The 72,089-nt window shown below is 47.8% G+C and overlaps 1 protein-coding gene across 1 annotated transcript; it reads left to right on the top strand.

The window, feature by feature from the left end:
• The first annotated feature begins 7,023 nt into the window (after positions 1 to 7,023).
• On the top strand, positions 7,024 to 58,941 carry GAMT (guanidinoacetate N-methyltransferase). The gene is made up of 6 exons (XM_063914323.1): positions 7,024 to 7,262; positions 8,625 to 8,770; positions 57,245 to 57,308; positions 57,595 to 57,662; positions 58,255 to 58,365; positions 58,546 to 58,941. The coding sequence occupies exons 1-6, from the start codon at positions 7,091 to 7,093 to the stop codon at positions 58,684 to 58,686; spliced, it is 702 nt and encodes a 233-aa protein (XP_063770393.1). The 5' UTR covers positions 7,024 to 7,090; the 3' UTR covers positions 58,687 to 58,941.
• The last annotated feature ends 13,148 nt before the right edge of the window (positions 58,942 to 72,089 follow it).

The following is a 72,089-nucleotide window of genomic DNA, read 5'->3' on the forward strand; positions in this document are numbered from 1 at the left end:
ACCTTCGTTGATGCCTCTTCTTCTTACGGGAACATTTGGTTTTGACCAAGGAGAGCGGAATCTCCTGTAAAGAAAAACCTTCCTTAGAAAACATGGGACCTCCCATGAAAGGAGTAGCATCATGAACTGGATCAAATTCAGAGTCTGAGTCCAAGTCTAATGGAAGATATGAATCCCCCTTAGATACACAGTTTGCAGATGAAAAGGAAGTGCACTGGAGTTTTAAATTCTCTGGGCTAGGAGAGACTCCTACATGAGCAATTTTAATGGTCGGATTCTTACCGAAGGAGATTCTTAGACTATCCCTGGGAGGACAGCACAAACTTCCTTCTGCATTCCCTTTAGAGCATGATTCTTTTACCAAGTCAGATTCCAAAGGTTTAGGACTAAATTCTTTAACCACAGCATTACTAAAAGTCCGTAAGTCATGGAACACAGGATCATTACTCTCAAAAAGCATGTTGGCCCACTCCAAAGCTCTTCCTCTGAATGCCAGGAACAGATATTGAGTAACGTTGGAAGGAGTTACTGCACCTGAAGGATCAGACTGCATCAGAGAGAGAAATTGTTCAACCAGAGCGGCATATTGCAATAAATCTCCATCAAAGTAAATAGGTGGTAAACCATCAGACGAAAGCTTAGAGGCTGAAACTGGAGAAATCTTTGGCTGGACAAGTAGGACTGGGTTGGATCCGAGGATACTTGAATTGGCTGGAGCCAACGGAGACTGACCAGGCTGGTCCTGGAGTATCGCTGGACCGGATGGAACCGGGACGGACTGACCAGGCAGGGCCTGGAGTATTGCTGGACCGGCAGGAGCCCCCCCTTCACGGGGCTGGGCTGAGGCAAGAGCCCCCCCATTACGGGGCTGGGCTGAGGCAAGAGCCCCCACTTCACGGGGCTGGGCTGAGGCAAGAGCCCCCACTTCACGGGGCAGGCTGAGGCAAGAGCCCCCACTTCACGGGGCTGGGCTGAGGCAAGAGCCCCCACTTCACGGGGCTGGGCTGAGGCAAGAGCCCCCACTTCACGGGGCTGGGCTGAGGCAAGAGCCCCCACTTCACGGGGCTGGGCTGAGGCAAGAGCCCCCACTTCACGGGGCTGGGCTGAGGCAAGAGCCCCCACTTCACGGGGCTGGGCTGAGGCAAGAGCCCCCACTTCACGGGGCAGGGCTGCACTCTGTAGACTCTCTGGCTGGGCTGCACTCTGTAGACTCTCTGGCTGGGCAGCACTCTGCAGACTCTCTGGCTGGGCAGCACTCTGTAGACTCTCTGGCTGGGCAGCACTCTGTAGACTCTCTGGCTGGGCAGCACTCTGTAGACTCTCTGGCTGGGCAGCACTCTGTAGACTCTCTGGCTGGGCAGCACTCTGTAGACTCTCTGGCTGGGCAGCACTCTGTAGACTCTCTGGCTGGGCAGCACTCTGTAGACTCTCTGGCTGGGCAGCACTCTGTAGACTCTCTGGCTGGGCAGCGCTCTGTAGACTCTCTGGCTGGGCAGCGCTCTGTAGACTCTCTGGCTGGGCAGCGCTCTGTAGACTCTCTGGCTGGGCAGCGCTCTGTAGACTCTCTGGCTGGGCAGCGCTCTGTAGACTCTCTGGCTGGGCAGCGCTCTGTAGTCTCTCTGGCTGGGCAGCGCTCTGTAGTCTCTCTGGCTGGGCAGCGCTCTGTAGTCTCTCTGGCTGGGCAGCGCTCTGTAGTCTCTCTGGCTGGGCAGCGCTCTGAAGACTCTCTGGCTGGGCAGCGCTCTGAAGACTCTCTGGCGCTGGATCCTCTGAAGAACCCCCTCCTGGGGCTGGACACTATGAAGAACCCCCTCCTGGGGCTGGACACTCTGAAGAACCCCCTCCTGGGGCTGGACACTCTGAAGAACCCCCTCCTGGGGCTGGACACTCTGAACCCCTCACTGGGGCTGAAGACACGGATGCCCCTCCTTGGGCTGTAGACACGGACGCCACTCCTTGGGCTGTAGACACGGACGCCCCTCCTTGGGCTGTAGACACGGACGCCCCTCCTTGGGCTGTAGACACGGACGCCCCTCCTTGGGCTGTAGACACGGACGCCCCTCCTTGGGCTGTAGACACGGACACCCCTCCTTGGGCTGTAGACACGGACGCCCCTCCTTGGGCTGTAGACACGGACGCCCCTCCTTGGGCTGTAGACACGGACTCCTCTGTGACTCTAAATGGCTTGAACATTCTTCTCTGGACACCCAACTTGGGATAAGGTCTTTTAATCACCGGACCCCAGTCATAAATTTGAGTCTCTTTCAGAGTAGCCTTCTTGATACCCCCGTCAGCAGTAGCAGGATCGGCTACTGTGAACGACTTGTAGACATGAGCACCATGATACTGAGATTTGTCACCATTCCCTGGCTTGCGAAGAATGCAGTCTTTAACAAAATGACCGGAATTTCCACAGTAAAGACAGAGGTGTAGCTCCCTACGCCGCTGACGTTCAGCTTCAGAAAGCTTGGGCCGTGGATAGCTCTGATGAACAACTTTTCCCTGCACAGAGAAAGAGACTTTATTAACTGGATGGGACAAAACAGGTTCAACAACGTTGGTAGTATTCCTGAAGAGGTCAGGCATCACAGAAAGAATACTAGACAAAAGTTCTTGTAACTGTAATAACATCTGGTAGAAAACCTGCAGTTGGTCAGGAGTCTTAGTGCAGAAGGTCTGAGAATCTCTGGAGAACGAATTCCGCTGCAGACACTGTGCCAATTGATGCTGAGTCGACTCCAAACCCTCCAAGCGTCCTGCAATATTGCTTAGGAGGTCCTGCGTCAGACAAACACTTTCGGTCCATGTGGCCAGCTCCTACTGTCATGACTGTGGTTTTGTGAACCCGGTGTTAGTGAAGTCTGTGCGGGCGACTGGAGGACTATGTGAATACTTTCACTGACCTGGTTTGGGAGTGTTGTGGGCTCGGGGTTTCTTCCGGTGACCGGGAAGAGGAACCGCAGCAGAGATGGCCGAATCTAGGTTTTCCTCATGCAGGATTTGGTCGGCAGACAGGAAGCACGTATGGATGCTGGAGGTCTCCTGAAAGACAGAACTTGAAAAGGTGCTGAGGAATGAATTAAGGAGTACCGGATGCTGGAGACACCAACTACGCTTGTGAGCACTGGGTGTTTGGAGGCACTGAGGTGCTAGGAGGCACTGAGGTGCTTGGAGGCACTGAGGTGCAGAAGTGCCTGTTGGTGCAGAAGTGCTTGGAGACACTGAGGTGCTTGGAGACACTGAGGTGCTTGGAGGCACGGAAGTGCTGAGGCGCGGGGGTGCTGAGGCGCTGAGACACGGAGGTGCTGAGACACGGTGGTGCTGAGGCACGGAGGTGCTGAGACACGGAGGTGCTGAGACACGGAGGTGCTGAGACACGGAGATGCTGAGACACGGAGATGCTGAGGCACGGAGATGCTGAGGCACGGAGGTGCTGAGACACGGAGGTTCTTGGAGGCACGGAAGCCACAGGGATACGGGAGCTCTGGAGATCACAACTACAACAGCAGTAAAGATGAAACACGGCAGCTGTGGTTTTCAGTTGAGACTATGGAATACAGTACTGTGCCTTTAAGATGAACCACTGCAGCTGTGCCTTTACATTGAGACTCGTGGAATTAGTGAATATCAGTGGCAACACAAAAGTAAACCAAACAGGGTAACAAGGGAACAGAGTTTCCACAGGAACTAAGGTACAAAGGTTACCTGTAGGGAGCTCAGCTTTAAGGCTCACACAGAGCTGTGTGTGACACGAGAAACTGGCCCAGTTTCCAACTCAGCCTCCCGACTTATACTTCCTGGTCCTTGGTGATTGGTGAGCAGGATTAGGTGATGCAGAGAGTCTCAGGCTGGCAGAGGATTGGACAACTCTGGGTCAGGTGAACAGTCACTGTCATGTGAGTACTCTAGACTAGGCTGTGATATAGAATGAGGCCTAGCAGGCCGAGAGAACACTGAAGCCTGAACTTCTGCAAAACATAGGATGCTGGCTTTTAGGCCTAAACTTCAGATTACTGAATTCAGCCTCACACAGAAGATCACCACAGGTGGAGCTAATTAACTATTACCTTTCAGGCAGAGAACTCAGGAAAACTCATAGTGCTGACAAGCTGTTTAACTCAGTGAGTAAAAAGACACAGGATCCGGGACAGATGGCAGGGGTAAGTCACCAAATAAGAAACCTACAGTCAGGATTGTGACATTGGGATGGAAAACCAACCTGAAAAAAATAAGGAAGCAGCCCTAATAGAGGTGCGGTCTGATGAGGGGGTGGGGTCTGTTGAGGGGGTCAGGAGCCTTCCTCATTGGGCCTCATTATACGCAATTTCGGCTTTCCTTGCATTTTTTGCTGCAGTTGTGTCTGAGACCAGGGGTGGGAACTAAAAGTGTCCCTGTAAAATTTTATGGAAGTGGCCTGACATGGGCAGTACAAGATGTATAACATACCGTGTAGCCATGGCAGCATCACTGGTTGGCAGAGTTGCTGTACTGCAGAGCTGGTATGACAGAATGAATGGGGACAATGCAGTGTACTGAGCGCTGTGGGCTACCTGTCATGTGGAGGGTGGGGTCACATGACAAGACACAAAACAGGCCCCGCAGACACATCAGCCAACCAGGAATCTTTATGTTGACCCCTATGGCCAATCCTCCTCTGAAGACGCCATAGCAGCTGTAACAAAAGTCGCAGCCGCTACTCCACCTCCGTACACCTCTGAATTAAACCCTCAGGTTCAACTGCCATATCATTTAGGGATTGTATGAATACATATTAATGCAGTTTGAAGATGATTGTACAAACAGACTTACGCTGGATACACACTGAGTGATATTTCATCCGATCCGACATCACTCACCTTGGCGCATATTTGGCAGTGTGTATGCCCGATATGCGATTGTCCGCGGTCGCTAGGGGCCACGCATCGCTATCGCTATGGGGCAAACATACTGAGAGATCCATGCTGTGGCCCTCATTCCGAGTTGATCGCTCGCTAGCAGTTTTTAGCAGCCGTGCAAACAAATTGCCGCCGCCCACTGGGGAGTGTATTTTCACTTTGCAGAAGTGCGAACGCTTGTGCAGCAGAGCGCCTGCAAAACTTTTTGTGCAAAACAAGACCAGCCCTGTAGTTACTCTTCATGTGCGTTGATTCTAACGACGGAGGTATGGCTTTTGACGTCACACCCGCCCAACGAACGCCCAGCCACGCCTGCGTTTTTTCTGCCACGCCTGCGTTTTTCAAAACACTCCCTGAAAACGGTCAGTTGCCACCCAGAATCGCCCACTTCATGTCAATCTTCCTGCATTCGGCCGTGCGACAGGAATGTTTATTACACTCTGTGCAAACCTGTACGACACACCTGCGCATTGCGGTGCATACGTATGCGCAGAAATGCCGATTTTTAGCCTGATCGCTGCACTGCGAAAAACGGCAGCTAGCGATCAACTCGGAATGACCCCCTTAATTTATAAACAATCTAGCCAGATTGCTTAGAATTTAAGCACGGAGCTCTCCATTTGTACTTCCCTTTACATATATGTTGCCTATACAACACATTTAATAATAACATTTACAATTATCTATGTAAAGGTTTCAGGATCTTATCAGAATTTTAAATATATGAGACAATGGCATGATTGTGTAGGGACAAAAGTGTAATGAAATGATCCCATAGAAGGACATGTCACATGTTAATAAGCTTATCAGCCTGAAATGGTCAATAACATAGACTATACCTATCTTATATCTCAGGTTCTGTTCAAGTATTCGGGACTCTAAAGGGGAATACACAGGGAGAGATCCGTACTTAAAATCTAAGCAATCTGACTAGATTGCTTAGAAGTTAAGCACTGATCTCTCCGTGTGTACCTCCCACAGTGTTAGCGATGCGTGGCTCCACACATCGCTATCGCAGGTGCTAGATTGGCCTGCATACAGGCACAATCTAGCACATTGCTCATTTCATCACAGCTGGGTGAAATGAGCGCCAACCCTTTCCTGCCCCCCCCTTGCTCAGCACACATCGCGCTGTGTGCTGAGCGGGGGAGAGATGTGTGCTGAGCGTTCTGTGCTAGATCGCTCAGCACACATCTCTGGGTCCATCTCCCCGTGTACGGAGCTTCAAGGCATCTACATGAGATTTCTACCAAACAGAACACAAACACAGACATTCTCCAGGAAATCAGACGCTTCTGGTATGAATGATCGACCATGTTAAGGTTGACAGTCATTAGGTCGACATTGACATGATCGACATAGACAAATAGTCAACACATGAAAATGTGAAAAGGGCGACACGTGAAAAGGTCGACATGGATTTTTTAACTGTTTTTGGTGTAATTTTTTCCATAACATGACCAGGAACCCCACAATGCTGCGGGCAAGGTGCCTCGCTCCGCTACCGCTGCGCTTGGCACAGGTTACTATTCCCAATCGTAGTCCATGTGGATGGTAAAGTATGAAAAAGTTATAAATCTAATTTTTTTTTTAAAGCCATATCGACCTTTTCATGTGTCGACCTGTCATATGTCGTCAATTTTCGTGTCGACAATTTGTCCATGGCGGCCAATAGTGGTCGACCTAGTGACTGTCGACCTAAGTAGGGTCGACCTGCCAAACGGATACCAAATCGGATACATTGCCTTCTACATACATTGCCCACATGGAAAGCAATGTCATACGCACACTGCTCTCTTATGGATGCTTTTTTTGTTTTATTATCAGCATGAGATAACGGTTTTGTTATACTTTTAATGAACAATAAATTGAAATTAGGCAAAGCGCATTTTGTGGCGTACAACGGTGCGGTTGCTGCATTGAGAAATGACGCCGGTCAAAGACAGCGGCATATTGTAAATTAAATCTCCGTGCCGATCAATGTAGTCCGCATGGTGAGCACACCCACTGTAAACCTCAGCCACCAATGACACGTGTGTATAAACTCGCAGACACGCCCACGTTCTCTCTCATTGATCTATAGCCTGGAGGCCCCGCCCACTGCCCTGGGGCATATAGCCTCAGGCACGGCTCGCGGTGTCCTCTCTGTGTGTCCAGCTGCCTCTCTGCTGCTTAGCACACCAACGGCTCTGACCATGTCATCAGACAAGATCTTCTCGGAGGGTGAGAGCTGCAAATCATCCTGGCACAATGCGTCTGCAGGTTACAATGAAGCAGATACTCACCTGGAAATCCTGGGCAAGCCAGTTATGGAGAGATGGGAGACTCCCTACATGCATAGTCTGGCAGGAGTGGCAGCAAGTAAAGGTATGTCCGTCAGAGTGAGACTGATCCAGATACTGGTCTTCCAAATGGTAAAAAAAAATAGTTTTATTAATGCTGCCTGAAGCAAGGTACACTATCCGATAAATTCCACTGATCCGATAGCCATTATCGGATCGGTGTGCATCCATACACTGAACCAGTCCTGTCCAACCTGTGGTTCTCCAGCTGTTGTGAAACTACAAGTCCCAGCATACCCTCCCACTGATCAGCTGTGCCGCTACAGTTTCACAACATCTGGAGAGCTGCAGTTTGGCCTGGCCTGCAGGAGCAATTACTAGATTGGGAGGGGTGTAGTAGGTATGCCGGTGGCCAGCATACTGGTGACGGAATCCCAACTGCTGGCATACCGACAGCTGGGCAAGCACAAATGAGCCCCTTGCGGGCACGGTGGCACGCTATGCTATCTATTCTCACTCCAGGGGGGTCGTGGACCCCCCAAGAGGGAGAAAAGGTGTCTGTATGCCAGCTGTCGGGATTCCGGCACCGGTATCACAACATCCTTCAAACAAAAGACCACCTGATTGGGAGGTCTGGAACAAGATGCGTTTGCAGCACACCAGATCCTTACCTCCCGTTCTTATTGTTGCTGAGCGCTCTTACGTATGCATCCAATTATTGGCTGATTGACCTGATAAGCTTAACTTAAGCAACTTATTCTTAACATAACTTGTTTCATGTCAATATAAATCCTGTGCTTGCTTCATGATCCTGGTAAAGCTACATGGTGCTGTCTAGTAAGTCAGTGCTAAAAAGAACTTTATTTTCTTTTAGACCATTAAATACCTTTTTATTATGTGATACAGGTTCAGTTAGGCTGCTGATTTTGGAACAATTAATATGCTTGTCACATTGTCACTTAAGAGTTGTCATATCTTTGGGAGACTGCTAGATGGAAGATCCACGAGGTGCAATGTCAGGTGTCCCAGCAAGCTCAGAATAGCAGTTGTGTGTTACATTTAGTGACAGCTGTATGTTGGAGGGGGGAGGTGGGTTGTGAGAGTACTAGGCCTCGGAGCTCTATTTTAGTTCTTGCTTGACTAAATTACTTGTTTGTCTATTAATTCTAAGTACGGAACCAAAAAATGTTATCTTAGAAAACAAATGTGTTTTGATTTCCTATGAGTAGACCAGAGAAATCACACATTCCAGTTTCACTTCAATACCTTCCTCGTACATACAATACAAGATGGGTTCGGTATGTCTTACCGGAAGACCGGATGCTGGCTTTTGTTTTTTAAATCTTCCTGCGTAACTTGTACGTTACTGCACTATTATAGTAAAAACAATTGCTACAAAGTAATACAATTCATTAAATTTCCTAACCAATTTCTCAATATTCTAAAGGAGGACGCGTGTTGGAGATTGGCTTTGGCATGGCGATAGCAGCAACAAAAGTAGAAGAATATAACATAGAGGAACACTGGATTGTGGAGTGCAATGATGGGGTATTCCTACGGTTACAGGAATGGGCTAAGAAACAACCACATAAGGTAGGTAGATGTATGCTATATAGGTCCAGCACAGTTTGACTGTTGTGTTGGAAACTGTGCCCAAATTATACAGAAATGAGATGTATTTAGTTTCTTGAGAAGCTATATGAAGACCTGGAACTTAAGACACCATTGTTGACTGCTGTAAAATGCTACTTAAAGCATTTTATGATCAGCAGCAGTACAACTGTAAACCTGATCGGAAATGTTTTCTCTTACGTCCTAGAGGATGCTGGGGACTCCGTAAGGACCATGGGGTATAGACTGGCTCCGCAGGAGACATGGGCACTATAAAGAATTTCAGAATGGGTGTGCACTGGCTCCTCCCTCTATGCCCCTCCTCCAGACCTCAGTTAGATCCTGTGCCCAGAGGAGATTGGGTGCATTACAGGGGAGCTCTCCTGAGTTTCTCTGAAAATGAGAATTTTGTTAGGTTTTTTATTTTCAGGGAGCACTGCTGGCAACAGGCTCCCTGCATCGAGGGACTGAGGAGAGAGAAGCAGACCTACTTAAGTGATAGGCTCTGCTTCTTAGGCTACTGGACACCATTAGCTCCAGAGGGAGTCGGAACGCAGGTCTCCCCTCGCTGTTCGTCCCAGAGCCGCGTCGCGGTCCTCCTCGCAGAGCCGGAAAATAGAAGCCGGGTGAGTATAAGAAGAAAAGAAGACTTCACAGGCGGCAGAAGACTTCAGATCTTCCCTGAGGTAAGCGCGCAGGCCATTGCTCCCACACACTACACACACCAGCGGGCACTGATGGGTGCGGGGTGCAGGGGGGGTGCCCTGGGCAGCAATAAACACCTCTAAATCTGGCATTATGAGATTAGAGGCTGCGGAGACAGTAATTCTTTAAATCCCCCGCCAGTTTGTGATACTTTGAGCGGGACCGAAGCCCGCCGCTGGAGGGGGCGGAGTTTGGTCCCTCAGCACTAACCAGCCCCATTTTCTCCACAGAGATAGGCAGAGAAGCCGGCTCCCCGGTCTCTCCCCTGCTGAACACGGTGACACAGGGCTGAAAAGAGGAGGGGGGGCACTTGTAAGGCGCAGTGAGTGTATTAACACAGTAATTAATATAAAAGCGCTATTATCGGGGAGATTGTTTCCAGTGTCAGTTGGCGCTGGGTGTGTGCCTGCATACTCTCTCTCTGTCTCTCCAAAGGGCCTTATTGGGGAACTGTCTCCATATAACTATATCCCTGTGTGTGGGGGTGTCAGTACGAGTGTGTCGGCATGTCTGATGCGGAAGGCTCAGCTAAGGAGGAGGTGGAGCAGATGATTGTGGTGTCTCCGTCGGCAACGCCGACTCATGATTGGATGGACATGTGGAATGTTTTAAATGCAAATGTGACCTTATTACATAAGAGATTGGACAAAGCAAAGTCCAGGGAAAAAGCAGGGAGTCAATCCACGGCTTCGACTGGGTCACAGGGCCCTTCTGGGTCTCAAACGTCCCCTATCCCAAATAGCAGATACTGATACCGACACGGATTCTGACTCCAGTGTCGACTACGATGATGCGAGGTTACACCCAAGGGTGGCCAAAAGTATTTATTATGATTATGGCAATTAAAGATGTGTTGCATATCACAGATGACCCCTCGGTCCCCGACATGAGGGTGCGCATGTATAAGGAAAAGAAACCTGAGGTAACCTTTCCCCCATCTCATGAGCTGAACGAGTTATTTGAAAAAGCTTGGGAAACTCCAGACAAAAAACTGCAGATTCCCAAGAGGATTCTTATGGCATATCCTTTCCCTGCACAGGACAGGGTACGTTGGGAATCCTCACCCAGGGTGGACAAGGCTTTAACGCGCCTGTCCAAGAAGGTGGCGCTACCGTCTCCGGACACGGCAGCCCTCAAGGATCCTGCTGATCGCAGACCGGAAACTACTTTAAAATCTATTTATGCGCATACGGGTGCTTTACTCAGACCGGCAATTGCATGGGTATGTAGTGCAGTTGCAGCTTGGACAGATACCTTGTCAGCTGACCTTGATACCCTAGACAGGGATACCATTTTATTGACCTTAGGTCACATTAAAGACGCAGTCTTATATATGAGGCTCAAAGAGATGTTGGGCTGCTGAGTTCGAGAGCCAACGCCATGGCGATTTCTGCTAGGCGAGCCCTGTGGACCCGCCAATGGACGGGTGATGCCGACTCAAAGAAGCATATGGAGGTTTTGCCATACAAAGGTGAAGTTTTATTTGGGGAAGGTCTCGCGGACCTGGTTGCCACAGCTACCCCGGGTAAATCAACTTTTTTGCCTTTTGTTCCCCCACAGCAAAAAAACTCCAAAATATCAGATGCCGTCCTTTCGGTCGCATAAGTCCAGAAGAGGTCGGGGCTCATCTTTCCTAGCCAGGGGTAAGGGTAGAGGGAAGAGAGCACCTGTTCCGGCTAGTTCCCAGGAGCAGAAGTCCTCCCCGGCTTCTACTAAATCCACCGCATGACGCTGGGGCTCCACTGAGGGAGTCCGCGCCGGTGGGGGCACGTCTTCGACTCTTCAGCCAGGTCTGGGTTCTGTCAGACGTGGATCCTTGGGCGATGGGTATTGTATCCCAGGATTACAAACTGGAATTCGAAGAGGTGCCCCCTCGCCGATTTTTCAAGTCTGCCTTGCCAGCTTCTCTCCCAGAGAGGGAAGTAGTGTTAGCTGCAATTCAAAAGCTGTGTCAACAGCAAGTGGTTGTCAGGGTTACCCTAGTCCAACAGGGAAAAGGTTACTATTCAACCCTGTTCGTGGTCCTGAAGCCGGATGGTTCGGTCAGACCCATTTTAAATCTAAAATCCCTAAACCTGTACTTGAAAGTTCAAATTCAATATGGAATCGCTCCAGGCTGTGATCTCCAGTCTGGAAGGGGGGGATTTTATGGTGTCGCTCGACATAAATGATTCATACCTTCATGTGCCCATATATCCTCCTCATCAGGCGTACTTGAGATTCGCTGTACAGGACTCTCATTACCAGTTTCAGACATTGCCGGTAGGGCTTTCCACGGCCCCGATGATTTTCACCAAGGTGATGGCGGAGATGATGGTGCTCCTGTGCAGGCAGGGAGTCACAATTATCCCGTACTTAGACGATCTCCTGATAAAAGCAAGATCGAGAGATCAATTGCAGAGGAGCATGTCGCTCTCCCTGAGTGCTGCAACAACACGGTTGGCTTCTCAATCTGCCAAAGTCACAATTGATTCCAACGACTCGACTATCATTCCTAGGCATGATTCTAGACACAGATCAGAAGAGGGTTTTTCTCCTGATAGAAAAAGCCCGGGACCTCCAGAACATGGTCAGAGACCTGCTAAAACCAAAAAGAGTGTCTGTTCATCAATGCACTCGTGTTCTGGGGAAAATGGTGGCAGCCTACGAGGCCATCCCCTTCGGCAGGTTTCATGCAAGGACTTTTCAGTGGGACCTCCTGGACAAGTGGTCCGGGTCCCATCTACAAATACATCAGAAGATAAGCCTGTCCCCCAGGGCCAGGGTGTCTCTCCTGTGGTGGCTGCAGAGTGCTCACCTTCTAGAGGGTCGCAGGTTCGGCATTCAAGACTGGGTTCTGGTGACCACGGACGCGAGCCTCCGAGGATGGGGAGCAGTCACACAAGGAAGAATTTTTCAAGGGCTATGGTCAAGCCAGGAGGCTTGTCTACACATCAATGTACTGGAGTTGAGGGCCATATACAACGGCCTAAGACAAGCGGAGGATCTTCTTCGCGACCTATCGGTTCTGATTCAATCAGACTTCACAGCCGTGGCTCATGTAAACCGCCAAGGCGGGACAAGGAGCAAAGTGGCAATGGCAGAAGCCACCAGGATTCTTCGCTGGGCGGAAAATCACGTAAGCGCTCTGTCAGCGGTCTTCATTCCGGGAGTGGACAACTGGGAAGCAGACTTTCTCAGCAGACACGATCTCCATCCAGGAGAGTGGGGACTTCATCAAGAAGTTTTTACAGAGATAACAAGTCTTTGGGGGATTCCTCACATAGACATGATGGCGTCCTGCCTCAACAAGAAGCTTTGGAGGTATTGTGCCAGGTCAAGGGACCCTCAGGCAGTAGCGGTGGACGCCCTGGTGACACCATGGGTGTTTCAGTTGGTCTATGTATTCCCCCCTCTTCCCCTCATCCCAAAAATATTGATAATCATAAGACAACAAAGAGTGAAAACCATACTCATTGTTCTAGATTGGCCTCGAAGGGCCTGGTATTCAGATCTTCAGGAGATGCTCACAGAAGATCCGTGGCCTCTTCCTCTCAGGGAGGACCTGTTGCAACAGGGGCCCTGCGTGTTCCAAGACTTAATGCTGTTACGTTTGACGGCATGTCGGTTGAACGCCGAATCCTAGCTGGGAAAGGTATTCCAGAGGAAGTCATCCCTACTCTGATTAAGGCTAGGAAGGAGGTGACGGCAAAACATTATCACCGTATCTGGAGGAAGTATGTATCTTGGTGTGAAGCCATGAAGGCTCCTACGGAAGATTTCCATCTGGGCCGTTTTCTCCACTTTCTACAGACTGGAGTGGATATGGGCCTGAAACTAGGCTCCATTAAGGTACAGATTTTGGCCCTGTCTATTTTCTTTCAGAAGGAATTGGCTTCTCTCCCGGAAGTCCAGACTTTTGTAAAGGGAGTGCTGCACATCTAGCCTCCTTTTGTGCCCCCAGTGGCACCATGGGACCTTAACGTGGTATTACAGTTCCTAAAATCTCACTGGTTTGAACTGCTTCAGACGGTTGAATTAAAATTTCTCACTTGGAAGGTGGTCATGTTGTTGGCCTTGGCATCTGCAAGGCGGGTGTCTGAATTGGCGGCCTTGTCTCACAAGAGCCCCTATTTGATTTTCCATGTGGATAGGGCTGAGTTGAGGACTCGTCCTCAATTTTTGCCTAAGGTGGTTTCATCATTTCATATGAACCAACCTATTGTGGTGCCTGTGGCTACGGAGGACTTGGAGGACTCCACGTCTCTGGATGTAGTCAGGGCCTTAAAAATCTATGTAGCCAGGACGGCTCGGGTTAGGAAAACAGAAGCACTGTTTTGTCCTGTATGCAGCCAACAAAGTTGGCGCTCCTGCTTCGTAGCAGACTATTGCTCGCTGGATCTGTAACACGATCCAGCAGGCTCATTGTAAGGCAGGATTGCCGTTGCCAAATTCGGTAAAGGCCCATTCCACTAGGAAGGTGGGCTCTTCATGGGCGGCTGCCCGAGGCGTCTCGGCTTTACAACTTTGCCGAGCAGCTACCTGGTCGGGTTCAAACACGTTTGCAAAGTTCTATAAGTTTGATACCCTGGCTGATGAGGACCTTGCGTTTGCTCAGTTGGTGCTGCAGAGTCGTCCGCACTCTCCCGCCCAGTCTGGAGCTTTGGTATAAACTAGTGATGAGCGGGTTCGGTTCCTCGGAAACCGAACCCCCCCCGAACTTCACCCACTTTACACGGGTCCGAGGCATACTCGGATTCTCCCGTATGGCTCTGTTAACCCGAGCGCGCCCGAACGTCATCATCCCGCTGTCGGATTCTCGCGAGATTCAGATTCTATATAAGCAGCCACGCGTCGCCGCCATTTTCACTCATGCATTGGAAATGTTAGGGAGAGGACGTGGCTGGCGTCCTCTCCGTTATTGTTGAACTTGATTGTGCATTACTGCTTAATTGTGGGGAGGACTGGGGAGCAGCTGTATAATATAGGAGGAGTACAGTGCAGAGTTTTGCTGATCAGTGACCACCAGTTTTATCCGTTCTCTGCCTGAAAAAAACGCTCCATATCTGTGCTCAGTGTGCTGCATATATCTGTGCTCACACTGCTTAATTGTGGGGACTGGGGAACAGCTGTATTATATAGCAGGAGTACAGTGCAGAGTTTTGCTGACAGTGACCACCAGTATACGTTGTCTGAGCACAGATATGGAGTGTTTTTCAGGCAGTGTGCTGCTTTATTGTGGGGACTGGGGACCACCAGTATAATTAATATTATATAGGAGTACAGTGCAGAGTTTTGCTGACCAGTGACCACCAGTTTTATCCGTTCTCTGCCTGAAAAAAAACGCTCCATATCTGTGCTCAGTGTGCTGCTTTATTGTGGGGACTGGGGACCACCAGTATAATTAATATTATATAGGAGGAGTACAGTGCAGAGTTTTGCTAACCAGTGACCACCAGTATATAATATAATATATAGCAGTACGGTACGGAAGGCCACTGCTGTACCTACCTCTGTGTCGTCATTAAGTATACTATCATCTACATTCTATACCTGTGGTGCATTTTAGTTTTGCAGTTTGCTGACACAGTGACCACCAGTATACTATATATAGCAGTACGGAAGGCCACTGCTGTACCTACCTCTGTGTCGTCATTAAGTATACTATCCATCTACATTCTATACCTGTGGTGCATTTTAGTTTTGCAGTTTGCTGACACAGTGATCACCAGTGTATATATAGCAGTACGGCAGGGCCGGATTAAGACTATGGGGGCCCCAGGGCGCACTTCAGTCAGGGGGGCCCCTAATAAAGAGGCAGAAGAAGACACACACACACACACACACACACACACACACACACACACACACACACACACACACACACACACACACACACACACACAGTGCAGCACTCCAGGTGGCTGAAATAAAAACTATAACAGCAGCATATATTTGGTAACGTTTCGGTGCCGTTTATGGGTGGCACTTTCGTCAGGCACTGAAAAGTTGCAAATATATGCAGCTGTTATAGTGTTTATTTCAGCCGCCTGGAGTGCTGCACTATGTGGGGATATATGTGATTCAGAGTGTGCGGGCACCCGGCGCTGATGGCTTTATTCTACAGGGAGAGCCGAACACCTTGCTGTGGTGTGTGTGTGTGTGTGTGTGTGTGTAATATATATATATAATATATATATTTTCTCTAACGTCCTAGTGGATGCTGGGAACTCCGTAAGGACCATGGGGAATAGCGGCTCTGCAGGAGACTGGGCACAAAAGTAAAGCTTTAGGACTACCTGGTGTGCACTGGCTCCTCCCCCTATGACCCTCCTCCAAGCCTCAGTTAGAAGTTAGATTTTTGTGCCCGGCCGAGAAGGGTGCACACTAGGGGCTCTCCTGAGCTTCTTAGTGAAAGTTTAGTTTTAGGTTTTTTATTTTCAGTGAGACCTGCTGGCAACAGGCTCACTGCATCGAGGGACTAAGGGGAGAAGAAGCGAACCTGCCTGCTTGCAGCCAGCTTGGGCTTCTTAGGCTACTGGACACCATTAGCTCCAGAGGGACCGAACACAGGCCCAGCCTCGGAGTCCGGTCCCAGAGCCGCGCCGCCGGCCCCCTTACAGAGCCAGAAGCAAGAAGAGGTCCGGAAAAATCGGCGGCAGAAGACATCAGTCTTCCACAAGGTAGCGCACAGCACTGCAGCTGTGCGCCATTGTTACTCAGGCACACTTCACACTTCAGTCACTGAGGGTGCAGGGCGCTAGGGGGGGGGCGCTCTGAGCAGCAATGTAAACACCTTGGCTGGCGAAAATACACCACATATAACCCCCAGGGCTATATGGATGTATTTTAACCCCTGCCAGAACTCGCCAAAAAGCGGGAGAAAAGGCCGCCGAGAAGGGGGCAGAGCCTATCTCCTCAGCACATGGGCGCCATTTTCCATCACAGCTCCGCTGGAAGGACGTCTCCCTGAATCTCCCCTGCAGTCCTGCACTACAGAAAAGGGTAAAAAAGAGAGGGGGGCACTAATTTGGCGCAGTTCTAATAATAACAGCAGCTATAAAGGGAAAAGCACGTTTTATAGTGGTATTCCTGTCTATATATAGCGCTCTGGTGTGTGCTGGCATACTCTCCCTCTGTCTCCCCAAAGGGCTAGTGGGGTCCTGTGTGTGTGCGGTGTGTCGGTACGATTGTGTCGACATGTTTGAGGAGGAAAATTAGATGGAGGCGGAGCAATTGCCTATTATAGAGTTGTCACCCCCTAGGGAGTCGACACCTGAGTGGCTGAGCTTATGGAAGGAATTGCGTGACAGTGTCGGTTCTTTACGAAAGACAGTTGACGACATGAGACAGCCGGCTACTCAGCTTGTGCCTGTCCAGGGGTCTCAAACGCCATCAGGGGCTTTAAAACGCCCGTTGCCTCAAATGGCAGACACAGATACGGATACTGACTCCAGTGTCGATGATGAGGAGACAAACGTGACTTCCAGTAGGGCCACACGTTACATGATTGAAGCAATGAAAAATGTATTGCATATCTCTGATAATACAAGTACCACTAAAAAGGGTATTATGTTTGGTGAGAAAAAACTGCCTGTAGTTTTTCCTGTATCCGAGGAATTAAATGAAGTGTGTGATGAGGCGTGGGTTTCCCCCGATAAAAAACTGATAATTCCTAAAAATAAGATTTTACTTACCGATAAATCTATTTCTCGGAGTCCGTAGTGGATGCTGGGGTTCCTGAAAGGACCATGGGGAATAGCGGCTCCGCAGGAGACAGGGCACAAAAAGTAAAGCTTTTTCAGATCAGGTGGTGTGCACTGGCTCCTCCCCCTATGACCCTCCTCCAGACTCCAGTTAGGTACTGTGCCCGGACGAGCGTACACAATAAGGGAGGATTTTGAATCCCGGGTAAGACTCATACCAGCCACACCAATCACACCGTACAACCTGTGATCTAAACCCAGTTAACAGTATGATAACAGCGGAGCCTCTGAAAGATGGCTTCCTTCAACAATAACCCGAATTAGTTAACAATAACTATGTACAATATATGCAGATAATCCGCACTTGGGATGGGCGCCCAGCATCCACTACGGACTCCGAGAAATAGATTTATCGGTAAGTAAAATCTTATTTTCTCTATCGTCCTAGTGGATGCTGGGGTTCCTGAAAGGACCATGGGGATTATACCAAAGCTCCCAAACGGGCGGGAGAGTGCGGATGACTCTGCAGCACCGAATGAGAGAACTCCAGGTCCTCCTTAGCCAGAGTATCAAATTTGTAAAATTTTACAAACGTGTTCTCCCCTGACCACGTAGCTGCTCGGCAAAGTTGTAATGCCGAGACCCCTCGGGCAGCCGCCCAAGATGAGCCCACCTTCCTTGTGGAGTGGGCCTTTACAGATTTAGGCTGTGGCAGGCCTGCCACAGAATGTGCAAGTTGGATTGTGCTACAGATCCAACGAGCAATCGTCTGCTTAGACGCAGGAGCACCCATCTTGTTGGGTGCATACAATATAAACAACGAGTCAGATTTTCTGACTCCAGCTGTCCTTGCAATATATATTTTTAATGCTCTGACAACGTCCAGTAACTTGGAGTCCTCCAAGTCACTTGTAGCCGCAGGCACTACAATAGGCTGGTTCAGATGAAATGCTGACACCACCTTAGGGAGAAAATGCGGACGAGTCCGCAGTTCTGCCCTGTCCGAATGGAAAATCAGATATGGGCTTATGTAAGATAAAGCTGCCAATTCTGATACTCTCCTGGCAGAAGCCAGGGCTAGAAGCATGGTCACTTTCCAAGTGAGATATTTCAAATCCACCTTATTTAGTGGTTCAAACCAATGAGATTTTAGAAAGTCCAAAACCACATTGAGATCCCACGGTGCCACTGGAGGCACCACAGGAGGCTGTATATGCAGCACTCCCTTAACAAAGGTCTGGACTTCAGGGACTGAAGCAAATTCTTTTTGAAAGAAAATCGACAGGGCCGAAATTTGAACCTTAATAGATCCCAATTTGAGACCCATAGACAATCCTGATTGCAGGAAATGTAGGAATCGACCCAGTTGAAATTCCTCCGTCGGAGCACTCCGATCTTCGCACCACGCAACATATTTTCGCCAAATTCGGTGATAATGTTGCACGGTTACTTCCTTCCTTGCTTTAATCAAAGTAGGAATGACTTCTTCCGGCATGCCTTTTTCCTTTAGGATCCGGCGTTCAACCGCCATGCCGTCAAACGCAGCCGCGGTAAGTCTTGAAACAGACAGGGACCCTGCTGAAGCAAGTCCCTCCTTAGAGGTAGAGGCCACGGATCTTCCGTGATCATCTCTTGAAGTTCCGGGTACCAAGTCCTTCTTGGCCAATCCGGAACCACTAGTATCGTTCTTACGCCTCTTTGCCGTATAATTCTCAATACTTTTGGTATGAGAGGCAGAGGAGGAAACACATACACCGACTGGTACACCCAAGGCGTTACCAGCGCGTCCACCGCTATTGCCTGCGGATCTCTTGACCTGGCGCAATACCTGTCCAGTTTTTTGTTGAGGCGAGACGCCATCATGTCCACCATTGGTCTTTCCCAACGGGTTACCAGCATGTGGAAGACTTCTGGATGAAGTCCCCACTCTCCCGGGTGAAGATCGTGTCTGCTGAGGAAGTCTGCTTCCCAGTTGTCCACTCCCGGGATGAACACTGCTGACAGTGCTATCACATGATTCTCTGCCCAGCGAAGAATCCTTGCAGCTTCTGCCATTGCACTCCTGCTTCTTGTGCCGCCCTGTCTGTTCACATGGGCGACTGCCGTGATGTTGTCCGACTGGATCAACACCGGTTTTCCCTGAAGCAGAGGTTCTGCCTGGCTTAGAGCATTGTATATTGCTCTTAGTTCCAGAATGTTTATGTGAAGAGACGTTTCCAGGCTCGTCCATACTCCCTGGAAGTTTCTTCCTTGTGTGACTGCTCCCCAGCCTCTCAGGCTGGCGTCCGTGGTCACCAGGATCCAATCCTGTATGCCGAATCTGCGGCCCTCCAATAGATGAGGACTCTGCAACCACCACAGAAGAGACACCCTTGTCCTTGGAGACAGGGTTATCCGTAGGTGCATCTGAAGATGCGACCCTGACCATTTGTCCAACAGATCCCTTTGGAAAATTCTTGCGTGGAATCTGCCGAATGGAATTGCTTCGTAAGAAGCCACCATTTTTCCCAGGACTCTTGTGCATTGATGTACAGACACCTTTCCTGGTTTTAGGAGGTTCCTGACAAGCTCGGATAACTCCTTGGCTTTTTCCTCCGGGAGAAAAACCTTTTTCTGAACCGTGTCCAGAATCATCCCTAGGAACAGCAGACGAGTTGTCGGCATTAACTGGGATTTTGGAATATTCAGAATCCACCCGTGCTGTTTTAGCACTTCTTGAGACAGTGCTAATCCCATCTCTAGCTGTTCTCTGGACCTCGCCCTTATTAGGAGATCGTCCAAGTATGGGATAATTAATATGCCTTTTCTTCGAAGAAGAATCATCATCTCGGCCATTACCTTTGTAAAGATCCGAGGTGCCGTGGACAATCCGAACGGCAGCGTCTGAAACTGATAGTGACAGTTTTGTACAACGAACCTGAGGTACCCCTGGTGTGAGGGGTAAATTGGAACGTGGAGATACGCATCCTTGATGTCCAAGGATACCATAAAGTCCCCCTCTTCCAGGTTCGCTATCACTGCTCTGAGTGACTCCATCTTGAACTTGAACTTCTTTATGTACAGGTTCAAGGACTTCAGATTTAGAATAGGCCTTACCGAGCCATCCGGCTTCGGTACCACAAAAAGAGTGGAATAATACCCCTTCCCTTGTTGTAGAAGAGGTACCTTGACTATCACCTGCTGAGAGTACAGCTTGTGAATGGCTTCCAAAACCGTCTCCCTTTCGGAGGGGGACATTGGTAAAGCAGACTTCAGGAAACGGCGAGGTGGATCTGTCTCTAATTCCAACCTGTACCCTTGAGATATTATCTGCAGGATCCAGGGATCTACCTGCGAGTGAGCCCACTGCGCGCTGTAATTTTTGAGACGACCGCCCACCGTCCCCGAGTCCGCTTGAGAAGCCCCAGCGTCATGCTGAGGCTTTTGTAGAAGCCGGGGAGGGCTTCTGTTCCTGGGAAGGAGCTGCGTGTTGCTGTCTCTTCCCTCGACCTCTGCCTCGTGGCAGATATGAATAGCCCTTTGCTCTCTTATTTTTAAAGGAACGAAAGGGCTGCGGTTGAAAAGTCGGTGCCTTTTTCTGTTGGGGAGTGACTTGAGGTAGAAAGGTGGATTTCCCGGCTGTAGCCGTGGCCACCAAATCTGATAGACCGACTCCAAATAACTCCTCCCCTTTATACGTCAAAACTTCCATATGCCGTTTTGAATCCGCATCGCCTGTCCACTGTCGCGTCCATAAAGCTCTTCTGGCCGAAATGGACATAGCACTTACCCGTGATGCCAGTGTGCAGATATCCCTCTGTGCATCACGCATATAAAGAAATGCATCCTTTATTTGTTCTAACGACAGTAAAATATTGTCCCTGTCCAGGGTATCAATATTTTCAATCAGGGACTCTGACCAAACTACCCCAGCACTGCCCATCCAGGCAGTCGCTACAGCTGGTCGTAGTATAACACCTGCATGTGTGTGTATATACTTTTTTGGATATTTTCCATCCTCCTATCTGATGGATCTTTAAGTGCGGCCGTCTCAGGAGAGGGTAACGCCACTTGTTTAGATAAGCGTGTTAGCGCCTTGTCCACCCTAGGAGGTGTTTCCCAGCGCTCCCTAACCTCTGGCGGGAAAGGGTATAATGCCAATAATTTCTTTGAAATTATCAGCTTTTTATCAGGGGCAACCCACGCTTCATTACACACGTCATTTAATTCTTCTGATTCAGGAAAAACTATAGGTAGTTTTTTCATACCCCACATAATACCCTGTTTAGTGGTACCTGTAGTATCAGCTAAATGTAACGCCTCCTTCATTGCCAAAATCATATAACGTGTGGCCCTACTGGAAAATACGGTTGAATCGTCACCGTCACCACTGGAGTCAGTGCCTGCGTCTGGGTCTGTGTCGACCGACTGAGGCAAAGGGCGTTTCACAGCCCCTGACGGTGTTTGAGTCGCCTGGACAGGCACTAATTGATTGTCCGGCCGCCTCATGTCGTCAAACGACTGCTTTAGCGTGTTGACACTATCCCGTAGTTCCATAAATAAAGGCATCCATTCTGGTGTCGACTCCCTAGGGGGTGACATCCTCATATTTGGCAATTGCTCCGCCTCCACACCAATATCGTCCTCATACATGTCGACACATACGTACCGACACACAGCAGACACACAGGGAATGCTCCTAACGAAGACAGGAGCCACTAGCCCTTTGGGGAGACAGAGGGAGAGTTTGCCAGCACACACCAAAAGCGCTATATATATATCAGGGATAGCCTTATAATAAGTGCTCCCTTATAGCTGCTTTGTTATATCAAAATATCGCCATAAATTTGCCCCCCCCTCTCTGTTTTACCCTGTTTCTGTAGTGCAGTGCAGGGGAGAGACTTGGGAGCCGTCCTGACCAGCGGAGCTGTGAGAGGAAATGGCGCCGTGTGCTGAGGAGATAGGCCCCGCCCCTTTTCTGGCGGGCTCGTCTCCCGCTATTTAGAAAAATCAGGCAGGGGTTAAATATCTCCATATAGCCTCTAGGGGCTATATGTGAGGTATTTTTAGCCTTTATAGGTATTCATTTGCCTCCCAGGGCGCCCCCCTCCCAGCGCCCTGCACCCTCAGTGACTGCCGTGTGAAGTGTGCTGAGAGGAAAATGGCGCACAGCTGCAGTGCTGTGCGCTACCTTTAGAAGACTGCAGGAGTCTTCAGCCGCCGATTCTGGACCTCTTCTGACTTCAGCATCTGCAAGGGGGCCGGCGGCGCGGCTCCGGTGACCATCCAGGCTGTACCTGTGATCGTCCCTCTGGAGCTTGATGTCCAGTAGCCAAGAAGCCAATCCATCCTGCACGCAGGTGAGTTGACTCCTTCTCCCCTCAGTCCCTCGCTGCAGTGATCCTGTTGCCAGCAGGAATCACTGTAAAATAAAAAACCTAGCTAAACTTTTTCTAAGCAGCTCTTTAGGAGAGCCACCTAGATTGCACCCTTCTCGGCCGGGCACAAAAATCTAACTGGAGTCTGGAGGAGGGTCATAGGGGGAGGAGCCAGTGCACACCACCTGATCTGAAAAAGCTTTACTTTTTGTGCCCTGTCTCCTGCGGAGCCGCTATTCCCCATGGTCCTTTCAGGAACCCCAGCATCCACTAGGACGATAGAGAAAGGTTATTGGCATCATACCCTTTCCCGCCAGAGGATAGGGCACGTTGGGAAACACCCCCTAGGGTGGATAAAGCGCTCACACGCTTGTCTAAACAGGTAGCACTACCCTCTCCTGATACGGCCGCCCTAAAGGAACCTGCCGATAGAAAGCAGGAGAATATCCTAAAATGTATATACACTCACACGGGTGTTATACTGCGACCAGCAATCGCCTCAGCCTGGATGTGCAGTGCGGGCGTGGCGTGGTCGGATTCCCTGACTGAAAATATTGATACCCTAGATAGGGACAGTATATTACTGACTATAGAGCATTTGAAAGATGCATTTTTATATATGCGTGATGCACAGAGGGATATTTGCCGACTGGCATCAAGAGTTAGCGCGCTGTCCATTTCTGCAAGAAGAGGTTTATGGACGCGGCAGTGGTCAGGTGATGCGGATTCTAAAAGGCACATGGAAGTATTGCCTTATAAGGGGGAGGAGTTATTTGGGGTAGGTCTATTAGACCTGGTAGCCACGGCAACTGCTGGAAAATCCACATTTTTACCCCAGGTAGCTTCTCAACCTAAGACGCCGTATTATCAGGCGCAGTCCTTTCGGCCCCAAAAGGGCAAGCGGGCAAAAGGCGCCTCATTTCTGCCCCGTGGCAGAGGGAGAGGAAAAAGGCTGCAGCAAACAGCCAGTTCTCAGGAACAAAAGCCTCCCGCCTCCGCAAAGTCCTCAGCATGACGCTGGGGCTTTACAAGCGGACTCAGGCACGGTGGGGACCCGTCTCAAGAAGTTCAGTGTGCAGTGGGCCCACTCGCAAGTGGACCCCTGGATCCTTCAGGTGGTATCTCAGGGGTACAAATTGGAATTCGAGACGTCTCCCCCTCGCAGTTTCCTAAAGTCTGCTTTACCGACGTCTCCCTCAGACAGGGAGGCAGTATTGCAAGCCATTCACAAGCTGTATTCCCAGCAGGTGATAATCAAGGTACCCCTCCTGCAACAGGGAAAGGGGTACTATCCCACACTATTTGTGGTACCGAAGCCGGACGGCTCGGTGAGACCAATTTTAAATCTAAAATCCTTGAACACTTACATACAAAGGTTCAAATTCAAGATGGAGTCACTCAGAGCAGTGATTGCAAACCTGGAAGAAGGGGACTATATGGTCTCTCTGGACATCAAAGATGCTTACCTACATGTCCCAATTTACCCTTCTCACCAAGGGTACCTCAGGTTTGTGGTACAGAACTGTCACTATCAGTTTCAGACGCTGCCGTTTGGATTGTCCACGGCACCCCGGGTCTTTACCAAGGTAATGGCCGAAATGATGATACTCCTTCGAAAGAAGGGAGTTTTAGTTATCCCTTACTTGGACGATCTCCTGATAAGGGCAAGATCCAGGGAACAGTTGAAAGTCGGGGTAGCACTATCTCGGATAGTGCTGCGGCAGCACGGTTGGATTCTCAATATTCCAAAATCGCAGCTAATCCCGACGACACGCCTTCTATTCCTAGGGATGATCCTGGACACAGTCCAGAAAAAGGTTTTCTCCCGGAGGAGAAAGCCAGGGAGTTATCCGAGCTAGTCAGAAATCTCCTAAAACCAGGCCAAGTCTCAGTGCATCAATGCACAAGGGTCCTGGGAAAGATGGTGGCTTCTTACGAAGCAATCCCATTCGGCAGATTCCACGCAAGAACCTTCCAGTGGGATCTGCTAGACAAGTGGTCCGGGTCGCATCTTCAGATGCATCAGCGGATAATCTTGTCACCAAGGAATTTCCAGGGCTTGTGGTCAAGCCTGGAGACATCACTTCACATAAATATCCTGGAGCTAAGGGCCATCTACAATGCTCTAAGCCTAGCAAGACCTCTGCTTCAAGGTCAGCCGGTGCTGATTTAGTCAGACAACATCACGGCAGTCGCCCACGTAAACAGACAGGGCGGCACAAGAAGCAGGAGGGCAATGGCAGAAGCTGCAAGGATTCTTCGCTGGGCGGAAAATCATGTGATAGCACTGTCAGCAGTGTTCATTCCGGGAGTGGACAACTGGGAAGCAGACTTCCTCAGCAGACACGACCTCCACCCGGGAGAGTGGGGACTTCATCCAGAAGTCTTCCACATGATTGTGAGCCGTTGGGAAAAACCAAAGGTGGACATGATGGCGTCCCGCCTCAACAAAAAACTAGACAGATATTGCGCCAGGTCAAGGGACCCTCAGGCAATAGCTGTGGACGCTCTGGTAACACCGTGGGTGTACCAGTCAGTGTATGTGTTCCCTCCTCTGCCTCTCATACCCAAGGTACTGAGAATCATAAGAAGGAGAGGAGTAAGGACTATACTCGTGGCTCTGGATTGGCCAAGAAGGACTTGGTACCCGGAACTTCAAGAGATGCTCACAGAGGAACCGTGGCCTCTACCTCTAAGAAGGGATCTGCTCCAGCGGGGACCCTGTCTGTTCCAAGACTTACCGCGGCTGCGTTTGACGGCATGGCGGTTGAACGCCGGATCCTGAAGGAAAAAGGCATTCCGGATGAAGTCATCCCTACCCTGATCAAAGCCAGGAAGGATGTAACCGCACAACATTATCACCGTATTTGGCGCAAATATGTTGCGTGGTGCGAGGCCAGGAAGGCCCCTACAGAGGAATTTCAACTGGGTCGTTTCCTGCATTTCCTGCAAACAGGACTGTCTATGGGCCTAAAATTAGGGTCCATTAAGGTTCAAATTTCGGCCCGGTCGATTTTCTTCCAGAAAGAACTGGCTTCAGTTCCTGAAGTTCAGACGTTTGTCAAGGGGGTACTGCATATACAACCTCCTTTTGTGCCTCCAGTGGCACCTTGGGATCTCAATGTAGTTTTGAGGTTCCTAAAATCACATTGGTTTGAACCACTCACCACTGTGGACTTAAAATATCTCACATGGAAAGTGGTAATGCTGTTGGCCCTGGCTTCAGCCAGGCGTGTCTCAGAATTGGCGGCTTTATCCTATAAAAGCCCTTACCTAATTTTTCATACGGACAGGGCAGAATTGAGGACTCGTCCTCCATTTCTCCCTAAGGTGGTTTCAGCGTTTCACCTGAACCAGCCTATTGTGGTACCTGCGGCTACTAGGGACTTGGAGGACTCCAAGTTGCTGGACGTAGTCAGGGCCCTGAAAATATGTTTCCAGGACGGCTGGAGTCAGGAAATCTGACTCGCTGTTTATCCTGTATGCACCCAACAAGCTGGGTGCTCCTGCTTCTAAGCAGACTATTGCTTGTTTGATTTGTAGTACAATTCAGCTTGCACATTCTGTGGCACGCCTGCCACAGCCAAAATCTGTGAAAGCCCATTCCACAAGGAAGGTGGGCTCATCTTGGGCGGCTGCCCGAGGGGTCTCGGCGTTACAACTTTGCCGAGCAGCTACTTGGTCAGGGGCAAACACGTTTGCTAAATTCTACAAATTTGATACCCTGGCTGAGGAGGACCTGGAGTTCTCTCATTCGGTGCTGCAGAGTCATCTGCACTCTCCCGCCCGTTTGGGAGCTTTGGTATAATCCCCATGGTCCTTATGGAGTTCCCAGCATCCACTAGGACGTCAGAGAAAATAAGAATTTACTTACCGATAATTCTATTTCTCGTAGTCCGTAGTGGATGCTGGGCGCCCATCCCAAGTGCGGATTGTCTGCAATACTGGTACATAGTTATTGTTACAAAAATCGGGTTATTATTGTTGTGAGCCATCTTTCCAGAGGCTCCTCTGTTATCATGCTGTTAACTGGGTTCAGATCACAGGTTATACGGTGTGATTGGTGTGGCTGGTATGAGTCTTACCCGGGATTCAAAATCCTTCCTTATTGTGTACGCTCGTCCGGGCACAGTATCCTAACTGAGGCTTGGAGGAGGGTCATAGGGGGAGGAGCCAGTGCACACCAGGTAGTCCTAAAGCTTTACTTTTGTGCCCAGTCTCCTGCGGAGCCGCTATTCCCCATGGTCCTTACGGAGTTCCCAACATCCACTACGGACTACGAGAAATAGAATTATCGGTAAGTAAATTCTTTATATATATATATATATATATATATATAACCCGTGTGTTTTTTATAATGTGTGGGTGGGTGCATGTCAGAGCTACTTACTGAGGGCATCTGCTCCAATCCACTGCCTCCTCTTCTAGATACTTGGTTTTCGATGTCCGAGCCTTCAAATCTGCAGACATGTAAAAGTACAGAATCCTATGAATGTATGAACCCTAGCACTGTCAAGTCGGGCCAATATAATATGTCCGAGTCATTACCACGAGGAGACACATATCTGCATTGCATGGATAGCCATGCAATTTCGTTAGGTGTTCCTGGGAGGTGATTGGATAGTGGTTAATGGCGGTAGACGTGTCAATGTCAGGGACTGCGTCATAAGACGCAGTTCCATTGGCACTGGCAGCCATGATCCAATGGACATTCTGAGCACCAAAGGGATTCTATAATATCCGATGGTGCAACCGATGTTTGATGGCCCGTCTTCATGTACACAGACAGATTTGCATTACAGCTGGTGGACGTCACATAAGGGCGCCCACCGACTGCGGCATTAGCATAAAAACGTAGTAGCAGCTACTGCAAATCCACCCACCTCCAAATCAGGCTCAAAGGGATATTCAATTACCCCCGAAGAGACATCGGGAGTAAACACCCCTGATGTTTCTTCGGGTGCTGCGGTTGGACTATTTGATTTAGTCGGCCGGTAAAAAGGGCATTTTCACCCAAAAACACAGGTTCAGTGAAACCTGTGTGTTTACGGGTGAAATAGCCTCCGGGGATTTTGCTTTGCCTACCGGAGGCAGGTGAAACAAAATCCCAGATAAGCCGCGGCACATGCCGGCTTATCGGGGCTAATTAGATAGCCCCCGGCGGTGATACAGTACACCCGGCAGCAAGTCGGGGTAATTGAATATCCCTTTCAGTATTAATATAACCCCACCCCACCACCCAGATAACAGTAATATACCCCCATAATATTAATACATCCCCACCCCAATAACGGTAATACTGTATAGTCCCCATAATGTTAATACACCCCCATCCTCTTAACATAACCCCCACATATAACATTAATACAACTCAAGTCAGACTGCATTAATATAGCCCTCTAGACTTCCCCATATACTTACCTTGATAGGAAGTAGGCTGCCTGGTCTCAGACTCTCAGCAAGCTGCGGAGCTGGAGCTCATGGGGAGAAGGAGAGACAGTCACAGATAGGGTAGAAGGGAGGAGAGGGAAGGGGTGGAGACTAGAGAAGGATATGCAAAAACATACAGTAGGTATAGAGGAGAGAAGGGGCGGGGCTTCACGGAGCATGGGGCGGAGTCTCAGCGGGGGGGGGGGGGGGGGAGTGAGTAGAGGCATCCTCATTGCAGCCCATTGGTGGCAGTGGGAGATGACCAGTTCAGCAGCTGTGACTAGCTGCTGCACTGAGTGCTGGTCCCGATGACAGCAGCAATGCAGCAGCAGAAGCTGCGTGATCTTGGAGCTAAAGTTAAAGATTCCTACGAGTTGTCCAGGGGGCCCCTGAGATTTGGGGGGCCCGGGGTAACGTACCCCATGGGCTCCATCCTTAATCCGGCTCTGCAGTACGGTACGGAAGGCCACTGCTCTACCTACCTCTGTGTCGTCAAGTATACTAGCTTAGTCACACAGCGACCTTGGTGCGCCTCTTTTTTTTTCTTTTTTTTTTTTCTTTGCATGTGCTGTTTGGGGACAATTTTTTATGAAGTGCCATCCTGCCTGACACTGCAGTGCCACTCCTAGATGGGCCAGGTGTTTGTGTCGGCCACTTGTGTCACTTAGCTTAGCCATCCAGTGACCTCGGTGCAAATTTTAGGACTAAAAATAATATTGTGAGATGTTCAGAATAGACTGGAAATGAGTGGAAATTATGGTTATTGAGGTTAATAATACTATGGGATCAAAATGACCCCCAAATTCTATGATTTAAGCTGTTTTTTAGGGTTTTTTGAAAAAAAACACCCGAATCCAAAACACACCGAAATCCGACAAAAAAATTTTCGGTGAGGTTTTGCCAAAACGCGTCCGAATCCAAAACACGGCCGGAACCGAATCCAAAACCAAAACACAAAACCCCAAAAATGTCCGGTGCACATCACTAGTATAAACCCCATGGTCCTTACGGAGTCCCCAGCATCCTCTAGGATGTAAGAGAAAATAAGATTTTAAACCTACCGGTAAATCTTTATCTCCTAGTCCGTAGAAGATGCTGGGCGCCCGTCCCAGTGCGGACAAAATCTGCAAGGCTTGTATATAGTTGTTGCTTACATAAGGGTTATGTTACAGTTGAAATCAGTCTTAAGCTGATACTGTTTTGTTCATACTGTTTACTGGTTGCGTATATTCCGGGTTATATGGTGCGGGCTGGTATGAATCTTGCCCTTAGATTAACAAATCCTTTCCTCATATTGTCCGTCTCCTCTGGGCACAGTTCTCTAACTGAGGTCTGGAGGAGGGGCATAGAGGGAGGAGCGAGTGCACACCCATCTATACCCCATGGTCCTTACGGAGTCCCCAGCATCCTCTACGGACTAGGAGAAAAAGATTTACCGGTAGGTTTAAAATCTTATTTTTAGCAGCATTTTACAGCAGTTGAAATGAGTGTCTAATGCCCCCTACACACTCGGCGGCGGATACGGCCGTCCCGGTGACGGGGGGGAGTGAAGTTTCTTCACTCACCCACCGAAACCCTCCTTACCCCCGTTACCTGGCTCCATAGCAGTGCATGCTAATATGGACAAGATTATCCATATTGGCCTGCATGGCATAAGCGACCCGGCACCAACAATGAACGAGCACAGGGCCGCACATTGTTAATCGTAGGTGCCTACACATTGGACGATATGAACGAGTTCTCGTTCATTAATGAACGAGAACATTATTATCGTTAAGGGAAATCTTTAAGTGTGTAGGGCCCTTAAGTTCTGGGGTTTTCGTATAGCTTGTTGACATTTTGATTGTACAGAAGCCATATGCACAGATAGTGGTTGTGCTGGTTACAGTTTCATAATACACTGTTTTCTCTTATGTTTTGATACATTGTAGGTGATGGTAAAATTTACTAGCATGCTTTTCTTGGGTTTCAAACTATCTCTGGTTACAGAGGCCAAAATTACCAATTATGGGCCTCATTTAACGGTTGCTGCATTTTGCACTACAGAAAGGATTTTTCTGCAAACGTGTTTTTTTTTTTTTTTTTTTTTTTTTTTTTTTAAATCTGATATCTTTATTGAAGTTTGGCATCCAGATACTTGTCTACTCTCCCGCACGTAAATAGGTGGCACTCCCAGCCTCCTGGAAGAGTAGGCAAGTCTTCTGGATTGCTGACCCCCCCCCCCCTTACTCTGAAGGAGCTGATGACTTGATTCTCACAGAATCTCATCATCGTGGCCCCACAATGTGGGTAATCTCTGCGTTGTGCAGTGGGGGATTGGCCACAATGACACAATTTCACAGTCACGCCCCCGCTCCTTCACGGCATCGCTCCCACTGGCACGCCTCTCTCATGCCACATCATGCCCTCCTGCAATGCCAACCTGAGGCAGCTAGAAGATTGGCAAGTATGAGATAAACATAAGAACATTTAAACAAAGAATGTCCAAGGTAGAAAGTAGGTGATATAACAAATGTCACAGTAAGTAAAATCAACAAACATGACACTACAACCCAAGCTCAACCGCAAAAAACATTCTTGCCGATCTCAAATACGACCAACTGAAACTATTATTCATGAGGTATATACATTTCTATGCTGTCACACCATGATAGTGAAGAGACAGTGGGACAGGGTTACGAAGTGCAAAAGTCTTAGTGGGATATTTATAAAAGTTTGAAAAGAGATAGTGGGGAGATAAAGTACCAGCCAATAAGCTCCTAACTGTCATATTACAGGATGTTTGAAAAATGCCAGTTAGGAGCTGATTAGTTGGCACTCCAAACTTTGTTAATCTCCCCCTTGTTGTTGCCCTATTTGTACACAAAATAATATAAACATAAGATAAATTAGTGATGCAGAAAATATTACTCCCAGCGCTTACTCAATATCACACATACAGCTTGAAAATTGTTGAATAATTTTTTATTTTATTTATAAACATGTAAATGAATAATTATTTAATAAAAAGAATAGTTAAAAACTGGATAGGTATAACATATATGTTTATTGTATAGTAATTAAAAAAAAAAAAAAAAAATTTTATAAAGAGCTCTAAAAACCGGTACAAACATGTAACAACCAAAGACAGATTTGTGGAAGAAAAAGAGTTTTGGTGGATAGTGAAAGGTACCAGATAAAAATAGTACAGATGATTGTGGAGATGGGTAGATACGCTAGTGTGCGTTTTACTCTATCCACCGATGTGTATATGTATGGTTTGTTACTATTAAATAGTTTAAAAATAAATAAATAAATACCAAGTTCTGTTATGAACAGGAGAATTGTAGGTCCTGGGAGATGTAATACTATTGTTACAGTGTCTCTGTCCAAGGGGAATTACTGTGCAGATGGATACAGCTTCTCAGTTTTAGTATCGTTACTTACAGTCTTTTGTAGTCAGAACGGGTGCTGTATCTGCGTTCGTCCGGGGGATCCTCTGTGTCCTGTCGGATGCCCTTGCTCGTAGCGTGCTGGGGGTATTTTTTTGCCCGCACTCGTCCAGGTACAATCTTTGTGGTCGGAATAAGTGTTGTATCTGCACTTGTCCCGGTGACCCTCTGTCCTGTTAGGTGGCGCTGTTCCTAGCGTGCTGGGGTTGCTCGCGCTCGTCCAGGCAGTCTGAGCGGGCGCTGGTCCGGGGTATGGGGTAGGTGCCGCTGTTCCTAGCGTGCTGGGGTTGCTCGCGCTCGTCCAGGTAATCTGAGCGGGCGCTGGTCCGGGGTACGGAGTAGTCGTCTGCCGGCAGACTTGAATGGAGCTTTATGCCGCAGGGGGACAAAGTCCAAGTCCGAGCCCGTGGCTGATCTACGCGTTTCACCTGCTGCTTCAGGCTTCGTCAGGATACCCATTCATTCCTGCTCTGTACCTTTATCCTCCGGTTTGCCCTTTCTCGTGGGCTGTGTATTACATCATTTCCGCCCTTATTCCTCCGTGCAGTAATGCTTGTCTGTATATACCAGTATTAAAAGGACCCATATGTATGTATAATGGGACACATATATATTTATATGTAGAAAGGAAGAGTCCAAGAGAAAGGGAGGAAAGAGCACCGCAAGTGTGAATTACAAGCAATGGTCTTTCTTTCTCTGCAGGCCTCTAACCTGCTCCCCGGGCCATTATACATAAATATGGGTCCTTTTAATACTGGTATATACAGACAAGCATTACTGCACGGAGGAATAAGGGCGGAAATGATGTAATACACAGCCCACGAGAAAGGGCAAACCGGAGGATAAAGGTACGGAGCAGGAATGAATGGGTATCCTGACGAAGCCTGAAGCAGCAGGTGAAACGCGTAGATCAGCCACGGACTTGGACTTTGTCCCCCTGCGGCATAAAGCTCCATTCAAGTCTGCCGGCAGACGACTACTCCGTGCCCCGGGCCAGCGCCCGCTCAGATTACCTGGACGAGCGCGAGCAACCCCAGCACGCTAGGAACAGCGGCACCTACCCCATACCCTGGACCAGCGCCCGCTCAGACTGCCTGGACGAGCGCGAGCAACCCCAGCACGCTAGGAACAGCGGCACCTAACAGGACACAGAGGGTCACCGGGACAAGTGCAGATACAACACTTATTCTGACCACAAAGATTGTACCTGGACGAGTGCGGGCAAAAAATACCCCCAGCACGCTACGAGCAAGGGCATCCGACAGGACACAGAGGATCCCCCGGACGAATGCAGATACAGCACCCGTTCTGACTACAAAAGACTGTAAGTAACTATACTAAAACTGAGAAACTGTATCCATCTGCACAGTAATTCCCCTTGGACAGAGACACTGTAACAATAGTATTACATCTCCCAGGACCTACAATTCTCCTGTTCATAACAGAACTTCGTATTTATTTATTTTTAAACTATACAGGTTGAGTATCCCTTATCCAAAATGCTTGGGACCAGATGTATTTTGGATATCGGATTTTTCCGTATTTTGGAATAATTGCATACCATAATGAGATATCAAGGTGATGGGACCTAAGTCTAAGCACAGAATGCATTTATGTTACATATACACCTTATACACACAGCCTGAAGGTCATTTTAGCCAATTTTAGCCAATATTTTTTATAACTTTGTGCATTAAACAAAGTGTGTCTACATTCACACAATTCATTTATGTTTCATATACACCTTATACACACAGCCTGAAGGTCATTTAATACAATATTTTTAATAACTTTGTGTATTAAACAAAATTTGTGTACATTGAGCCATCAGAAAACAAAGGTTTCACTATCTCACTCTCACTCAAAAAAGTCCGTATTTCGGAATATTCCGTATTTTGGAATATTTGGATATGGGATACTCAACCTGTATAATAGTAACAAACCATACATATACACATCGGTGGATAGAGTAAAACGCACACTAGCGTATCTACCCATCTCCACAATCATCTGTACTATTTTTATCTGGTACCTTTCACTATCCACCAAAACTCTTTTTCTTCCACAAATCTGTCTTTGGTTGTTACATGTTTGTACCGGTTTTTAGAGCTCTTTATAAAATATATATATTTTTTTTAATTACTATACAATAAACATATATGTTATACCTATCCAGTTTTTAGCTATTCTTTTTATTCAATAATTATTCATTTACATGTTTATAAATAAAATAAAAAATTAATTCAACAATTTTCAAGCTGTATGTGCGATATTGAGTAAGCGCTGGGAGCAATATATTTTCTGCATCAGTACAACGAAGGTTTGTGGCAACCTTAATTTTCTCCATAGCAGCTACTCACTTTATACCACCAGGTGAAAGCGCAGTCCTCACAAACCCCTACTTTTTATAAGATAAATTAGTGTCCACAATTTTATTTAAGAATCCAATGGGAAACTTCATACATGCAGTGGTCCAAATAGAAATAACAAGGCAGTCACAAGTCTAATGAATTAAATACAATCACCTGGAGGGGTTTTCCAGAAAGTGTCATAAGCTGGCAGATAGTACTGCTGGTATCCTAATCATGTTTACACCAGACCTAGGGGTATATTTACTGACATGCAGGTTTTTAGAGGTAGAGATGTTACCTAGAGCAACCAATGAGATTCTAGCTATTATATTCTAGATCCGTGGTTCTCAAACTCGGTCCTCAGGACCCCACACAGTGCATGTTTTGCAGGTAACCCAGCAGGTGCACAGGTGTATTAATTAATCACTGACACATTTTAAAAGGTCCACAGGTAGAGTTAATTATTTCACTTGTGATTCTGTGAGAAAACATGCACTGTGTGGGGTCCTGAGGACCGAGTTTGAGAACCTGTGTTCTAGATGGTGCTAGATAAATGATAAGTGAATGTGATTGGTTGCTATGCAGAGGCCTCATGGGGTCCTAAGCAAGGCACTGCTTTGGGGGGCCACCTTCCTCAAACAATCCCCCCCCCAGTCAGTCAGCATATGCCAAGTTCCTCATTCACTTTATGACACAGTAGTACCCATTATACATAAATTCACAGTAGTAGTGCTGCTTACACACGTTGCCCACAGTAGTTTACCCTTTACCAATTACATATAGCAAACTGGCAGCCACGTGAGTGTAGCTGACAAGCTAAGGCAGACTGAAGGTGGTAATGGAAGTTGTCTGCACAGGAATGAACCCTGGAGAAGAGACTGCTGCTGCAGTCTGTTACAGCGGATGGCACCGCTGCCCGCCATTGGGACAGGAGGCGTGAAGGAGGCTGATGTCGCCGGACAGTCCGGCACCGCCCTACACCCCTGTTGGTGGGCTGCTGGGCCTAAGCGTCTGCTTTGGTCGCATAGCAGTAAAACAGCTACTGTTGCTATAGGCAAAATCTCCACTTCTAAAAACCCGCACTTTAGTAAATATACCTCCTACAGTATCCGTAAAAGATACGCATAAGAGGTGCATACCTGGGTATGCGACAGTTTCAGGTCGCATATCATGGTACGCGCTACACCTACATGCTGTAACTAGACTACTTTCTCATGTACACATCTGCACCACAGAAATACATATGCCATATTTAATTGAAATTCACACAACTCTAAAGCAGTCATTATGCAGTTATATTTTTGGCAGTCACTAGTTAGCATGTTCATTTATCAGAGTGATCATCATGCCAGCCCCAAGTCTGCAAGAGCTGAAATTGTAAAATGGATGTGATCGGTGTGTACAAAATGTCGACACTGACAGTATGTAGATATTTCACATGTAAACATTTATACCCCTTTCAGACCGCCTGAGGTGGGTCGCACCCGGGAGCAACCACCGGGTTGGTGACGAAGTGGGGGCAGCGCTTGGAGATCACATGATCTCCAAGTGCCGCCTGTCCACACACAGTGAATGGGAAGCGGGTCGCATCGACCCGGCTCCCGTTCACACTGCACAGTGAGCTGGATTGAACACGTGTTCAACCCTGCTCACTACCCGAGTTGGAATACTGGGTCGCTCGACCCGGCATTTCAACCCTGGAACCTATCAGACCGCACATGGACATGGGTTATGCCCATTCATGTGTTAACCCGTGTTCATAGCTGGCGGTCTGAAAGGGGTATTACAATGTCAACAGTGGCGTTTTCCATAGCCTAACATCGGGAAAAATGATGTCCGTATGTTGAATGTAGACATGGTGAACATATACAGATGTAAGCATAGTAAGTACACCTCTACCAACTGTATGAATGGATATCTTTTACATAGGGTTTGAAAAGGGTATTTCTCTTTTACCTTTAGTTCCAGAGATGTTGCTCCTATTAAATTTGTTTTCTCTATAAAAAAAAAAAAAAAAAAAAAAAAAAGTTGTCCTCCTTTATGAATGCGTCTTTTCCTCATTGTGTAATAAACCCATCCGGAAAAAGCTCTGACTGCTGAGCTTGTTCTTTGATGCATTGCTGCAAGGAAAATCCATCCAATAATCCAGGTGATGGGCCTGATTCTGAGTCGGGCATAGTGCTGATGTGAAAGGCAGTGATTTTTTGCAAATGTGCAAAGAACAGTCGCACGGTTTATGCAGAGCCGGATTTGGACCTTATGGGGCCCGAAGCAAGATATCAGTTTGGGGGCCCCCCTCCCTCAACTGCATGCACACTGTCCCCATGGCCGCACACGCACGCTGTCACACGGTCCGCATAGCCACACACACTATCTAAGTGTGACTAAGTTCAGGCAGGGTCTACAGAACTGACACCTATAGTACATTACAAGTAACCCACAGCACTACCACCCTAAGGCTATCCAGCTGTTGAACTACAAGTACCAGCATGATATATAGGGACTTGTGGTTGCGCAACAAACAAGAAGCTACAAGTTGGAGACACTAAAGCATCTGACGAGGAAAAAAAAATGAAAGAAACCCCCCCATCCCAAACATTTGGATCTTATAGAAGCAATCTACACTACAGACACTAGAGAGGAGGAGTCTGGGAAGCATCATATTTCATAGGTGTTTGTCTACAGGTTGCCCTGCCTCTGTCATATATCCGCCGCTCTTAAAACAAAAAAGACAGCAACAAAAATATATTTGCCTAGTAGTTCACAGACCTCTATCCGATACACCCACATAGATAAAGATGGCTAGCAGTCAGATTCTTGGGAGGAACGCTGGCTCTGTCCCTTCTCAGTTTGTATACTATTACAGCTAGCACGCAGGGGCTGATCCATGTCTAGCTCTGCCCCAGACCCCACAGGCAACACATACAGTACCTGCTGCACCAACTAATGGGGACCTGGGAAGGGTGGGTTCTGCATATTTACATACACAGCCCAGAGTCAGCACTTAGGACAGCACCCCTAAGCAGAGCTGTCAGTCGGGACTGGGCTGCTGGATATGGAACCCCACACAAGTGTTAGTGTAGTTGTTAAGTGTTGGCAGGCACCTCTTACCTCCGGGTTGAAAGAAGTGAGAGCCGGTCTGCAGAGGATGATCACCAGTCACTGCGTTCTTGGGGCTGCTGAGCAATCGCAGTCAGTGTATACAGCAGCTGCTCCTCGTCTTCCAGGCAGGACACAGCTCTCTGCAGCTGCCGACAGGGGCAGCTGTCCAATCAATGCACGCAGGCCCGGAAGTAAGTTAAAAATAATTTATACAGCACAGTCTACGGGCCTCCTGAGACCCCCGGCCCTAGGCAGTTATTGCCGCTGCCGTGGAGAAGAATGGCACCGCCGGGGGACTCCGGAGAGGTAAGTATTAAATGCTGTGCATCAGTCAGAGAGGAGGGGGGGCCCTGAAGCAGAAGGCTGCACACGGACCTCCTCCTCTCTTAAAACACCCCTGTAAAGAGGGTGTGATTTGTAAGGTGCAGGGACCAGTGAGGAAGTCGGCCACTGAAAAGACAGTGGCAGCTATCAATTAACTTAATTCAATGGTGTCACAGAATGGGAGGAAAGGTGCCCCCCTTCAGAGCAGGAGCCCGGCGGCAGATGACTCCTTTGCCTCCCAGAGTTCTGCCTCTGAGGGGAGCCCGCAACACCTACATGCAGAGCTTAATATTACTGTTTGGATGCCCATTACTGAAACACAACCAAAAGCAATTTAATTGCCCCCAAAAAACTATGAACTATTATTACTTTTAACCTGCGTGATGTAATGCCCCTAGTCATATTTTTTTTTTACACAGCATTTATACCAAAATCCTTGGTCTGACCCGGGATTTTGAACACTGGATAATCTGTCCGACCCTGTTTACACTGTGCTTCAACCTGGGTCGGCCCTGCTTTTCCCTATGGATGTCATTACAAAATTGACTTTTTAAAGAGCTGACAAGGATGAGGTCACATCAGGGGGTTGTTTCAGCCTGTGGCTACCTTTCTGCCTGGGCTGCACTGCATGTGAACAGGGTGTGGGACAGCCTGTGCTTGAGGCTGGATGCCAGTTGTGAGTGGTTCAGGCTATCTGTGCCCAGTGGCAGTGCTGTTCCGATGTCCCATGCATCTCTCTCCTCTCTCTGCGGGGCACTGACAGGTTACCTCATCTGCTAGTGTCCCAGAAGCTCCAATCACCATGTAGAAATGTGATCCGGGACCTACCTGTGTTCAACCCTGGTTGAGACCTGGGTTGGATTGCCAGGTAAATCATCCCAGGTTATTATTTTTTGGGATCAGTTTACACTGACTGACGATAATACATTTTTCTCTAATGTCCTAGTGGATGCTGGGGACTCCGTAAGGACCATGGGAATAGACGGGCTCCGCAGGAGACAGGGCACTTTAAGAAAGAATTTGGATTCTGGTGTATTTTGGCTCCTCCCTCTATGTCCCTCCTCCAGACCTCAGTTTGAATCTGTGCCCGGACGAGCTGGGTGCTACTTAGTGAGCGCTCCTGAGCTTGCTATAAGAAAGTGTTTTGTTAGGTTTTTTATTTTCAGAGAGATCTGCTGGCAACCGACTCTCTGCTACGTGGGACTGAGGGGAGAGAAGCAGCCCTACTCACTGAAAATAGGTCCTGCTTCTTAGGCTACTGGACACCATTAGCTCCAGAGGGATCGTACACAGGATCGCACCCTTGGTCATCCGTCCCGGAGCCGTGCCGCCGTCCCCCTCGCAGAGCTGGAAGACAGAAGCCGGTGACAGAAGCAAGAAGACTTCGAAATCGGCGGCAGAAGACTCCAGTCTTCATATGAGGTAGCGCACAGCACTGCAGCTGTGCGCCATTGCTCCCACACTAAACCCACATACTCCGGTCACTGTAGGGTGCAGGGGGGGGGGGGGGCGGCACCCTGGGCAGCAATTAGAGACCTCTTGGCAAAAGTGGGCATATATACAGTTGGGCACTGTATATATGCATGGACCCTCGCCATATTTTTACACAAACGCGGGACAGAAGCCTGCCGCTGAGGGGGCGGGGCTTCTTCCTCAGCACTCACCAGCGCCATTTTCTCTCCACAGCTCCGCTGAGAGGAAGCTCCCCAGGCTCTCCCCTGCAGAATCACGGTAGAAGAGGGTAAAAAGAGAGGGGGGGGGCACATAAATTTGGCGCAAAAACAGTATATACAGCAGCTACTGGGTTAACACTAAGTATACTGTGTGATTCCTGGGACATATAGCGCTGGGGTGTGTGCTGGCATACTCTCTGTCTCTCCAAAAGGCCTTGTGGGGGAACTGTCTTCAAATAGAGCATCCCCTGTGTGTGTGGTGTCGGTACGCTTGTGTTGGCATGTTTGACGAGGAAGGCTATGTGGAAACAGAGCGGGAACAAATGAATGTGGGGTCGCCGCCGACACCCGATTGGATGGATATGTGGAAGGTTTTAAATGATAATGTTACTACTTTGCATAAAAGGTTGGATAAAGCTGATGCCGTGGGACAGCCGGGGTCTCAGCACATGCCTGATCCTATGTCGCAGAGGCCGTCAGGGTCTCAGAAGCACCCACTATCCCAAATTGTTGACACAGATATCGACACGGATTCTGACTCCAGTGTCGATGATGCAAAGTTACAGCCTAAAATGGCTAAAGCCATCCGTTACAGGATTATAGCAATAAAAGATGTGTTGCACATCACAGAGGAAACCCCAGTCCCTGACAAGAGGGTTTATATGTATGGGGAAAAAAGGCAAGAGGTGACCTCTTCCCCTTCACATGAGTTAAATGAGTTATGTGAAAAGGAATGGGAATCTCCAGATAACTGCAGATTTCCAAACGGATGCTTATGGCGTATCCTTTCCCGCCAACGGACAGGTTACGCTGGGAATCCTCCCCTAGGGTAGACAAAGCTTTAACACGCTTATCCAAGAGGGTAGCCCTGCCGTCACAGGATACGACCACCCTAAAAGATGCTGCGGATAGAAAGCAGGAGGGTATCCTGAAGTCCATTTATACACATTCAGGTACCTTACTAAGGCCGGCGATTGCGTCGGCTTGGATGTCTAGTGCTGTAGCAGCATGGACAGATACCTTGTCTGAGGAACTTGATACCTTGGACAAGGATACTATATTACTGACCCTGGGGCATATAAAAGACGCTGTCCTATATATGAGAGATGCTCAAAGAGACATTGGCCTACTGGGCTCTAGAATAAATGCAATGTCGATTTCTGCCAGAAGGGTCCTGTGGACTCGGCAATGGACAGGAGATGCCGACTCAAAAAGGCACATGGAGGTTTTACCTTACAAGGGTGAGGAGTTGTTTGGGGCGGGTCTCTCGGACCTGGTCTCCACAGCTACGGCTGGAAAGTCAAATTTTTTTGCCATATGTTCCCTCACAACCTAAGAAAGCACCGTATTACCAAATGCAGTCCTTTCGATCACAAAAAGGCAAGAAGGTCCGAGGTGCGTCCTTTCTTGGCAGGGGTAGAGGAAAGAAGCTGCACAATACAGCTAGTTCCCAGGAACAGAAGTCCTCCCCGGCTTCCACTAAATCCACCGCATGACGCTGGGGCTCCACAGGCGGAGCTAGGCCCGGTGGGGGCGCGTCTCCGAAATTTCAGCCACAAGTGGGTTCACTCCCAGGTGGATCCCTGGGCGATAGAGATTGTCTCAGGGATACAAGCTGGAATTCAAAGAGATGCCCCCTCACCGATACCTCAAATCGGCCCTGCTAGCTTCCCCCTTAGAGAGGGAAATAGTGTTAGCTGCAATTCACAAATTGTATCTTCAACAGGTGGTGGTCAAGGTTCCCCTCCAACAAGGAAAGGGTTATTATTCGACCATGTTTGAGGTACCGAAACTGGACGGTTCGGTCAGACCCATATTAAATTTAAAATCCCTGAACATATACCTGAAAAGGTTCAAGATGGAATCGCTCAGAGCGGTCATCGCAAGCCTGGAAGGGGGGGATTTTATGGTGTCTCTGGACATAAAGGATGCATACCTTCATGTCCCCATTTATCCACCTCATCAGGCGTACCTCAGATTTGTGGTACAGGATTGTCATTACCAATTCCAGATGTTGCCGTTTGGTCTCTCCACGGCACCGAGAATATTTACCAAGGTAATGGCGGAAATGATGGTGCTCCTGCGAAAGCAAGGGGTCACAATTATCCCATACTTGGACAATCTCCTCATAAAGGCGAGGTCCAGAGAGCAGTTGCTGATCAGCGTAGCACGCTCTCGGGAAGTGTTACAACAGCACGGCTGGATTCTAAATAACCCAAAGTCGCAGTTGATTCCTACGACTCGTCTGCCCTTCCTGGGCATGATTCTGGACACAGACCAGAAGAGGGTCTATCTCCCGATGGAGAAGGCTCAGGAGCTCATGACACTGGTCAGGGGCCTATTAAAACCAAAACAGGTGTCTGTGCATCACTGCACGCGAGTCCTGGGAAAGATGGTGGCATCATACGAGGCCATTCCCTTCGGCAGGTTCCATGCGAGGACCTTTCAATGGGATCTGTTGGACAAGTGGTCCGGATCACATCTACAGATGCATCGGCTGATCACCCTATCCTCCAGGGCCAGGGTGTCTCTCCTGTGGTGCCTGCAGAGTGCTCACCTTCTAGAGGGCCGCAGATTCTGCATTCAGGACTGGGTCCTGGTGACCACGGATGCAAGCCTCCGAGGGTGGGTGGCAGTCACACAGGGAAGAAATTTCCAAGGTCTGTGGTCAAGTCAGGAGACTTGTCTTCACATCAATATCCTGGAACTAAGGCCCATATACAACGCCCTAAGTCAAGCGGAGACCCTGCTTCGTGACCAATCGGTGCTGATTCAGTCAGACAACATCACCGCAGTGTCAAAGTCAGAAAAATATCTCTATGCACACTACCATATTTGCACCTCACACAGGTCCGTGCTGCGCATGCGTACGCTCTCCCGTACGTGCGCATACTCAGTCGCGGGCACCCGCAGGCGCATGGTATGCGTATTTACGGTAGAGTTTATGTGGTTGTAGCGTGCGACTCAATCGTAACATTTTCAGTAATAATGTATTTTGTAGATCATGGTCCCTTTGATAGATTCTGAAAGTTTGGTTAATATAGAATGTTTATGAACAGAGGAATCCCTCTTTGTTTGATACGAAGGGTCAGACAGGAGTAATACAGTGGTGTTTAGTATCCATCGGAAGAATATTTAATTAGAAATATTCCGGTGTTGGTTTGAAGCAGATCAATCGCTCGTGCGAATAGTTATGGACATAAGAAGTTTATGAACATTTACTTTATTTGCACTTTATTACCCATGCGGCGGGAAACCCAGTTTCCCTCCCACCTGAGCAGTTGGAAATAGTCACAGCCCACCTGTATGAATCAACCTATGACCTTTTGTTATAATGCGAAGCCGAATTCCTATGTCCAATGAACAATGAGATTGTAGGGACCATTGAATTGTATTGTGTGTGTGGGGCATAAATAGGCAGGCCGACCGTATCCAGTTCTCTCTCCAACGGTTCTCATTGCTGATAATCGGGAGCTGGATATCGAGGCGCATGCGATCGTTCCCCTTGTGCGTAAGTTTTCTCCGTAATCATATTGTCTTACTGTGAGCCATCTCTCTCTCTCTCTCTCTCTCTCTCTCTCTCTCTCTCTCTCTCTCTCTCTCTCTCTCTCTCTCTCTCTCTCTCTCTCTCTCTCTCTCTCTCTCTCTCTCTCTCTCTCTCTCTCTCGTATTTTCCTTTAATTGTATTGTATTTCCTGTGTAGTTTATCTGGTTAGTTGGTTTGTTATATTGTAGTGTATGCTTTGTACTGTGATTCTTTTTGCAAGTATAATAGTCATAATACATATAATAGGTTTCGGACCCTAAGCCCAGGTATCTGTGTATTCTTTATAGTGTTAAGTATTCTCTGAGCGTCGGTGACGCTCAAGCAGCTTTGTAGTTAATCAGGTTACAGCAGGTTGCACTTACACTCTGTCTCTACACTAAGGTATACTGTGTATCTCAGCATTAAAGGTATAGACTTAAAGGTTTAAACGTTGTAAGCGTCTGCACCGCTGGTGATCTCCTCGTGGTCCCGAGCGTACGCTACGCTATAGCGAATCATTACGTTAGTCGGCAGCCAATAGCGTGCCTGCCTGTGATCACTGGGCCGTAAGCGAACGTGACGCTTGAGCGTCTCGACTACGGCTGAGCGATCGCTACGCAACTTGCGTACCCTTACGGTACTTCTTACGTAGATAGCGTACAGTGTTCTTAGACCTCTTAAAGTGATTTATATACGATAAATATTCAGCTTTATCAATTGGGGGCTCGTCCGGGATTTCTCTTATCTGCACTAGGTAGATCAGCAGACATTATCCCTCAGCAAAGGGCGGGAGGTTGTATCCCTCGTAGTGCTGACAGGATAAGCGTCTGCTTCGCTTAGGTAAAGAGTGCTGAAGGAATCCGGGAACCGGAGGTAAGAACAAAACGCTAGTGTCTTTTAAAACTGTTTTATTTTTCTGTCTTGCGTACACACGCACGCACACATATATATATATCTGCTTTTCTTTTTCATTTTCGTATATCACTCTCCTGTCTGCCAGTTTTATAGTTGATAGAAGTGCTAAAAAGAGATTTGCCGTTATTTCATAGTTTAAGAGTAAAGATAATATAGTTAAAAGATAGACAAACACACAGTTTTGCCTGGGAGATAAGGCGAAGTCAGTGTGTTTGTGTGGTAGATGATCAAGGATCATCTACATTGATAAAAGTATAAATTTGTGTTACGGTGGATCTTTGCTTTGCGTATACGTGTCTCTAACAAAGACTTGCGTACGCAATCCAAAGGCTGACGCACGCAGCGTACGTTACGCAACGGAGCGTCCGGTTACGCCCACGTAGCTCAAGTCACGATAAGTTGATTTTTAACGCAAAGCGATAAATAACGCAAAGTGATAAATAACGCGAGGCGAGAAATAACGCAAGTCTATTTTTGGGTGTCCGAAATTTTAATTAACAGATCCTGCTCCTAATTGGTAACACACCTGATCTGAAGAAAAATTTCTGCGCAGAAATAGAAATAGAAACAAAAGTGTACATGTGATGAGTGAGTGTTTTTACAATTTTTAAAGGTTGAACCACAAGAAAAGTCGAGTACTCGTGAGGTACATGCGTGTAAGTGACGTGCACGGTGGCTAGGGAGGCATCTCTGGTTAAATATACAATTTTGAGCATTAGAGTATAGCAGACCAGGAGGTCATACTGTAACAAGACCAGGAGGTCATACTGTAACAAGACCAGGAGGTCATAACAGACCAGGAGGTCCAGGTACAGCCGACAAGGAAGTCCGCTATACAGTTCACAGGCACAACACCGAAAAGGGTTGGTGCAACACCCATATAGGCCATATAAGCTCTGGCTGAAGGAATTCGCAGTCGTAAGTTTCAATTCCATTGGTCTTTCCGTACATAAGCTTAGTTGTTTGTGTACTGAACGACTGGACCGCACGTAAGTGTGTGCAGTAGTTAGTAATCTGACCTAATACCATTAGAGTAAAGGGGTCACAAACGCTATCTGTACACTCTAACGTGATTTGTGTAATTTTTTTATTTTAAGGGAAGTTCGCTGCTCACTCAGGAACTATCCAGCAACCAATAGTTACTGGAAAGAGTAAGTGTTCTTCGGATAACCCTCGCAGGTTCCAGTAAATAGAGGTTCAGGTCGCAGGGGCCCTAGGTCGAGTACGCCAGCACCATATCGGTGTGATCAGGTCGTATTGGTCGGCGTGGGCGAGTGAGTGGGGTACTCGGTAAACCGCCACCGTCAGCCTATTGTTGGCATTTGGTTTTGCGTAAAGGGTTGGCTAAATAAAGCAACACTTTCGAACTATGGGGGCCACTTGTTCAGGTAGGGGGCGATCAACCTCGGTTCGGGTTGATTCAGTGGTCCGACCAATTGGGTCGGCCAGGTATATAATGTGTGAGAAATATGGAAGTCACACAGAAACTTTATGTGATGAATGGGAGAGAATGACTGTACATGACGGGGAGAAATTCCCAAGAATAGGGAGCTTCAGCTCAGAAGTGTTACAAAATTTAAGGAGGAGGATATGTCTCATAAAATCAACAAAGAGACGAATCCAGCATTATGATTATTTACAGTTGTGGCAACAGGAAGGTGAGATACAGAGAGGTTTGGCTCAGGCGGCGGGATCTGGCTCTAACAGAAAACTGATTGCCACGGCCCCGCCGCCACCATACATATCAGGAGAGAAGTTGATTGCGGAGAAAGACGCACTAAGGTGTAACACAAAATCACTTAGTAACTGTGTAAATGTTAATGATAATGTTAACCCATTAACCCATGCAAGTATTAACCCGTGCAAGTTGTACCCTGTTTTGAACTTTCCTCAGGAGTGTGATCAAGAGGACGAATCGGCAACGATTTCAGCGCTCTCTCTAGCAGCCACCATAGCAGAGACCACAGTAGGCACAGCTCCACCCACGAGATTAGTAAAGGCCCCTAGCGGAGGGATAGGTGAGGTCGTATCAACTGGTAAGTACGGCACCATGCATTATGCTGAGACTATTTCACCACAGCCTGTAGAATCTACACAGAATGAGGTTGTTAGAATTACACCTGTCAGAGTAATAGCAGTGCCAAATGGGAAAACAGACGCATCAGGAGCCACTCCCATTAGGAACATTGCCATGTACACTCCATTTTCCCGAATGGAATTAAGGACCATAGTGTCTGAATTTCCTGACCCTAGAAAAGACTTAGTTGCCAGTCAAAAATACATCAGAGACTTAGGTAACACTGCAGAGCCCAACAATAAAGACTGGCAGATATTGCTGAGAGCATGTTTACCCTCAAATGTCGACGCAACTCAATTTTTAGCTGATTGCGGACTAGATCATGATGTACCTCTTACAGATGTGTACAACCAAGATAATGTGAAAAGAATAAACTTGCAGCTAAAAGAGTATTTCCCAGCAGTAGCTAAATGGAATAAGATATTCTCCATTAAACAGAAGGAGTCAGAGACAGCTGCAGAGTATTTTCACAGAGCATTATTAGAAATGGCAAAATACACAGGCATAGAGGACATCAAAACAGACACAAACCATCGGGAAGTAGCAGTATCGGTACTGATGGATGGTTTAAAAGAGTCATTGAAGACTAGGGTACAGACCACGCAACCATGTTGGCGAGGTCTGTCTGTGGCTACTTTGAGAGAGGCTGCTATTGATCACGACCGAAACATCACCAGACACAGGGAACAACAAGGTGACAAATTAATGTCAGTAAGTATACAGGCTCTGACCACAAGGCAGCCTTTGTTTGTATCACCAAATCCTGTGGGTAAGTAAAGTATGGTTACTTGTTGTTCTTGTCACAAACAGGGACACATGGCACGAGATTGTAGAGTAAAGAATCCACGAAACTCATACCAACCCCCTAGACAACGACACGACACACGACATTGGGAGCAAGGTCCGCAGAAACGGAGTTATGAGCCACATACAGGGGAAACAAAAAGATATCCCCCAAACAGAGACTGGCATGCCTCTGGTAGTTCCCAACTATCTCCCTCACAAGTAGTTGCTGCCAGCGGGATTCAGGGAGGTCACCATACCCAATAGGGGTGTGGCCATACCTGTAATCTGCAGCCAGTAAAATTAATTGCCAATCTTGGAAGTGAACCCGAGATCGCAATTAATGTAGCTGGTAAAACTTTAAACTTTCTTGTAGACACAGGGGCGGCCAAATCAGTGATACATTCGACAGTGGGCATGAGAACCACTGGTAGGACAATTCCAGCCATGGGAGTAACAGGAGTAGTCCAGCACTACCCTGTTAGCAAACCAGCCGAGATTACAATAGGGCCTTTGCATACCAAGCATTCCTTTTTGCTGGCTGCATCGGCACCAACTAATCTCCTGGGAAGAGACTTACTGTGTAAAATGGGGTGCGTCATTTATTGTACTCCTGAAGGTGTATTCTTGGACATACCTGAGAAACACGCTCAGGAAGTGCGAGACATGTTAGACTCCCCATCAAAATTAATGTCACATACCATTATGACAAATAGGAATCCATCCCAAATAGAAGAGATGACATCTCAGATACCAGAGTCACTTTGGACAAAAGACGGACAAGACACTGGATTAATGGCAAACGTAGCTCCAGTAGTTGTACAAGTAAAAGATGGTAGGATAGCTCCAAAAATCCCACAGTACCCTCTGAAGCCAGAGGTGGAGTTAGGAGTTTACCCAGTAATAGAGCGCTTGCTACAACAGGGCATTCTGGTAAGAACGTCCAGCACTGCCAATAGTCCCATCTTCCCTGTGAAAAAGAGTGGGGGGAGGGGTTACAGGCTAGTGCAGGATCTAAGGGGGATTAACAAAATAGTTGAGTCAGTTCCCCGTAGTGCCAAATCCAGCTGTCATCCTAATGCAAATCCCTCCCACTGCCAAATTTTTCACTGTTATTGACCTCTGCTCCGCTTTCTTTTCGGTACCTCTGCACCCTGACAGCCAATATTTGTTTGCATTTACATACAGAGGAGTCCAATACACGTGGACTCGATTACCCCAAGGTTTCATAGATAGTCCAAGTATATTTTCTCAGGCTTTGCATGATTGTTTACAGTCTTTCCAACCAGACAGTGGATCAGTATTGATACAGTATGTGGACGATTTATTACTGTGTTCAGACTCACTGGAAGCATCTCTGAAGGATACGAAACAGCTCCTGTTTCATCTTTCAGACACCGGACACAAGGTGTCCAAAGACAAGTTACAATTATGCCAAACTAAGGTAAAATATTTGGGACACTGTCTAACACAAGGACTGAGACACCTGACCACTGATAGAATCCAAGCAATTAGAGACATGACTCTGCCACAAACCCAGCAACAGATCAGAACGTTTTTAGGAATGTGTGGGTATTGCCGTAATTGGATCCCAGGGTTTTCCATTTTGGCGTTACCTTTGCAGGAAATGGTCTCCTCAAACAAACCTGATAGGATTTCGCATACAGACGAGTCCGAAACAGCATTTGAGAGACTCAAACAGTGCCTAACGCAGGCACCAGCACTAGGTATGCCAGACTATGGGAAACCCTTTGAACTATACGGAACAGAAAGTGCTGGTTGCGCGGCAGGTGTACTAACCCAAAAACACGGTGATGCCAGTAGGCCAGTTGCATACTACAGCGCTCAGCTAGACACGGTAGCGCGATCCCTCCCCACATGCTTGCGAAGCGTTGCTGCGATAGCATTGCTAGTGACAAAAAGCGAAGACGTCGTGCTAGGCCACAACCTCACAATCCATACGCCACATGCAGTATCAGCCTTATTGAATTCTGCCCAAACCAGACACGTCTCATCAGCGAGGTTTACAAGATGGGAATTGGCACTAATGGCCCCCGTAAACATCACCATAAGGAGATGCAGTGCATTAAATCCTGCAACGTATCTCCCAGGTGTGCCTGGTCAGGCACAAAGGGTGGAAGGTGAGAGTGATGGGGAAGGAGGATTTAATACAAAGGAAGATACACATGATTGTATGGAATATTTGACCCAAAATTTTACCGCAAGGCCTGACATCAGTGACAACCCACTGGAAGATGCAGAACTCACGTTCTACACGGACGGTAGTTGCCATAGACAGTCAGACTCTGGAGACTTGTGTACTGGATACGCAGTCGTAGATGACCAAGACACCATAGAAGCGGAACCACTAGGCCCACCTCACTCAGCCCAGGTTGCTGAACTGGTCGCCCTAACCAGAGCATGTGAATTGGCTAAGGGTAAGTCAGCCAATATCTACACCGATTCTAGATACGCATTCGGGGTAGTCCATGATTTCGGAGCCCTATGGCGTCTCAGAAATTTCATGACGGCAGCTGGTACACCGGTAGCGCATGCAGCTCACATAAAAAGGCTTCTAACAGCGATACAGGAACCCGACAGAGTGGCTGTTATCAAATGTAAAGCACACACATATAGCCAAGACCCGGTATCACTTGGTAACAGCCGAGCAGACGAAGCTGCTAAATTAGCAGCTGCTACCCCCATACAGACAGACACCACACAATTAATGGTATTTAATACCATTAACACACAGAAGTTGTGTGAAATGCAAAATTTGTGTTCCACACAGGAAAAGGCAGTCTGGAAGGCAAAGGGATGTGGCCAGGAGTCTTCAGGACTCTGGACGGATGGACATGGTAAACCAGTGGCCCCCAGAGCATATCTTCCATGTCTGGCTGAAGCAGCTCACGGGCTGACTCATCTAGGCAAGGAAGGGATGTGCAAATTGGTAAGAGCCTATTGGTGCGCCCCAGGATTCTCCTCTCATGCGAGTAAAAGAGCAATGTCATGCCTTACCTGTTTGAGAAAGAATATTGGAAAGGCAATACCTACAGAACCATCCCATATCCCACCTGCCGGCGGCCCTTTCCAGGTAATACAAATTGACTTTATACAATTACCCCTTTGTCGGAATTTGAAATATGTACTTGTTTGTATAGATGTTTTCTCAAATTGGGTCGAAGCATTTCCTGCGGCTACAAATACCGCTATGTTTACTGCTAAGAAAATTGTGCAGGAATTTGTATGTAGATATGGTATCCCTAGAATAATCGAAAGTGATAGGGGTACCCATTTTACAGGTGATGTCTTTCAAGGAATGTGTAAGTTGATGGGAATTGATAGCAAGCTGCACACTCCGTACCGTCCACAGGCGAGTGCGAAGGTCGAAAGAGTGAACAGCACTATTAAAAATAAATTGAGTAAAGTGATGGCAGAGACAGGATTGACATGGCCAGAAGCTTTACCCATTGTATTGTACAGTATCAGAACCACTCCCAGGTCCCCTCTTAATCTGTCTCCCTTTGAAATCTTGTTTGGTCGACAACCGCATGCCATGATTAACCCTCAGGATGATTTGAAATGTAACAATGAAGTAACTGTAAAGTACTTGATTAACATGAGTAAACAGTTAAGGAATCAAAATGATAGTCTGAAGTTGGTGATTCCTGATCTACCTGATAGTAATTGTCATGACATTGAACCTGGGGATTATGTAATGATACGGAATTTTCTACGCTCAGGTTGCCTTATTGACAGATGGGAAGGACCATACCAGGTCTTATTGACTAGCACTACGGCATTGAAGGTTGCTGAGAGAGAGACTTGGGTCCATTCATCCCACTGCAAGAAGGTTGCTGATCCAGAGAAGTCCCGTGATAAGGAACAGACGGTAGAGGTTGTATCACTAGAGTGTCTGTTCCAGGAGGACTGAGGCGGCACCTGAGCCTTGAAGACCGAGAGCTGTTGTCGACTCCCCACTCCCTTTTATTATTTTCCTCCACTTCCCATCCCCTCTCCCTCAAATTTCTTTTTCCTCCTTCTCATTCTTCTCCATTTCCTCCTATAAGATGGACTTGCCCCAAGAGACTGTGATCCGGATTTTCCTGTTGACCATGATGTTGACCAGAGCAGTCTGTTCCGGCGAGAGTACCATGGAGGTCGATAGAGGTTCTGGAATGGGTTCTGATGATAAAGATGGAGGCGTAGTTTTCCAGGATCAACCTAACCAACAAGCAAAGGCGAGTATCAGAAAACGATCCGATAGCATTGACCATAGAAGAAATTGTGACGGATTGTTAGCTGAAGAAAACTGTATCTGTAGGCTCTGTAACAATGTCATTGAAGATGGGTGCATTAAGAAATGCCAATCCAGTTTTAATATCCATATGGACCGGCATCCATTGAGTGACTATCACTCCTTAGTGGGTAATGTGTTAAACAAAACAGATTGTTGGGTATGCTCTCAAGTACCTCAAGGTCATAGCAAATCAGGGCTAGTACCATTTCCTTTAACGATAGGGGAGGTACTTGAGTTAAATGGTGGGAGACCGGTGGACAGGAGGTTTAATATCTCCAGCCCTCCTAGTTTGAAGCTCCACCAATACCATGTGGATAGGTCCCTATTATGTTTCAACATCTCCAATCCCAGAAAGCCGGGAAATTGGGAAGTGTCATGGAGTAACCACACCATGACCTTTTCGCATAGAGCAGATAGAATGCCTACAGATACAGAGCTTGTACGCCACATAGCCAGTAGAGGAAAATCTTTCCGGTATAGGTACACCTTAGGAAATAGGATTACGAGAGTTGGAGAAGTATCACCAGGATACTGTGCACATATCGTACAACCTGATACGTGTATTAAGCAGATGGAAGAATTAGGGTTAGGAGATTTCACCTGGAAGGTGTGTAATATGGTTATGTCCTTCTCCGTCCCATATGTTCTCCCCGATGATGCATATTTCATATGCGGGAGAAAGGCGTACAAGTGGCTTGCCCCAAACTCTGAAGGATTGTGTTATATTGGAAAAGTATTGCCTGAAGTAATGACTGTAACACATGACAAAATGAAGGACATACATCGTGGTGCCCAAGCTCCTTATACTCACACCCATTACGAGCACGTTGTTAAAAGGCACCTGATAGAGAAGACAGAGCATCCGGCCTCTGATCTGATAAGTGAATCCACCGGGATTCAATTCTTAATCGCGTTAGATTTCACCCGCACCGCTAGAGGAGTGCTGAATTATAAATACATATCGGCGCTCGCAAATTTGTTAGACAATATCACTGAAATGTATGATGACACGTTTAGATATACGGGAAGGGAACTTCAAGCTTATAAAACAGAACTGGTGCAGCATAGAATGGTTCTTAATTACCTCACAGCAGTAACAGGCGGATATTGTGTTACATTAGCAACACAGTACGGCGTGAAGTGTTGCACGTATATCACGAATAGCACCGAGGATCCGGTCGAGGTCATAGACCAAAAGATGGACGATATTCTCCAATTGAAGTGGGAATTTCGCCGGAAACACAATCTCACTCTTGCTGCTGTAGGTAATGAGCTGACTGGTTGGGTGTCATGGTTGAACCCGCGAAATTGGTTCTCCGGTTTGGGAGACTGGGCTCAAGGAGTCATAATGGATGTTGGGAAGTTTCTCCTATGTATCTTAGGTGTTATCATAACGATCGGTTTGATATTTAGATGCGGTCAGGCTTTAATGAGGTGCAATTGTCGTACTAAGGTAATGAGTTTGAGGAGTGAGGAAACTGTAATTAACCTGGATTTGATTTATGACCCAATGATAGAAACAATGATGTGATGAAAATGCGATTTCTACGGTCCGTTTCTTTCACCTGTTTTTCTGCTTTTCTCCAAGATAAAAAGACCCCCTTGGACGAGGAAGTCGACGAGACGCTATACAGACAACAGATAGACCAAAGAAGAAGTTTTGACCACTTGAGATATGGACACTTGATGAACTTTGCCATGGATCCCCAGTTTCCCTAGAATTCTTAAACTTACGCTAGCCCAACATTTTTTGTAAATCTAATGGCATTGACAAAGCTTTTTGCTCACACCTAATGGGCAACACAGCGCAAAGAAGACGACTTTCAACTGATACCGAACAAAACTTCAACCGACAGATGTACATTAACCTGACATAGAATACCACCGCATTTACCGTAATTATGTCTTTTCTTCATTTCTACAACCCTCAGGTAATGACACACATAGTATAGGGAATACAGGCACAGATATCAGCAATCACATATTCCCCCATTCATGTATCATCAACTAAAATGTGCTCCCCATTTTGTTCAAAATCCGAAAAGAGCTCGGTAAAGTTTGACAGCCCATCCACAGACCCGTACCACGGGATAAGAAGGAATTCAAATGTATACTTCGCAATACCTCGAAGCTTGATTTACAACACGTACGGCACGATGATACATGACCCCCCAAACACGGATTCATACACACATGCTTCTGCTATCTCACTAGGTCATACCCTCTTCACACCTACTCCTCTCTCCTCCCTTACCCAACCATGGAAATGAATTAACCCCTAACATATATTTTTCTCCTTTTGAAATGTTTTCAGGAAGTGGCAGTTATTGACTGCCAAAGGGTGGACTGTCAAAGTCAGAAAAATATCTCTATGCACACTACCATATTTGCACCTCACACAGGTCCGTGCTGTGCATGCGTACGCTCTCCCGTACGTGCGCATACTCACAGTCGCGGGCAGGCGCATGGTATGCGTATTTACGGTAGAGTTTATGTGGTTGTAGCGTGCGACTCAATCGTAACATATTTTCAGTAATAATGTATTTTGTAGATCATGGTCCCTTTGATAGATTCTGAAAGTTTGGTTAATATAGAATGTTTATGAACAGAGGAATCCCTCTTTGTTTGATACGAAGGGTCAGACAGGAGTAATACAGTGGTGTTTAGTATCCATCGGAAGAATATTTAATTAGAAATATTCCGGTGTTGGTTTGAAGCAGATCAATCGCTCGTGCGAATAGTTATGGACATAAGAAGTTTATGAACATTTACTTTATTTGCACTTTATTACCCATGCGGCGGGAAACCCAGTTTCCCTCCCACCTGAGCAGTTGGAAATAGTCACAGCCCACCTGTATGAATCAACCTATGACCTTTTGTTATAATGCGAAGCCGAATTCCTATGTCCAATGAACAATGAGATTGTAGGGACCATTGAATTGTATTGTGTGTGGGGCATAAATAGGCAGGCCGACCGTATCCAGTTCTCTCTCTTCAACGGTTCTCATTGCTGATAATCGGGAGCTGGATATCGAGGCGCATGCGATCGTTCCCCTTGTGCGTAAGTTTTCTCCGTAATCATATTGTCTTACTGCGAGCCATCTCTCTCTCTCTCTCTCTCTCTCTCTCTCTCTACTCTTTCTCTCTCTCTCTCTCTCTACTCTTTCTCTCTCTCTCTCTCTACTCTTTCTCTCGTATTTTCCTTTAATTGTATTGTATTGTATTTCCTGTGTAGTTTATCTGGTTAGTTGGTTTATGTTATATTGTAGTGTATGCTTTGTACTGTGATTCTTTTTGCAAGTATAATAGTCATAATACATATAATAGGTTTCGGACCCTAAGCCCAGGTATCTGTGTATTCTTTATAGTGTTAAGTATTCTCTGAGCGTCGGTGACGCTCAAGCAGCTTTGTAGTTAATCAGGTTACACCAGGTTGCACTTACACTCTGTCTCTACACTAAGGTATACTGTGTATCTCAGCATTAAAGGTATAGACTTAAAGGTTTAAACGTTGTAAGCGTCTGCACCGCTGGTGATCTCCTCGTGGCCCCGAGCGTACGCTACGCTATAGCGAATCATTATGTTAGTCGGCAGCCAATAGCGTGCCTGCCTGTGATCACTGGGCCGTAAGCGAACGTGACGCTTGAGCGTCTCGACTACGGCTGAGCGATCGCTACGCAACTTGCGTACCCTTACGGTACTTCTTACGTAGATAGCGTACAGTGTTCTTAGACCTCTTAAAGTGATTTATATACGATAAATATTCAGCTTTATCAGCAGTGGCTCATATAAACCGCCAAGGCGGCACAAGGAGCAGGGTGGCGATGGCTGAAGCCATCAGAATTCTTTGCTGGGCGGAGAATCGCGTAAGAGCACTGTCAGCAGTGTTCATTCCGGGAGTGGACAACTGGGAAGCAGACTTCCTCAGCAGGCACGACCTCCACCCGGGAGAGTGGGGACTTCATCAAAAAGTCTTCACGCAGGTTGCAAGTCGGTGGGAACTGCCACAGGTGGACATGATGGCATCCCGCCTCAACAAAAAGCTACAGAGGTATTGCGTCAGGTCAAGAGACCCTCAGGCGATAGCTGTAGACGCCCTGGTGACACCGTGGGTGTTCCAGTCGGTTTATGTATTTCCTCCTCTTCCTCTCATACCAAAGGTGCTGAGAATCATAAGAAAAAGAGGAGTGAGAACAATACTCATTGTTCCGGATTGGCCAAGAAGGACTTGGTATCTGGATCTGCAAGAAATGCTAACAGAGGACCCATGGCCTCTACCTCTAAGACAGGACTTGCTGCAACAGGGGCCCAGGCTGTTCCAAGACTTACCGCGGCTGCGTTTGACGGCATGGCGGTTGAACGCCTGATCCTAGCAGAAAAAGGCATTCCGGATAAGGTTATTCCTACGTGGATTAAGGCTAGGAAGGACGTGACGGCTAAACATTATCACCGTATATGGCGAAAATATGTTGCTTGGTGTGAGGCCAGGAATGCCCCTACGGAGGATTTCCAGCTGGGCCGTTTCCTTCTCTTCCTACAGTCGGGAGTGACTTTGGGCCCGAAATTGGGTTCCATTAAGGTCCAGATTTCGGCTCTATCCATTTTCTTTCAAAAAACTGGCTTCTCTTCCTGAAGTCCAGACGTTTGTAAAGGGAGTGCTGCATATTCAGCACCCTTTTGTGCCTCCAGTGGCACCTTGGGATCTTAACGTGGTGTTGAGTTTCCTGAAGTCACGCTGGTTTGAGCCACTCAAAACCGTGGAGTTAAAATTTCTCACGTGGAAGGTGGTCATGCTATTAGCCTTGGCGTCAGCTAGGCGTGTGTCAGAATTAGCGGCTTTGTCACATAAAAGCCCCTATCTGGTTTTCCATATGGACAGGGCAGAATTGCGGACTCGTCCACAATTTCTGCCAAAGGTGGTGTCATCCTTTCATATGAACCAACCTATTGTGGTGCCTGTGGCTACTCGTGATTTGGAGGATTCCAAGTTACTAGATGTGGTCAGGGCTTTGAAGGTTTATGTAGCCAGAACGGCTAGAGTCAGGAAAACTGAGTCGCTGTTTATCCTGTATGCATCCAACAAGCTGGGTGCTCCTGCTTCAAAGCAAACTATTGCTCGCTGGATCTGTAACACGATTCAGCAGGCTCATTCTGCGGCTGGATTGCCGCTTCCAAAATCAGTAAAAGCCCACTCCACAAGGAAGGTGGGCTCTTCTTGAGCGGCTGCCCGAAGGGTCTCGGCATTACAGCTTTGCCGAGCAGCTACTTGGTCAGGTTCGAACACTTTTTTGCAAAGTTTTACAAGTTTGATACCCTGGCTGAGGAGGACCTTGTGTTTGCTCATTCGGTGCTGCAGAGTCATCCGCACTCTCCCGCCCGTTTGGGAGCTTTGGCATAATCCCCATGGTCCTTACGGAGTCCCCAGCATCCACTAGGACGTTAGAGAAAATAAGATTTTACTTACCGGTAAATCTATTTCTCGTAGTCCGTAGTGGATGCTGGGCGCCCGTCCCAAGTGCGGACTTCTGCAATACTTGTATATAGTTATTGCTTAAATAAGGGTTATGTTATAGTTGCATCAGGGTTGATCTGATGCTCTGTTGTTGTTGTTCATACTGTTAACTGGGTAAAGTTATCACAAGTTATACGGTGTGATTGGTGTGGCTGGTATGAGTCTTGCCCTGGATTCCAAAATCCTTTCCTTGTACTGTCAGCTCTTCCGGGCACAGTTTCTCTAACTGAGGTCTGGAGGAGGGACATAGAGGGAGGAGCCAGAGCACACCAGAATCCAAATTCTTTCTTAAAGTGCCCTGTCTCCTGCGGAGCCCGTCTATTCCCCATGGTCCTTAAGGAGTCCCCAGCATCCACTACGGACTACGAGAGAAATAGATTTACCGGTAAGTAAAATCTTATTTTCTTTGCTTGGTAGAATACCCCTTTTCCAGCTGTCAGGCTCCCTGCTGCGACCCGTGCTACAGCTCCCTTTCCCACAGTGCTCACCAACCCGGCATATTGCTGGGTTGGCGACGCTACTAGTAACGCGGCAGGGGCAGCGCTGGTAGATCACTTTCTCCCAGCGCCGCCCTTCCATTCACTGAACGGGAGCCGTGTCGCATCGACACAGATTCCGTTCACACTACACAGCTTACGTGTTCAACCCGGTGGGATTCCCGGATCACTTGATCCGGGAATTTGCAGGGGGGGCAGTTTCCACTAGGAAAAAACACTGGTAAATGCGTGCCCCTGCGCATTTACCTGTGTTTTTAAAGCTAGTGGAAAAGGGGTATAATAGAAGGGAGACTTATTATATATTGTTCCTTTTATAGAGCAGAGACTGTGTGATCAGCCACTGCGATTTGGATCTAGTTAGTAGGTCAACATGCAAACAGTAGGTATGTGTGGACTGACATGCTTTTGCTGTGGGATCATAGGTCAATGCACAAGAGTAGAAATAGGGTTAATCAATGCAAACATTAATGGGAAAGGTTGACCTTAAAGTGTGTTTTATATTTGGAATTGAGAAATATCAGGCAAAGTTCACAAAGCTGTAAAGGGACGTGAGCAAAGTCACAGAGGGAAATGCACAGTCAGCAGCATGTACATGCACATAGGAACAGAATGCAAATAGAATCCACCTGATCTGAGAAACTGGGTGAGGTTTGCAGTATATGGAGAATGTGGTAACATTTGCATGCTTAATAGGAATATGACTGAGGCACTTTCACTATCATTTAGGAGGCAGACAGAACAAAGCATGGGCTATGCTCTTCATGTATCTGACACATGTTTCTTTACAGATTGTACCACTGAAGGGGCTGTGGGAAGATGTGGTGCCAACTTTGCCAGACGGACACTTTGATGGTAAGTATGAACTCCTCCCCTCCCTCTGGACCAGTGGTTCTCAAACTCAGTCCTCAGGACCCCACACAGTGCATGTTTTGCAGGTAACCCAGCAGGTGCACAGGTGTATTAATTACTCACTGACCTATTTTAAAAGGTCCACAGATGGAGCTAATTATTTCACTTGTGATTCTGTGAGGAGACCTGCAAAACATGCACTGTATGGGGTCCTGAGGACCGAGTTTGAGAACCTGTGCTCTGGACAATATTTACCATTTCATTATGCTGAAGCTCTGTTCCTGTTTAGGAATTCTGTATGACACATACCCCCTGTCTGAGGAGACATGGCATACACATCAATTCAACTTCATCAAGGTAACCCACCAATTTTCATGCTTGGAGTCCCACCATAAAAGTGGAAATGGTTATAATGCTGCCGCTAGTATTTAGACTTTTAAGTAGCAAAGGCTTAAACATTGAGTTAGCCAGATAAATATTGTAACCAGCCAATGTGCAAGTGTGTGAACGCATGTGCAGCAGAGCTGTTCAAACAGATTTTGTGCAGTCTGAGTAACACAGGACTTTCTCAGCTGCTGCGATCACTTCAGCCTGTCCGGAACCAGAATTGACGTCAGACACCTGCCCTGCAAACGCTTGGCAACGCCTGCGTTTTTCCAAACACTCCCAGAAAATGGTCAGTTGCCACCCCCACACACGCCTTCTTCCTGTCAATCTCCTTGCTGAGCGGCGATCCGCTTTGTACCTATGCAACGTGCCTACACATTGCGGTACATGCGCAGTTTAGACCTGATCGCCCACTGTACGAAAACGCAGCCTAGCGATCAGGTCTGAATTAGCCCCATTGTACACAGCTGTCTGCAGTTTGGTACCATCCTTGCTGTCTTGTGGTTATTTTACACAGGCCAACGTGTTGTGTTTTCTCAGCCTACCACCTGTGTTTCTGTAGGGTCATGCCCACCGTCTGCTCAAGCCAGGAGGAGTGCTCACATACTGCAACCTTACATCCTGGGGAGAATTGCTGAAGAACAAATACAGTGATATAGAAAAGATGTTTCAGGTAATATGAACAGTAGAAAGATCACAATACTTACTTTGCACTGAAAAATGTCCATGTCGCACTGCTTGTTTGCTTTAGGAACAGCTACTGATTGCACCAAGAACTTTTTTTTTTTTTTACTGCTACAGGAAACCACTTATCAGATGCACTCTAATACATCTGCTCATTTCACCTTTTCAGGATACACAAATACCTCAACTGGTGGAAGCTGGTTTCAAGAGCGAAAATATCAGCACTACAGTGATGAATCTTATTCCTCCCGAAGAATGCAGATATTACTCGTTCCATAAAATGATAACGCCCACCATAATTAAGGTCTAAGCACAGCAAGGATTCCCTACTAAATACAGTCCAGAAAACCTACAGATAGAGACCCACCACACGCGGCAGCTACAGTAAAATGAAAGGAATCAGAAGCTTGGATCATCGGAACACTAACCCCTTGTTGGCAAGGGTACAGGACACAACCAGCACAAAGTATACAAATAGGACTTATAGCTTTGCAGGCATTCTTGTCATTGTGGCTATGTGACAAGTTTAGTGAATGCTGCACAAATAAAGTTAGTTGTTTTTGAATTCCTCATTTTCTTTTGTTGAATCAAGATAGAGGGGAGGTTGAGTCATGAGAGGAGACGGAGAAGGAATGGTCAAAGAGGTAGGAGGATAGCCAGGATAAGGCAGTATCACACGAACCAAGTGAGAGAAGGATTTGCAGAAGGAGAGGGTGGTCCACAGTGTCAAAAGCAGTAGAGGTCACTGACAAGCAGAGAGTAGTGGCCCTTGGATTTAGCAGAAAGATCATTGCAGACTTTTGTGAGAGCAGTTTCAGTGGAGAGGATGGAAGTCGGACTGGAATGGGTTAAGCAGTGAGTAGGAGGAAAGAAAGGTAGTTGTAGACAATACGCTCAAGGAATTTGGAGGAAAAAGGGAGGAGAGAGATGGGTCGGTAGCAGGAGAATGTGTGTGGATCAAGGGTAGGTTTTTTTAAGAATGTAAGTGCATGCTTGAAGGCAGAGGGGAAAGTGCCTGATCAGAGGTTGAGGAGGTGGGCAAGATGGGAACAGGCAGAAAGAGAGGTAGTGGAGGAGAGAGGATCATGTGGGGAGGTGTTGGCGGGAGGAAAGTATGATGGCCATGACTTCCTCAAAAGATACATGGGAGAAAGATGTAAAAGATGAGGAGGTATGGGAAAGGAGGTGTCTGGTTGTTAATGGATTGGAGGGATGTGAAGTAAGTCAAGAGCAGAGTTAGGAAAGATGACATTCTTGAAGTACAACTGTTTAGCGAGGGAAAGGGCAGCACTGAAGGATGAGAGCATAAGTATGAAATGGAGCGTGATTTCCTCCACTGTCGCTCGACAGTATGTGAGCATTTTTGCAGCTATTTGGTGTGCCAGGGTTGAGGTATTGATCTGCAAAGGTGAATAATGGTTGGTTGACTGACATTGTCAAGGGATGCATTGTATAGGGAAGTGGCTTGTTCAGGGCATGAGAAAGACAGAATAGGAGAGTCAATGCACTGAGTCAGTGAGGACAAGGAAGTGTCAAGAGCCTCAATGTTACGGTTAGTGATGGTAGCCTTAGGAAGTAGAGATGGAGAAGCAGAGAGAGATAAGTTAAAATAGAGCAGGTGGTGGTCAGAGAAGAAAATGGGGAGTTGGAAAAATCAGAAATATCACAACAGTGAGTGAAGACCAGATCAAGTGAGCTCCCATTCACATGGGATGGTGAGGAGGTCCACTAGGGGAGATACCAAGTGAAGAGGTGAGGTTAAGGAGTTGAGGCAGAGGATTTTGTGGGGATATCGATTGGGATGTTGAAATCATATAAGATAATGGAGGGAATTTCAGAAAATAAGATTTTAAACCTACCAGTAAATCTTTTTCTCGTAGTCCGTAGAGGATGCTGGGGACTCCGTAAGGACCATGGGGATAGACAGGCTCCGCAGGAGACATGGGCACTTTAAGAAAGACTTTAGATCTGGTGTGCACTGACTCCTCCCTCTATGCCCCTCCTCCAGACCTCAGTTAGAGAAACTGTGCCCAGAGGAGACGGACAGCACGAGGAAAGGATTTTTGTTAATCCAAGGGCAAGATTCATACCAGCCACACCAATCACACCGTATAACTTGTGATATACTATCCAGTTAACAGTATGAAAACGACATAGCATCAGTCCAAGACCGATGAGACTATAACATAACCCTTATTTAAGCAATAACTATATACAAGTCTTGCAGAAGTAGTCCGCACTTGGGACGGGTGCCCAGCATCCTCTACGGACTACGAGAAAAAGATTTACCGGTAGGTTTAAAATCTTATTTTCTCTTACGTCCTAGAGGATGCTGGGCACTCCATAAGGACTATGGGGATTATACCAAAGCTCCCAAACAGGCGGGAGAGTGCGGATGACTCTGCAGCACCGATTGAGCAAACAGGAGGCCCTCCTCAGCCAGGGTATTAAACTTATAGAACTTTGCAAAGGAGTTTGAACCCGACCAAGTAGTAGCTCGGCACAGCTGTAGCGCCGAGACCCCTCTGGCAGCCGCCCAAGAAGAGCCCACCTTCCTAGTGGAATGGGCCTTGACCGATTTAGGTAACAGCAATCCCGCCGTAGAATGCGCCTGCTGAATCGTGTTACAGATCCAGCGAGCAATAGTCTACTTTAAAGCAGGGGCACCAATCTTGTTGGTTGCATACATGACAAACAGTGCTTCTGTTTTTCTGACTGTAGCCGATCTGGCCACGTAAATTTTCAAAGCCCTGACCACATCAAGGGACTCTGGATCCTCCAAGTCACGCGTAGACACAGGCACCACAATAGTTCATATGAAAGGATAAAAACACTTTTGGCAGGAATTGAGGACTGGATAATGTTTAAAGCCGCTAATTCCGACACTCGCCTAGCCGAAGCTAAGGCTTATAACATGACCACCTTCCAAGTGAGATTTTTCAACTCCACCGTTTTAAGTGGTTCAAACCAGTGTGACTTAATGAAACTTAACACCACGTTAAGGTCCCAAGGCGTCCTCGCAGGTACAAAAGGAGGCTGACAGTAGAACTCCCTTCACAAAAGTTTGTACTTCAGGGAGAGAGGCCAATTCCTTTTGAAACAAAATGGATAAGGCCGAAATCTGAACCTTAATAGATCCTAATTTTAGGCTGAAATTCACTCCAGTTTGCAGGAAGTGAAGGAAACGGCCCAGATGGAATTCTTCCGTAGGAGCATTCCTGGCCTCACACCAAGAAACCTATTTTCGCCATATACGGTGATAATGTTTAGATGTCATGTCCTTCCTAGCCTTTATTAATGTAGGAATGACCTCATCCGGAATACCCTTATCCGCTAGGATCCGGCGTTCAACCGCCATGCCGTCCAACGCAGCCTCGGTAAGTCTTGGAATAGACATGGCCCCTGTTGCAACCGGTCCTGTCTTAGAGGAAGATGCCACTGATCTTCTGTGATAATTTCCTGCAGATCCAGATACCAGGTCCTTCGTGGCCAATCTGGAACAATGAGGATTGTTCTCATTCCTCTCCCTCCTACCATTCTCAACACCTTGGGTATGAGAGGAAGAGGGGGAAATACATAGACCGACTGGAACACCCACGGTGTCACTAGGGCATCTACAGCTACTGCCTGAGGGTCTCTTGACCTGGTGCAATACCTCTCTAGCTTCTTGTTGAAGCGGGATGCAGTTCCCACTGACTTGCAATCTGTGCGAAGGCTTCCTAAAGAAGTCCTCTCTTGGATGCAGGTCGTGTTTGCTGAGGAAGTCTGCTTCTCAGTTGTCCACTCCCGGAATGAACTGCTGAAAATGCGCTTACATGATTTTCCGCCCAGCGGAGAATCCTGGTGGCTTCTGCCATTTCCACTCTGCTCTTTGTGCCGCCTTGGCGGTTTACATGAGCCACTGCGGTGATGTTGTCTGACTGGATCAGAACCGGTAGGTCGCGAAGCAATGTTTCCGCTTGCCGAAGGGCGTTGTATATGGCCCTCAGCTCCAGGATGTTGATTTGAATACAAGTTTTTTGACTTGACCCAAAGACCTTGAAAGTTTCTTCCCTGTGTGACTGCTCCCCCACCTCGGAGGCTCGCGTCCATGGCTACCAGAATCCAGTCCTGGATGGCGAACCTGCGACCCTGCAGAAGGGGAGCACTCTGTAGCCACCATAGGAGAGACACCCTGGTCCTAGGGTACAGGGTGATTAACTGATGCATCTGTAGATGTGATCCGGACCACTTGTTCCGTAGATCCCATTGAAAAGTCCTCGCATGGAACCTGCCGAAGGGAATGGCCCCGTAAGATGCCACCATCTTTCCCAGGACCCGAATGCAGTGATGCACTGACACCTGTTTTGGTTTTAATAGTTTTTTTTACCAGAGTCATTAGTTCCTGGGCCTTCTCTATCGGAAGATAAACCCATTTCTGGTCTGTATTCAGAATCATACCCAAGAAGGGCAGACGAGTCATAGGATATTGAGAATCCAGCCGAGTTGCTGTGACACCTTCAGCGAAAGTGACACGCTGTTCAACAACTGCTCTTTTGATCTCGCCCTTATTAGGAGATCGTCCAAGTATGGGATAATTGTGACTCCTTGCTTGCGTAGGAGCACCATCATTTCCGCCAATTACCCTGAAATTGGTAATGACAATACTATACCGTAATTCTCAGGTACGCCTGATGGGGTGGATAAATGGGAACATGAAGGTATGCAGCCTTTATGTCTAGATACACCATAAAATCCCCCCCCCCTTCCAGGCTGGCGATGATCGCTTTGAGCGATTCCACCTTGAATTTGAACCTTTTCAAGTGCAGGTTCAGAGATTTTAACTTTAAAATAGGTCTGACCGAACCGTCCGGTTTCGGGACTACAGCCAAGGTTGAGTAATATCCCCTTCCTTGTTGAAGGAGGGGAACCTTGAGCACCACCTGTTGGAGATACAATGTGTGAATAGTATTTAATATTATTTTCATTTTTGGGGAGAAGCCGGTAGGGCCGATAAGGAAAACCGGCGAGGAGGCACCTCTTCGAATTCCAGCTTGTAACCCTGAGAAACAATTTCTATTGCCCAGGAATCCACCTGTGAGTGAACTCAGATGTGGCTGAAGAGTCGAAGACGTGCTCCCACTGGGGTGGACTCCCTTAGCGGAGCCCCAGCGTCATGCGGTGGATTTAGTAGAGGCCGGGGAGGACTTCTGTTCCTGGGAACTAGCTGTGCCCTGCGCCCTTGCCTCTGGTAAGAAAGGACGCTCCTCGTACTTTCTTGTTTTTCTGCGACCGAAAGGACTGCATTTGATAATGTCATGCTTTCTTAGGCTGTGAGGGAATATAAGGCAAAAGATCAGATTTACCAGCTATAGCTGTGGAGACCAGGTCCGAGAGCCCTTCTCCACACAATTCCTCACCCTTGTAAGGTAAAACCTCCATATGCCTCTTTTAGTCGGCATCACCTGTCCATTGCATGTTCCACAGGACACGTCTAGCAGAAAGCGACATAGCGTTGACTCTAGAACCCAGTAGACCAATGTCTCTTTGAGCATGTTTTATCTATAAGACAGCATCTTTTATATATCCTTGGGTCAATACCATGGTATCCTTACCTAGGGTTTCAATCTCCGCTGATAAGGTATCTGTCCACGCTGCTACAGCGCTATAAACCCCTGCCGACACAATCGCCGGTCTGAGTAGTGTACCAGAATGTGTGTAAATGGACTTCAAAGTACTTTTCTGCATGCTATCTGCAGGATCCCTGAGGGTAGCTGTATCTTGGTATGTCAGCGCTACCTTTTGGGTAAACGTGTCAACGCCTTGTCCACCCTAGTGGAGAATTCCCATCGTATCCTGGCCCTAGCAGGGAAAGGATACGCCATGAGATTTCTTTTGGGAAACTGCAGTTTCTTGCCTGGAGATTCCTGCTCTTTTTCACACAATTCATTTGGTTCATGAGAGGGGGGAAATGTTATCTCAGCTTTCTTCCCCTTAAACATGTGTACCCTCGTGTCAGGGACAGATGGGTCATCAGTGATATGCAAAACATCTTTTATTACAATAATCATATATTGAATACTTTTCTGCCAGTTTTGGCTGTAACTTTGCATCATCGTAGTCGACACTGGAGTCAGACTCCGTGTCGGTATCAGTGTCTATTATTTTGGATAGTGGGCGTTTTGAGACTCTGAAGGTCCCTGCGACATAGGGACAGACATGGGTAGATTCCCTGTCTGTTCTCTAATCTTTTGTGCAATAAATTTACCTTAGCACTTAATTCCACATATCCAGTCAGGTGTCGACGGAGACACTACATACACACACACACGCACACATTTGCTCCATCTCCTCCTTAGAAGAGCCTTTTACCTCAGACATGTCGACACACACGTACCGACACACCTCACACTCAGGGAATCCTCTTATCTGAAGACAGTTCCCCCACAAGGCCCTTTGGAGAGACAGAGAGAGAGTATGCCAGCACACACCCAGCGCTAATACCCCAGGAAAAACACACTATGTGTTTACCCAGTAGCGCTGTAATACTATTATTTGCTGCCAATTATGTACCCCCCCCCCCCCCCCCTCTTCTCTGAAACCCCCTTTCACTGTGGATGAGCAGGGGAGAGTCCGGGGAGCTTCCTCTCAGCTGTGCTGTGGAGAAAATGGCGCTGGTGAGTGCTGAGGGAGAAGCCCCGCCCCCTCGGTGGCGGGCTTATGTCTCGCTTAAATATAATAAAAACTGGCGGGGGCTCTTTATATATACAGTGCCTAGCTGTATATATATATATATATATATATATATATATTTCTTTTGCCAGAAATGAGGTTTATATTGCTGCCCAGGGCCCCCCCCCCTGCGCCCTTACAGTGACTGCGGTGTGTGGGAGCAATGGCGCACAGCTGCACTGCTGTGCGTTACCTCAGTGAAGATCAAGAAGTCTTCTGCCGCCTCTGAAGTCTTCTTTTTCTTCTCATACTCACCCGGCTTCTATCTTCCGGCTCTGCGAGAAGGACGGCGGCGTGGCTCCGGGACTAACTCCAGGGTGAGACCTGTGTTCTGACTCCCTCTGGAGCTAATGGTGTCCAGTAGCCTAAGAAGAAGAGCCTTGAAACTCACAGAAGTAGGTCTGCTTCTCTCCCCTCAGTCCCTCGATGCAGGGAGTCTGTTGCCAGCAGTGCTCCCTGAAAATAAAAAACCTAACAAATATACTTCCTGTCAGGAAGCTCAGGAGAGCTCCCCTGAAGTGCACCCATCTCCTCTGGGCACAGTATCAAACTGAGGTCTGGAGGAGGGGCATAGAGGGAGGAGCCAGTGCACACCAGATCTAAAGTCTTTCTTAAAGTGCCCATGTCTCCTGCGGAGCCCGTCTATCCCCATGGTCCTTACGGAGTCCCCAGCATCCTCTAGGACGTAAGAGAAATTAGGAAGCCAAGAAGCAAAATTGTCAAGGAATTTTGAAAGAATGCCAGGGGGATGATAAATGACAGCTACTCGAAGATGAACAGATTGGAAGAGGCGTTTAGAAGATGTATTATATTCTCTTTACCGAGGCGAAGAAGCAGCACCGAGATGTATAAATCTCAGATGCGTAAGTGGGAGAGTAAAAACTAGCTTCCCCCCCAAGCGATCGCTGCTCTGCCCCCAGCCGGCTCCAGTATGCATGTGTGAAATCTCACTTCTCTTGCAAGATCACACATGGAGCCGGCAGCCAGGGACTACGATGGCCCTGGCTATAGAGTAGGGGCAATGACACCTGCAGCTGTCGCAGTGTATGAAGTGGCGATATAGGGGGGCTTATACCGCTCCCCCCCCCCCCATATATACATGGTGGGTGTATTACTGCAGCGGTGTGTGGCAAGTGACGGGTGCTATGCGCCAAGGTCCTTGTTGGTGCTGCTATCTTTTAGATAGCACATCGATATACACTGTAATGTAAGAATGGTCCCACCAGCTGTCATTGCTCATACACCACAGCCAGTGACCGTGCTGCCCTCGGGCCACATGTGAGATCTCGCACATACGCCCTTTAGCTGGCCTGGCAGGGAGACAGCATTAAGGTGATGTGCTGTGCGCTCCGGTGGTTATCGCCAGAGGGGGGAGTTTTCACTCCCCAGCTTCAACAGACATGATGGTAATACAGCTCGTCGATGTTCCTTAATGCTTCACCTCGGTAATGAGGTGAAGCAGGAAGTGCTACATCGTGCCGCTACATCTCCCCCACTGACAGCTCTTACATTGCTCTGTACATCAGTGTGCTATAGATAACAGTGCCGATAATGAAACGGGTGCATAGCTGAGCACACACTGCATTAATACATGGGGGGGTCTGTATTAGCGCACATAACATGCGCTGATACCTCACTCTTCCTCCCTATATTGACCTTACATACATCTAACTCAGAGTCTCTCAGTTTATAGGTCGCTGTACTTGCATTATTGCTTAGCAATGCTTATGAAAGTTATATGGAAAACAGGTTGAAAGCCAACCATATTTTGCACTGTATTCATGCACTATATGTAGACATGTAGTTAATATTGATTAAAATACACAAAAGCATTACTAGAATTAATCCAGTTGAATATACATTTTCTGTTTGATGCAGTTTGCATTGCAAAACTAAAATGATAATTGCTATGGCAGTTAATGGGCCTAATTCAATCCTGATCAAGCACATCTACGATGAGCTTCCCTGACATGAGGGGGAATGCCCAGCACAGTGCTAGTCTGCCCCACATGTCAGGCCCTACTCCGCTGCACAAGTACAAAAGCTTTTGTACTTGAAGAGTAGCTCCCTACCAGCGCAGCTCATTGCGCGCTGGCAGGGAACTACTCCTCGCTCTCCAGGTCGCAGTGGCTGCGTGTGATGTCACGCAGTCAACGCGGCCCGCGCCCCTAAAACAGCGTCCAAACGCCACTGGCCCGCCCAGCGACCGCCTCTGCCTGTCAATCAGGCAGAGGCGATCACAGGGCTGAGATGGCCATCGGCCGCCTGGCATACGTCGACGCGTGGGCCTAATTCAGACCTGATCAGCTGCTGTGTGAAAAACGCACAGCAGCGATCAGGTCGAAATTAGGCCCAACGTTCTTGTCCAATTGCTGTTATACTTTCTCCTTCTAGCACAGCTGCAGTACCTGGTAAAAGCTGTAGATAGGGAAAATTGGGATTTATGGTCCTACTTGGTTAAATCCTTTTGTTTGCGTCTATAGGGAGCACAGGAGCATTATGTGGGGTTTAGGCTGATGAGGGAGTGAGCAGCCACCAAAGGGTTACATTTTTGAACCTAGCATGCCTCCCTTTCCCCAGCATACCAGTTTTGTTAGCAAGCCCAAGGCAGGAGCAGGGAAAGAAGGAAGAGAAAGGAATACCAACAGACACAGAATCACAGGAGGACTGTCCACAGACCTATTAGTAGAGTCAGAGAGGGCATCTTGTGCCCCCTATGGACTCAAAGAAAAGGATTTAACCAGGAAAGACCATAAATCCCATTTTCTTTATTACCACTTGGGGGCACAGAAGCATTACGTTGGGACATCCTAAAGCTGTCCCCATAATGGTGGGGATGCTCCTGGACTGCGCAAAAGAGACCACACCCAAAGGTGGCGTCCGCCGAGGGAAAAGTGTCAAGCGCATAAAATCTGCAGAACGTCTTGGCAGAAGACCCTGTAGCTGCCCTGCAGAAGCCCTATGGCTAGCCACCCAAGAAGTTTCAAAGGAACGAGTTGAGTGAGCAGTGACCCTGGCAGGGATCAGAAGGCTCATTGCCGCATAGGCCAGGCGAAAAGATAAACAAAGTCTTCTGGCCCAAACCCGTTGTGAAGCCAGCCAGCCAGCCAGCCAGCCATGTCTGTGGGACTTATACAGAACAAACAGGGAAACCCTGTCCACATACATACAGAGAATTCGCATGACATCCAGAGAAGCCTCCTCCGGAGAACCATCCATAAGCGCCGAAACCACTATCTCCTGAGTAACAGGAAACCCGGAGACCACACTAGACCAGTAGTCCAAGCGGGAGCGCAGGACTGCCCTGTCTGGATGAAAGACCTGAAAGGAAGAAAGCCAGGCTAAGGCATTGAGATTCAACACTCTTCAGGCTGAAGAAATAGAAAAGCGGTAGATGATCCTTCAAGTGAGCCAGCGTAGGTCTGCCTCATCCAGATGCTGAAAAGGATCAGAGTAGAGGGCCAGAAGAACCAGAGAGATAGGTTTCACGGGGTCACCGGAGGAACCAATGGAAGATGCAACTGTAGAACCCCTTGGAGAAAAGCCTGGACATCCAGCGATTGGGGCAACTCATGCTGGTACAGATCAGACAAAGCAGGGACCTGGACTGACAAGTTGAAAGCTGGAGACCCAGATCAAGACCCATCTGAAGAAAGCCAATAGTCGTGTAAGTTTGAAAAAGCGTTGCCAGAAACCTCCATTAGAGAACCAATCAAAGTAAGCCACCCAAACCCGATGATAAACTTTGGCTGAAGAGAGTTTCAAGGTTCTAAGCAAAAGATGAATAACTCTCCTAGAAAAACCTTTTTTCCCAGAGGATGGGTAACTCAAAGGCTATACCGTCAAGCAAGACAAACCAGATCTGGATGTCGGCTGGGGCTCTGAGACAGGAGATCCTGCCGCAAAGGAAGACGCAGCAACCTGTCAATGGAGAGACTCCGAAGATGGGTATACAACCTCCTGAGTGACCAATCTAGTGCCACCAGTATCCTTGGTCCGCCTTCCCACTTGAACCTGTGAACAACCCGCAGAATCATGGAAAGTGGAGGAAAGACATGCACAAGAAGAAACTCCCATGGAGTCGTCGATGTGTCTACAAGAAAGGCTGTGGAATCCCGCATGTAGGAGCAGTATCTCGCTAACAGGCAGTTGTGGCGAGACGTTATGTCGATGTCCAGTAGGCCTTAACGACGGACCAGCAACCAAAATACCTCCGGAAGCAAGGCCCACTCACCGGGGTGTACATCCTGGCAACTGAGGAACTCTGCTTCCCAAATGAGTATTCCAGGGATGAATACCACCAACAGAGTGGGTAGATGCCCCTCTGTTCAACAGAAGACGTGACTTACCTCCCTCATGGCCCCTCAACTACAAGTGCTGCTCTAACGAGTTATGTAAGTGACCACAGTTGGACTGTACTTTCATCGGGCAACCCTGAATGATAGACCAAGCTGAGTGAAACTTGATGATCTCCAAGGTATTGTCTGATACTGCCACTCACCCCCCAAAGGCACCTTCTGAGGAAACCGTTGCTATGGAGAAACGTGTTAAGGGGTCTCCTATACCGCCTACAGTTCTCACACCACCGGCACAGCACCTTACTGCTCACCCGCAAGGTATATCTGTCCACCTGCATTGGACTCTGCATCACGTCTGCCGGACCAGGAGCCGTGCCCTCCCTCCCCGGCCAACAACTTACACCACTGCTCCTGCACAGCGCACCCGTGACCTGCATGGAATCGGAAGATTGCACATCAAGCTGGTGAGCTAAATTCGGTAGCGGGGAGGTGGTAGCATAGCGTGGACTCTCACGGCTTCCAACATTAGAGTCTGGGTGACACTACATTACACCTAGTGCAAGCTGCACCTAAAGTATTCTGTGTACCAGATAGAACATTCTCCTATGTGAGCCCATTTATTGTTGCCAATTCTGGTCTAACAGGAACTGTGCTGTAACAACTCTACAAACAACGCTACATAGTAGCTGTATCTACAATTAACTGTATATTGCGGTTACGGAGACATTGTATTCTATTCATTTATTTTAAATTGTATTTTAATTACTGTTAATAAATGTGTATTAATAAGTAATATTAGACTGTTGATGCGCTCCCTCAATTCACTAGCTGAATAATTTTTTGCAGTTGTTTGGGGAATATTTATTACACATGGGAGCTGCATATCTCCATATATGACTGACTATTAGTTCAATATTAACTCTAGAGCACCTGATTTCATTATATCTAGTATATAATACAGGTTGAGTATCCCATATCCAAATATTCCGAAATACGGAATATTCTGAAATACAGACTTTTTTGAGTGAGACTTAAATAGTGAAATCTTTGTTTTCTGTGGCTCAATGTACTCAAACTTTGTTTAATACACAAAGTTATTAAAAATATTGTATTCAATTACCTTCAGGCTGTGTGTATAAGGTGTATATGAAACATAAATGAATTGTGTGTATGTACACACACTTTGTTTAATGCACAAAGTTATTAAAAATATTGGCTAAATCACGGACACGACGCGGCCTGGGGGGGGGCTGCCTGAGACCCTGCTGTCTATCTCTGCCTGCCTTACCCTGAGGGGTGGAGTCCACTGCTCCCGGAGACTCGTGCTGCGGCAACCCGAAGCTGGCTGAGAGGAGAGCTGCTTTGACCTTCCTGTTTGCGGTGGCCTTCTTGCATGCCCATATATGGGAAGACAGTCTGTCCCTGCAAACAGCAGCCTGCAGTGGGGATTTTGAAAATGCTGCTTGGCCCCTATTGAACATAAACCTCCCTTTGCATATAAGGAGGTGCTGACGGGCGCTCGTCTGAGACAGCAGACTGCTGCAGGGGTCCTGGAGGCCGCGGGCCTTCCCCTTAGAAGTAGCTGACTCTTGAAGCTGTCTGCACTGCCGCGTTCTGACCAGCGGCTCCCGGCCACACTCCCATCAGCGCCCACACCCGCTGCTACTGACTCTCTCCTGCGATCCTGCACTGGGTGGGGTCCGCGGACGCAGTTCACCTCCAGCGGCTGCATACGGGGATCGCCCGTGCTGACAGCGCAGCCTGGGGAGCGCACCTGCCCGGCTCTGGTGGAGCTATCCTGTCCCTAATCCAGTCTGCGGGGGCCAGCGTTTATCCCCAGTGGGATCCCTCACAGCTGTAAGGGCGGTGGCTACGCCTGAAGGCTAACGTATGACACAGCTGCCTGGCCTGCTTTAATACCCAGGACTCTTACTCCCCTATCCGCGACGGCGGCCGTACCCTTGTCGGGGGGACTCTCCTACCTCTGTAGTGGAGTGCTCACTGCTGGCACTACCGTCACACCCGCCCCCGGCGCTATGACCACCTGAAAGTGGGGTGCGTGGTCTCCCCTGGGTGTTTTTTTTTTTCTCCCCTTCCCTACCCTGTCCCATATTTTTTTTGGACTTCCTGTCTCCCCTGACGGATTATATCTCATAGTATAATACTTTACACTGGTCCGGTCCACATGCAGAAATCTTCATCCAAGACTCCTAAACAAGGGGGTGCTGATATCTCTCAACATTTTACCAGGGGCACCAAGAATACCCAACATCGGGGGCTCCCCTCCTCACGATTCTATGGATAACTCCGTCACCCCGCCTTCTGCTCCGTCCACTAAGGATGATATCTTGGCTCTTCGCTCCCTTATTACGGACTTTAAGGACTCTCTGAAGTCCAAATTGGACAAAGCGGTGGCCTCCATTAAGACGGACATTTCATCCCTCGCTTCCAGAGCCTCCAAAATGGAATCTCGTCAGGACCATTTCCAAAAAGCTCTAAACGATACGGGTCGTGACCTGGACCACATTGTCTCAGAACTGTCTGAACTTCGTACTAAAAACGAGGTTCTAGAGAACCGCAAACGCAGATCCAACCTGCGCATTCGCAACATCCCTGAATCCGTCAGTGTGGATAACCTCGAACCCTACCTTCACACCCTTTTCTCCTTTCTGATACCGGACCTGGGGGATGTACAATTTCCTCT

Source organism: Pseudophryne corroboree, chromosome 1 (genome assembly GCF_028390025.1).
Source record: "Pseudophryne corroboree isolate aPseCor3 chromosome 1, aPseCor3.hap2, whole genome shotgun sequence".
Classification (NCBI taxonomy): domain Eukaryota; kingdom Metazoa; phylum Chordata; class Amphibia; order Anura; family Myobatrachidae; genus Pseudophryne; species Pseudophryne corroboree.

Bases quoted from the DNA above. Each gene is read 5' to 3' on its own strand.
- GAMT (XM_063914323.1), top strand. From the start codon at position 7,091: ATGTCATCAGACAAGATCTTCTCGGAGGGTGAGAGCTGCAAATCATCC. The intron at 7,263-8,624 runs GTATGTCCGTCA...AATATTCTAAAG, and splicing joins AGGAGTGGCAGCAAGTAAAG to GAGGACGCGTGTTGGAGATT. The intron at 58,366-58,545 runs GTAATATGAACA...TCACCTTTTCAG, and splicing joins ATATAGAAAAGATGTTTCAG to GATACACAAATACCTCAACT.